This window comes from Brachyhypopomus gauderio, unplaced genomic scaffold (genome assembly GCF_052324685.1).
Source record: "Brachyhypopomus gauderio isolate BG-103 unplaced genomic scaffold, BGAUD_0.2 sc66, whole genome shotgun sequence".
Classification (NCBI taxonomy): Eukaryota; Metazoa; Chordata; class Actinopteri; order Gymnotiformes; family Hypopomidae; genus Brachyhypopomus; species Brachyhypopomus gauderio.
The window spans coordinates 421,802-482,500 of record NW_027506887.1 but is presented as its reverse complement, the minus strand read 5'-3'; the positions used below and the strand labels follow the sequence as shown (position 1 = coordinate 482,500).

Sequence of the window (60,699 nt, the reverse complement as noted above, 5' to 3'; positions counted from 1 at the left end):
TTCACACCCTGCTGCTCAATGTTATACGCCTTCTGCTGGAGGGAGAGAGAGAGGGGGAGAGAGTGAGAGAAGAGAGTGAGCGAGCTAGATGTCTCACTCTTTACCCAGCTCCTGTCGGGGTTTCTGATAGTCATGTCTAGAAGGCCCACTGAAGAACAGACCCCCCCTTCTTTGCCCCCTACATGGTAGTTCAAGATTCAGGGTGTGTAGAATGCTAAAGCAAAGATTGTATGGTTGTAGCATTTCCCATTATAACCACAATCTCCATAGAAGTCTGGACCCTGCAGGATTTAAGGGCTGAAGAGGCTGATATCACAAACCACAGGCTTTCTGCTCGCATTCCCTGCCGCTACAGTGGGAATTAATGGACCCCTTCTACACTTCATTTCAATTCGATTAAGTGTCTCCATAACAGGATCTCTGTGCCCTTCCACTGTACTCCATGACTGCACACGGCTTTGATCGTCAATTTGTAATGAAAAGATTACTTGACATTAGGGTTGTCCTATTTGAGTTAGAGGCAGGGGAACCCTGTGATACCCAATAAAAAAAAAAACTATCAGCCAATCTGTGATAGAGGCCCCCTGCTATTACCATCGGAAAAGCCCAAAGTGAAGCTCCTTCTTAATTAAGAGTACAGAAGCACTCGGGTGACTCTCATCTTCCCACTTGTGCCTGGGTGCCAGCTTCCCGGGATCTGGATCAATTTGGAGTGATCGGTTACGCAGAAATATTGGAGTCCTTTGTCTGCGCATGAAACCTGATTGTGCTGTGCGAACATGAGACCGGCTCTCTAATTCATTTGCATTCTACGGGAGAGACAGCACAGAACGAGACAGTTTAGATCTCAAGACATCACTTTCATGGTTAGGCATGCTTATATTTATAAAGAGGCTGAAATGGCTTCCTCTGGTGTAGTATCAAATGGCACAGCAAGGGTTCATGTCTGCAATAACGGCTCCGTGAGGGGGAACTGGAGCATCTCCTCACATATACAGGCAATGAACCTTCAACTTTAAGTTCCAATGAGCAAAACATATGAACCATGTTGCTTTACCTGTTACAACACGCTCTCTCTCTCTCTCTCTCTCTCTCTCTCTCTCTCTCTCTCTCTTTCTCCCTCCCTTTCTCTCTCTCTCCAGTACCCTTGCTGTCTGTAAACCCCTGGTCTTTTCTTAGGTTTAACTCTAAGCCTTTGGAAAGACCTTGACAGAATGAATGGATGTCGCCGTTGCTGCTTGCTGGTTGCTAGGAGAGGCCTGCTCGGGCTTGGTACCCTGACAAGGCTCTCACTGTCTTGCAACACTCACCCCCCCCCCCCCCCCCCCACCCCTCAACTGTTGTGTTATTAACACTATTCACCATCACTATCACTCTGAAGGTAAAGGGGTGTGATGAACATTCTGGCACCTTGAAGTATTGGTGTCTCTTGGTAACAAAACTCCTGTGTTTTACATACAGCATACTCCAGAGCCACAGTTTTTGTCCTGGATTGCAAACATACTTAATAAGATCACGACAAACACGGTCAGCCCACAGCAGTTATGGAAAATACATCTCCCATAAGTCCACATACTTTGTTATATGTTGTCTGGAAAATTGCACTGAGCGTATCCTACACAGACATTAGCACTGCAGTGCTTGACAATTATGTTCCACCTGTAGACCATAAGAGTCAAACACAGAACATTTTCTTTGAACAGGCTTTCAGTCTTAACTAAGCAAACACATTTTATCGAAATGTAATTAATTCTCTCGTGTTTTAAGAGGATTTGTATATTCTGCTGCTGGCATTAGCGAGGCTTTGAGCTCTATGAGCGACAGAGGCTAGTAAGAGGCTGTAAGACGTAAAACCCACTCTAATAACCAGGCAGGCGAATTTCAATGAGCCTCCGTGCTATGAGAGTCGGTGCCTGGTGCTTGGAGCAGCTCTGAGCCGCGCGTCACCGCAGACGAAGCCGTCGCCGCGCAAATTAAGATTTACGACGGAGCCTCTCCAATGCAAAATGACAGGCAATTGATTTTTCTTTGTATAATTAGGCCTCTGAGCTGACGTCCTTTTGAAGTGCTCTCAAAACGCGTGCTTTAGAGCACGGCCTAGCAGGCCTGGGGGTGTGGTCTGTTAGAATGTTGAGAGTAGCTAATGCCAACCCAGCAGATGTAGCTAACGCGTATATGGCAACAGCATGTGACCGCACCGGCCAGACGGAATCAAAGCTGCCCTCTCTGCCGGTCGCAAAGTGCACGACGGAGGCAACAGCCAGAGCAATCTGGCGCGTGCAGTGTGCGGGGAGCGGCGCGTGACGGGGTCCAGCCGCTGTTCCCCGCGGCAGCCGGCGCTCGCTGGCGGGCAGACTCCAGTTACCGGTGGCGCCGACTCGCTGACCTTTCCTACTTGTGGTCCTGTTCGATCTCTGCCATATGTTTTATTTACTCTGTTCGGAAAAGTCGTTTGCATCGCGATACTGCATCCCCTTAATGAGGAGTGAACAAAAAGGCTTTTTTGCAGATTTCGGCCATGCTCCGGTGCTCTGGTCGCAGGCCGAAGGTGCTCGGGTTTCTCAGACAACACGAACAATTAGCGGAGGCCACAGAGAAGGAGGGCGGTCGCGTGCTAATTACCCGCGCACACGACCAGAGGGCACAGGTACGGGTCAGCGATCTAATGCCCCACAGCCGCAACCTGTCCGCATTGACATAGAGGGGACACCGTGCACAGAGTGCGCGGGTTAGAAGCTTGAGATGTGTATGGAGAATTATCTCAGGGTTGGCAGTATGGTTTTCAGTTCCTGGCCGAGTTACACTGTATTTGGCTCCACTGCGATACTTGGATGAAACGCTAACTAACGACACACTTATTCAAGGAAATATCAAGGCACCAAAGACATGAAGTGGGGAATCAGGCGGTAGCAGATGCCGACAGGCCTTCAGGTCCCCTGGTGACTGTTAGGAGTTTAAAAGCCTCGGAGTGAGGGAACTTCTCGGCCAGGAGAGGAAAGACAGAGTCAATAATGATCTCTCCTGATGAGATGAAAGAGAGACATGAAAGTGTGTAAGAGTAGTGGGAGCTGGACTGCAGCACTAGAGGCCTGGCTGTGTGCACGTGTGTGTGTGTGTGTGTGTGTGTGTCTGCAAGCTTTTGCATCTTCTAGAGGTGTGTGTGTCTACAAGCTTTTGTATCTTCTAAATGTGTGTGTGTGTGTGTCTTGATGTTTTCAGTTGTTCACTTACAAGTTTTTATGTGTGTGTCACACAACACCAGTGGCAAACAAAACCTCAGAGCCTACGCCTGCCCTCACGCATGCACACCCTCATCACCAGCTGTCCTGTTCAGCTACGCCCGCTCTCACGCATGTACACCCACATCACCAGCTGTCCTGTTCAGCTACGCCCGCTCTCACGCAGCTACACCCTCATCAACTGTCTTTGCCACCTGCCAGTTACTCCGGGCCCTCTCGTAACGCTGCTCAGCACTTCAAACGAAATTTCCATCACCATTAGCAGCAGCGTTGCATGCCTGCGTCGTCTGAAACTTGGCGTCTCCTCAGCCTTGGTCTGCTTCCAGTGAAACTTGGTATGTCTCCAGTGAACCAGGCAGCCATGCAGGAAGCGTGTGTGTGTGCCAAAGCTAAGACATGCTACACAGATGTTTACAGCTCTGCCACCTGAACCGCAAAGACTGCTTGTAAACTACAAAGTGTTCCTTGCAGGTTTCCAGACAGAACATGGTGATACTCGGGGGCGAGGATCTCGGGTGGTGATGGTGTTAATAGTGGAGAAGGTGGGGGCCTTTCACTGCACATCAAGGTAGAGCTGCTTAATGATGTCACTCATGTAAAATTATTGCTTTCATTTCCCAAACCCAAAGCTAACATTATTTTGTTGTATCATTAGTTTCGAACACAAGTGTTACATTCCAAACAGAAAAGCATTCAGTTTTTGGTTCATCTCAGCTTTGATATGGATCAGCATTAGAGCTAACTGCTTCTAGGGTTACAGCACTAGAGCTAACTACAGTTGGGGTTATAGCACTAGAGCTACAGCACTAGAGCTAACTACAGCTGGGGTTACAGCACTAGAGCTAACTACAGCTGGGGTTACAGCACTAGAGCTAACTACAGCTGGGGTTACAGCACTAGAGCTAACTACAGCTGGGGTTACAGCACTAGAGCTAACTACAGCTGGGGTTATAGCACTAGAGCTAACTACAGCTGGGGTTATAGCACTAGAGCTAACTACAGCTGGGGTTACAGTACTAGAGCTAACTACAGCTGGGGTTATAGCACTAGAGCTAACTACAGCTGGGGTTACAGTACTAGAGCTAACTACAGCTGGGGTTATAGCACTAGAGCTAACTACAGCTGGGGTTACAGCACTAGAGCTAACTACAGCTGGGGTTACAGCACTAGAGCTAACTACAGCTGGGGTTACAGCACTAGAGCTAACTACAGCTGGGGTTATAGCACTAGAGCTAACTACAGCTGGGGTTATAGCACTAGAGCTAACTACAGCTGGGGTTACAGCACTAGAGCTAACTACAGATATTTACTGCTCTATCTGGTAGTAAATGCACCCACTCTTTTGGGAAACAGAACTGGAGCACACGTTTAAAATCTTGGCATTCAGTCCAGATGCAAGTCGCAAGAAATGACCAGGTGCAAGATTCTTCCTTCACAAGTAGGCTGACTCTGCCCCCTTGTGGACAATATCTAAATTTCAGGATGTAGCATGGTCACAGGTGGACAGTGACCCCACAATATATAGTTTGTGTGCCAAGTAATAATACCTGAAACACAGCTGAAGAAGCTGGTGGTTCCAACTTAACATACGATGTAAGAGGTACAAGTTGGTCTCTTTAGTCCGGAAAGCTAAAGGCATTGGTCTTGGGAAGTGTGTCGAGATTTTGCTTCCTCTGCAGAGAGTTTCAGGCAGTGGAGATATTCAGTCAGTCGAAAGATTCGGTCAGTGGAGAGATTCGGTCAGCAGTTCTTCAGAAGCAGAGTTTTTAAAGCCACAGTGCTGTGCAATCAGGTGTGCTAAACAGCAGAGAAAAAGTGATGAACTTTGCACTTCTATGGATTTCCAGGAGTGGATGATTTGGGTTTGACACACCTGCTTTCACAGCACAAGAACGTTTGCTTTAGCAACAGGGTCTTCTTTGAGGCATTGTTATGCAAAGGACCATTCCATACTGGCACTTAAGTGACAGCACCACGATGTGTGTGTGTGTGCGTATGCATGCGTGTGTGTGTGTGTGAGAGATAATGAACACCATCTGCCTTAGCTGGCTACACCTGGCTCATGTCAGTGTGTGTGAAGGAGACTGAAGGACTCATGGACCTACAAGGTGCACGCTGTGGATGGAACAGCGCTGGTGAGGCTCCATTAACTCTGTCTAATCTCCATTACTTTAACCTATAGAAGTCCATTAAAGTTAGGTCATTTCATTAGAATAGGTTTAAATGAGTGAGCGAAGACTTTGAAAGACTTGGGCGTTTACCCAGTGTTATTTGTAACGTGTATCATGTAGGCTGCACCATATGTAGCTCGCCTATGTAATGTATCATATTATAGTGTATAATTTTATAATGTGAAGATGATCATTAGGTATTATTAGGTGTTTCATTGCACCATAAACCCTCTTGCTTGACAAATAACTGATGATCAAAACCAAGGACTTCTGATGATGAAGCTGTAGTCATGGCAACCAGTCAACACACACACACACACACACACACACACACACACACAGAGCGATGGCAACAGCATCTGTTGTCACAGTTCTTATTTTTCGTTAGGGACTGTTTGTTTAGAAAACACAAACCACCAAATATATCTGATGGTAGTCTTGGGTAGGGATTCAAGATGCAAGCCCTATTTCGATTGGCTTCTTCTTAAACCTCAAAACCCAGCTTCCCCAGTGCTTGTCTGTGGTGAATGAAACGCCACATTTCTCTGGCATTGTTACTGGCCTTCAGCAAATGGGTGGTCTGGAGTGGCTACTGATTTCTGGAACTGATACAGATATCGGTGTCAGTAATAGCTGAACTACTCCCAGAACACATCCAAGCAGTTTCTTTAAAATTGCACATTCTGAATTGCCAGAAATGTTAACAAGGCTTTATGACATGACAAATATATATTAATAAATTAAAACACTGTCCCTTGTGTTTATCGTGCTGGTTTAGACCATCATAAAGGTGTAGCCAGAAAACATTTACATACAAGTTTCCGCTTCTTTAGCACCCTAAACTACCTTTCAAATATGAGGTTGTGACCATAGTTATTAAGTAACTGCCAGAAACTAGCAGTCACTTAATCTTCCTCAGAACCTGGTAAAAAAATCCAATTTGAGAACACAGAAGCATGAAATCAGCCTTTGTAGTTCTCCAACCTCCACATTCCAAAGTCTCAGATGAACGGTTGTCTTGTGATGTGACCCACAAAAAAACAGCCTTCCAACTTAAAGGCTGCTTCCTATTACAGAGGTTTTATACTCTAATGGATAGGGAGAGAGAGAAAAAGAGGGAGAGAAAGAGAGAGGGGAAACAGAAAGAAAGAGTTCTTCGCTGAGGCTGGGATCAGAGAGTCGTTTGTTTGTCAGTTTGAGCCTCATTACGGCCGGATCTGCTTACGGGGCCTCATGAGTGGCTCCATGGGTCCAGGTCTGCCGGGCCCAGTCCAGCTGAATGGGAACCAACCTTTTCACTCCATCTCCTAACCCTGAAAGTTAACAGTGACTCAGAGACCCTCTTCACCAAGTCTCCTCTGCCTTCTGTGGGCTGCGGTTTGCTTAAAAGTTTTATTGACCTACCCAGACCTTGAAATTGGAAATTGGACACTGAAGCAAAAAACTATTTGTATTACAACAACTAGGAAGAAAAAGTATAGCCTATTTCTTCTGACTGTGTCTGAAAATGTGTTGCATGGGTAATCCTGTAGAAGGGGTGAAAAAGCACGCCCAGGCCCTGGGGGGGGCAGTAGAACTTTGATTGGGATGTATTCAGAGAAGGATGAGAGATATACGGTCTGGTGTGAGAAATACATGAAACAATCCACTGCTTTTCCACACTCCTTCATTATGTACTGATGTCATGACTGAGGTGGTCTGGGTCTCTGGGAGGGGGTTGTTTCCTGTGTGACAGGGTGTCATTTTTATTAAGGTTTTTCTTTTATCTTGTCATTGGAGGAAAATGTTTGTTGGTTGTGGTGTTTAAAACAGATGCTAAAAAGAGGAGACAGGCAGGGGAGATATGTTGGTATGCTGCTGTACTCTGATCATCCTAACCCCTGAATAAACAGATTACTCACTCATCTGAAACAGGAATGCCCTTACTAGGATAAAGGATCCTAACACTAGTTCAGTGCTTTCTGGGTAATTATTTTTAGCTTGCCTGTTGGATAATTCAGTAAGGGCTTTCTCTGATTGGGTTAATCTGTCTCAGTGTCTCAGTGCAGTAGCTCTGTGGTACAGATTCCTCAGACTTGACTCAAAGTCAAATGTGCTTGCTGGGAGCTTATGGGCTACCGCTAAATTGGAGTGGTTATTTAGTGGTGAGTTCGGCTGTAGTGGTTATTTTTGTTTTGCAAATCTTAGCTAATTCTAAGAGGGTGACACAAAGGCCTGTCAAGAGAGTCACGATCTTAGTACATCATAAATGAGGGTTCCACCCACCCCTATACTAACTCCTGATTGGTTAACAGAAATAATAGGTGTTCCACCCATCCCTGTACAAACTTCTGGTAGGCTATCACAAAGAACAGTAGGTTCATCCACTCCCGTGCTAACTCCATGTTGGCAAACAGAAAGAACAGGGGTTCTACCCAGCCCTGTACTAGCTCCGGGTTGGCTAACAGAAACCTTGTACCTGTGTAGGTGTAACTCAAAAGCCTTTGTGCTAAAATCATCCTGCTGGTTGTTGATTCCTTTCTTCTAATGGAGCTCAGAGATGTCCGTGACTGTGCTACATGAGGACGCAGCCGGTATCCAGCCCAGGGATTTGCACATCCATCTGGGATTAGCCATGCATGAAATGCACTGAGACTTGAAAAGGCACAAGGGCTGGACGAGGACTTAACTAAATCACTTGTGATAAGCAGACAGGACAGAAACATTACAGCTCCTGGCGTTGATTTCCAAGACTCCAAAACTAGGCAGTGGATTCATATTTCGGAAGCTGCTTGAGATGGGAGGGAATGTTCTGAGCAAATTGGTTGTCTTCCTGTTCTTTAGTGGTGTGCGACTGAAACATGGGTACAGAGCACAACACGGTGCTAGCAGAGTTATTCATCTCATGCCAAGTTGCCCGGAAGCTGGCACAGAGAAGCTGAAATTACAGTACAGTCCCACTCTGACATTTCAGCTCCCGAGCTAATCACATCACACCCCCCACCTGCTCGCACACTCCCTCTCTGACTCTTACACTCCATATTCATGCCTTTACCCACTCATGTTCCCGCTGCACACACACGCCCCGTATCCTCACGTCTTCTTCTCCCTCTGACGGCCCTTTTTATTTATGCAGAGATGCAGAAGGTTTCTTACACAGAGCGGTAGATTACATCTGACATTTACAGACGGCACTAATTACAGACAGTGGTAGTCCTTAGTCACCGGTAGTAATTGCAGCAGTGAGTCAGTTATTTACTGAGGCACGGCGTCTTTAGTGGACGGAGAGAGAGAGGCATGTTGTAGAACATGTCCTGTCTGCACTGGCTTGGAACTACTTATTGCACTGTAGAGATGGTGATAAGAACGTCCCTAACCAGGTGGCCACCACCACTCATGAGTTTGAAGCATGTTTTGGTTTCGGCGAGGCCACAGCAACACTGAAACTGGGTTTGCCAGTGAATCTCCAGGTGGACTCTATACACGCTGCCCCATAGGAACTGCTGCCCGCACGTTAGCTTCATCAGCATTTCTTCTGCCTAGGACATGACAACATGGCACGGCCGATGGTCAAATGTGATCTAATTCCTCGAGGTAACAAGAAGCTCGTGGCACGTCCCATAATCCCACGGTAACGCCCTCAAGAGCAGCTGTCAGCTGTCACCGGCAGGCCATCGAGCTGGAGTCGAACTCCGTCCCAACCTAACCCTGTTTCCACGCCCTCCGCACCTGCTCCACCCTGTTCCACGCCCTCCACAAGCACGTGCGGTGCAACTCATCGCTCAGATATCTGTGAGCTAGGCCACCTGTGGACTCGGCTGGGCGCTGAGGCCAATACCAGGGGCCCGACAGCGGGGACTCGTGTGTGTCATGACCAGCTGAGCAGGACCAGACTGTGTGTGACCATGTGTACTGCTATTGCATGAGAAGTCTGGAAAAATATGTTGAAATACGATACAAAATAAAAACGCAAGCTCGTTGACCTTGTGCATGGCAATAGTTCTGAATGTGTTCTTGGATTGCTGATAATCTTACCCAAGAAAAAGAAATATTTTTGTATTTTGACTTACTACTTTGTAGAACTACAATTATGGGAACCACAGTAATGATAAGCACATGAATATTTGATAAACTTATAAAAAATGAGAACGCATTTGCATTCAAGTATTTTTTATGTTATTTGTACAGACGAATACATAAATAACAACATGTGTGTTGGGGTCTCTCAGGCCTCGGCCCCTGCCAACCACCCGTCTGACTTCACACACCATTAGCACAGAGGTGTTCAAACACAGCCCTTTAAGTGAGGTGCTCACTTACGTTCTTCCCGTGTGAAGCCCCCATGCTGAGGCAGCCTGCTCTGGGCTTCTCGGCTGGGTCTCGGGTTCCCAGGACTCCCTGCGCGTCTGCCCAAGGTGCAGGGTGAGGCGCTCCCGGATCGGCACTGTGCCTGGCAGCCTGGCTCCGTGGAGGGAGGGGAGGGGAGGAGAGGAGGGAGCCGTGGGACCAGAAGGAGAAAAGATTCGTCGCCCTGCCCCTGGAACCGTCCCAACAGGAGGGTGTTCCTGCAGGACGCTATGGTTTTATTTTCACCGTAACCCGACGACCATCAGAGCAGCTGTGGATTGTGGCGGGAGGGGCCCGCCATGGCTGAGCGGGGTCCGTTTAGGTGGCACGTGGCGCCGAATCCCTTGTGCCGGGCGAAAAGTGTGAAGAAGCGGATTTGAACGCAAAATCGGGGAGGGAGCGGGGATGCCAGACAGGAGTGGTGAGGTCTAGCAGAGGAGCAGATGCCTGTTGCTAGCCTCCCCCTACTCCCCCTCTCCCTTAAGCCCTTAGCTGCCACAGCCAGATTATGCTAATTGATGGTGACGGTGGAGGAAGCCCGAGGCGGAGCACGCGGTGGCATGGCCCCAGGGTGACAGGAGAGGATCTGGAGTCACGCGGGTGCCGTGTCGCGATTAGCAGACTACCAGGGAGACAGAAGCCCCCCCAAGGCTCTCCTCCGAGGGCCACGCTAGTCTGGAGCAGGGCTGGGTCACATCAGGAGTCGTGCTGCTCCTCAGGGAGCCAGCTTGCCTAAGGACCAGATGCCACCGTCTGGGAAAGTGTCCTGGGATGATGACAGTGCAGTTTTTTTCTCTTCTGAAGTAGGGGAAGCTGGGGCCGCCTACAGAATGCCTCTCGTCAGTGACCAGCACCACCAGCACCACCAGCACCGTCAGCACCGTCAGCCCTGACCCTCTGGATCACTTCCTTACTTTGTGGCAATGAATGTTCCCCAGGGTATTATAATTATCATCGTGCCCTAAAGAGCAAAGATTGCTAAATAAAGTTCTTTTTATTGTCAGTCGTGTACAGACAACCATGTTGTCCACTTCAGCATTACCATGATCAGGTACATCTTCGCTGATGCTGATTGCGCAAGGCTACAATCAAATTAGGTAGTAGCACCGAAAAATCTGTCATTAGTCGTCATGGCACTGACACCTTTTAAAAGAACCCAAAGGCTGAAACCAGTGTCGGAATGTGCTGTATCTGGGCCACGCTGCTCAGCTTTCCAGCTCACCTCTGTGGCAGTCCTATCTCAGCTTTAGCCTTGACTGCTTGGCTACACACTAAGTCTTGGAACAGTAACTAACTGTGGCCTGACTTCTCACACTGACCCTTCTGAAACCGACCTGTCCCAGTAACGACTGGTGAAGTGTCCCAGTAAGGAGTGGTATGTGGCTTCTCTCAGTGTCCACACTCCTTTACTGATGCTGGACATCCCGCACACAACACATCAGTGCTAACTTGAATTTGTTTTAATGCAATAGCAATTAATAGTATATTCTACATTTGCATGTACTGAAACAAGCTAACCTCCACCAATATACATACAATTAGCCCCTTCTAATACAGGCCTTCCTGGAGGAGTCATCTGAGATATGACAATCTGTTTACTTCAAAACGTGCAAAATTTGGCAATACAGTCCCAGGAGGGGAGTGGGGGAGTGGGGGGTGGGGGAAGGGCTTCTCATGAGAGTTAGAGGGAGTGAGTCACTGCTGCCACCTACTGGAGAAGGCCATTAACAACACTTGCCCTATCTTTGTTTGCTAGCTGGTCAAGTCATGACAGGAAGGACTGCACGCACTGTACGGTAAAATAATACAACGTAGACTCAGATTCATCCATCAAAAACATGAATGGCAAAAATATTATTACAAATGCCTGTTCGTGCAATCAGATGTGAAGAATGTTGGGTCTATCTGATGAATGGACAGATGCATGAATGGATACATATATACATAAGACACGTAGGGGACACACAAGGGGAAGAAATGAGAGTTTTACTTCTCTCAGCACTTCTTTAGCACTGCAAACTATATTTCCACTAGAAAAGTGATGCAGAAAAAAAGCTAATAATGAAAAAGTGTAACATCTTATTCACAATATATACCAAACGAATACAGCCTGAACTCATGTTGCCTTTCTTTAATTAGTTCAGAATAAATTACGCAGTCATCAATTATTTCTGTGTTCTCTCTTCAGCAGGGTTTATAACTCACATCACCGGCAGATTCTGTGGGAAATTAAAATGGTGAAATTAAAGCAAGTGTTGGCCTGACACTCATATATTTTTTTTATTTTTTTTTACACCTAGGCCTACCTTACAATTAGGTAATTAGTACATAAACGAAGAAAAAAGAGAGAGAAAGGAAGGGGGGGTTGGTGACTGATGGCTGCTGAAATGCAGATGTTCTGTGTTAATAGAGCTGTATGCATTAGAAGGCATTTCAAGGTCATTCAGTCACCTCAAGGTCCTACAGTCACATTAATCCTCTCTTTCCAGCATCAGTTGGTCCTCCTACTCTGTTTGGGGCCGTTAAATCGATTTTGTGCACACACCTTTTGCATTATATCTTTAATAGCATCAACGCCTTTGTTTATTATGCGGAAGTTAATAAGTTAACTTATAACCATCAGAATCTGCTTTGCTCAATTTTTATTGCTTTTGACTCTCTGTACAGACATGCTACGCAAGGAACAGACCTTCTTCAGGACAAGGTGCTACATTCGATGGGAATGTTGTATTTTTACCCAACAGGGGGATAAAAGCACGGAAATACAAAGCACCTAGCAAGAATCACATCGCTGACACCCAGAGACAATCACAAAAATCCAATTCCAAGATTGTTTTAGCTTCTTTCCAGATCTTCACCCGTGTGCTGACACTTGCCGACTTCAGTGACCTTCATCTCTCTCGTGTACCTATTCCACGCCTCTATGGACCAAAGAAAGACTATTAGCGCTTTTAGATTCGATTAGGGGAATAACGTGTTTCTTGCATTCTGGGATCTGTCTGTCAAGGGGTCAGCAGTCATCCAATTTCTGCTGACTATACTTCCAAAATATATGCACAGCCATGGTGTTATTCCAGGACCCATGATTGTGCATTTAAAAAACACAACGTGCAAAAAGTCACTGTATTTTCTCTCTGACTCACTTCAAATTGACTCATCAAATGTGCTCACGCAAAGGCGCTCGGCGTGAATAATGGCCTGCTCTCATCCTTCAGGTCTGCTGTGTAAATCACAGCACCTTTTCACTTGTCCTTCAGAGCTGCCTTCTTTCTGGCACTATCTGGCCCATTTGTAAAGGACCAGATAAGTAAATATAATAATATACTGTAAAGATGCGAATGTGTTAGGCTGAGTTATCGGGGGGGGTATGATGGTGGAGATGGTGCTTATTCAACAACTGCAGTTCTTGTGCATTGTTCCTCAAGGGGATGTGAACTGGCAGCAAAGAAAATTTGTCCTCCCTCTCTCTCTCTCTGTGTCTCTTTCTCTCTCTCATTACATTCATTCCAAAACTGTTGTAAGCCTTAATTAGATCTGCTGATTCTTGGTTGCAGTGGTGCAGATATAACCAAAGGACAGCGATTGGTCCTCATAGCAGTGATATGATATGTCTCCAAACTCAACACATCCTGAGATGTCCTTGCACATCCTGGCACATCTTCACACATCCTGACATGTCCTGACAAGTCCTGACACATCTTCACAAATCCTGACATATCATGACACATCGTCAAACATCCTGAAATGTCCTGTCATGTCCTGACGCATCCTGACACGTCCTGCAATGTCAGACTGCATTACTATGGGCCTATACTGACCCTATGGTAATTCACACATTTTCTGGTCTGGACAGACGGCAGTTTATGAAGCCCAATGATGTTGTAAAGCGGTCATCTATTTCAAAGTTTTATAGGTCTAGTTTGAGCACCCTGGGCTTGTTTAAAGATGAAAAGCTTTTCTATTTAAGCAAAATGCGGCTACTTAAACCTGATTTTCTGCGTGAACTTCTGCTACAGTAAACGGGGTGTTCTTCGGGGCAGGTGGGAACAAGTGCTGGCTGCTGAATTCTCTCTGTGCGTGACTGGTTTGCTCTCAGTAAAGGAGGCTGGTGTGGGGTGAAGAGCGGCGAGAGCTCGGACAGTCTCCCGTCTGCCGCTTCACTTTCAGCAGTTACGCCGACGCCCGCCGTTTACCCGCACGCCCGTCTAGAGGCCCTCCAGCTCCTTCAGAAGCCAGCCGGGTTCTCTGCGCCTCCAACAGTTACACGACTCCAGCCTTGTTCATTGATGTGGGGCTGCCGTTCGCTTTCCCAGAGCAACGGACGTTTGTGTTCTCAGCCGAGGGCTTAGGCTGCGGAGGCCCTTATGTTTTCTGGCTCCTCGCTGATGTTTCATCATCCGGGAGCGGCTGCAGCACACCTGGATATTCTCGTTGAAAAATCACTCCTCAGATAAAGTGTGGGTTTACGGGGGAAAAAAAACAGAGAAAAATCTTGTTTTTAACGATGAAGGACCTTCACATAATGATTACGAGTGTGTATTCTGGGCTGTCAGTCTGTGTGTTTTGTAGTCAATCTCTACTTTAAATGCTCCTTTTTCCTAAATAATGATAAAAGGCTTGAAAGAGTCAATCTCTCTCTCTGCTCTCTCTGCTGTTATTTAGTCGTGCAGTCCTGTGGGAGATGTGATGGGGAGCCATTTATATTTATGAGACCACCAAATCCTTTTTATTTTAATTGCAACAAGAAATGAAAGGGGATCCAAGCTTGCGCAGAGAGAATTTCACATGTGTGCTTTATCCAAGCGAAGCCGAGCTCAAGAGCAGAGCAGCCATGTTTATTTCCCACGCAGACATGTGAAGACAGTTCCACCTGAACTGTATCGATGAAACCGCACTCTGTCCAATTTGGCCACGAGGGCGAAGTGTTTCCAGTTCGGATCGAAAGGCCTTATTGGAATGCTGCTGTATCTATGAATAGCGCCACGGGTTGGCTAGAATTAGAATCGTTTCTCACTCAATAACATTACGAGACTGACATCTTACACCCCGTGAGACATAGTAATTATCACATCATGAAGTTGTTAGCTGGAAACTCACTTGTCCTTTGAGATCACACTGAATCAAACCGCTGGTTCAAGTTTGGGTCAGGCAACCAAACTGTCTGAGCTCTCTGTCTTTAAAGCTGTAGACATTTTCACTCAAAAAGGAAAAAAAAAACATTTTTACTTTATAACAATCAGTAAGGATCAATGTTCTTCTGAGTTTCTCCTTTTTTGCACTAAATATTTGAGCCCTTCTTTAACCCTGTTCATGGTGGCTTCCTGTCTTGTACACTGTCCCACTGGGGCCGCCCCTCATCCTGAATGAGATTAATGATTGGTCTAGAAGATGAACGAATGAAAGAAAAAAAGATTTGAATGTTGAGCAAAGTCTAATAGCATTTACCTCCCCTTTCTGATGGTTTTGCTGGTTTGATATTTGTTTCCCTTGCTGTCACTTACGTATGCTCTGCAGTTACGCTTCTAATAACAGTTGCTTTCTGCATCCCAGACTAATAACAGTGTCTTTCCACATTTCTGACTGTCACAGCGAGCCGACTCTACTCTGTTTGTCCTGATTAGTCGACAGAGGACAGCAATTCTGACCTTTGCTCTCCACACAAATAAATTGGAGTTCATGGTTGCAAGCAGAAGATGAAAAAGGTAGCGGCTTCCTCTTTGGTACACCAGGTTGGTCTCACATCTCTTTGATGAGGTCAGCTGGAGCAAATCTATGTTTGCCCATAGTCATTACCGCTAAGCCGCTGGCAAGCGTAATGGCATTTTGAATGTGGACCCCGTGTTTTCTGGACTCAAATGCACGAGTGGTGCCTTCTTCCTGGGCTCCAGTTGCCTGTTTGTTTCCCAGACGCGTAGGCCACGCAGACGTGTGCAGAGCGGACACGCGGTATTACGCGGCTTAGCAATCTCCTTGAGACATCCTCTGTCCTGGGCTCGTTAAAGACCTGTCTGGGTGCAGCACGTATGTTCTATAAGTCTTCCTGATCACTCACCAAAAGAATCCAACTTGGAGGGAGCCGTGTTTGGAGAATGACCTGCAGGTTAGCGCCCTGGGGTAGTTAAGGTTCACACCTGTGCAGGTGCTGCAGTTAGCAAACAGGCCAATCCTTCCCCAAGGCCACGGTGACAAGGCACTTCTTTAACAAGTCCCCGATCCCAGCTCCTGCCTCCGGTCTTCCTGAGGTTGTAGGGAAGATAACAAACAATGTTCAAGAAAATGTAACGCCAGTTTTGAGAAGCTTCTGGTGATGAAAGTGCTGCCAGCCAATTAGATCTTGTAAAGTGTTAAATAACAAAAAACAGATAGCCCCATCAATTTATTACCTTTACACAATTCATTAGGCATAGATTATTTAAACACAAAATGTAAACATTAAATTATGTTGGATAATCAGTATGTGTCACCGAGCAGCTCCGGACCCCTCCTTTTGGGCGTGTGTTCATGTCGTCTACGTCTGGTTATGTCCGTATATGTATCTCTGGTTATGTCCGTATATGTATCTCTGGTTATGTCCGTATATGTATCTCTGGTTATGTCCATATATGTATCTCTGGTTATGTCCGTATATGTATCTCTGGATATGTTCATATATGTATCTCTGTGGGTGTGGGTTGTTAGTGAGCGTGTTCATCGGTCTCACCTGTGGCTCGTCTCGTGATCACTGGGGATTGTGTAGTTTGTCTATTTAATGTGTGTTCGCGCAACCTCCCATGCTCGTCTTAGTTTGAAGCTCTATGCTAAGTGTATTGTTTAGTGTTCTGTGTTGTAGTGTGCTATTTGCGCACACATTATACGTTTCAATAAAAGTGTTGTAACGTATTGACCAGACAGAGAGGGATCCAACTGCGGAAGTATACCGCTTTTATTCAAATGAGTCACGTTTACAAGAAACGGCACGAGTATCACTAGCGCTAGGCGCAGTAACAAGAGCAGCGTTTTCGTGGGATGGTCAGGACGGTCCAGGGTCATAACGGGGGGGCAGAATCCGGGAGGTACAGGAGGGCTAGACAGGAGGCGAGGTCTGGAGAGAAAGCAAGGGTCAAAGCACAGGAGATCGAACAGGCAATGGAAACGCTTGGTATGCTGCATGGGAACGGCAATACTTCGCGACGAGAAAGTGGTGGGAAAGTGTATATATGTGACTGAAAAGGGGGCGTGGTAATTAGTAGCAGGTGTAGCTGGGAGGGACATATCAGACGGCATTCCTTACAAGTGTGTTTATTCACACGACGTACTCGCTTCATCCTGCCTGCTGTCCCAATGTTACAGTATGTGTGAACTTAGAAATGTATATATTTTTTATCCTTCAACACCTTTAAAAAAATAATAAGGATTTCAGCAGCCATTTAACTAAATACACCCATTTAAATATATCCTTTTAAATATTCCCATCTAAATCTGCCAATATACAGTACTTGAAAAATGGGTAACACTTTACAATATGGTTCCTTAATTAATGTTTAACTACTTATTAACTAAGCAATATATAATGGAGAATTATCATCATAGTTTTACCCTAATTACTCTTCACTTTAATAAAGTACTGTGTTAGGTCACATGTAAGTAATTAATAAGTAGTCTTCATCTATTTTCGTAACTACTTACTTTTGGTTCCTTAATTAATGTTTATGTACTTATTAGCTAAGTAACAAGTAATCGAGAATTATCATCATAGTTTTCATTAATTACTCTTCACTTCAATGTTAGTTCACATATAAGTAATTAATAAGTAGTCTTCATCTATTTTTGTAACTACTTTCTTTCGGTTCCTTAATTAATGTTTATGTACTTATTAGCTAAGCAACAAGTAATAGAGAATTATCATCATCGTTTTCATTAATTACTCTTCACTTCACTGTTAGTTCACATATAAGTAATTAATAAGTTGTCTTCATCTATTTTTGTAACTACTCACTTAATCAGTCCTTTATTAATGCTTATGTACTTGTCACTCCGGCGTATCTTTGTGTGCATTTACACTGGTTTGGATACGCCCGTGTGTGAGTGTGTGTGTAGCGATGTCTAGATGTCTCACCTATCTCTAGTCTCAAAGCACATGTATTATTGTTGAGATATGTAAGTGTGCATAATGCCCATGTCCTTCATCAGTTGTTGTTCGACCTTTGTCATGAGTGTTGTTCGTTTTTGCCGCTGCTTTAAACGTTGCTCCCGTCTCCTGCCTGCACAGTAAGTAACTTCAGAATAAGTAATCACGTATTTACTTAGCAGTACAGTTGACTTACTAGAACTACCAAACCACTGCCATTTGGCAGGTATACCTTTAAGGTTTGTTCATTTTTTTGCATGTTGGTTGTTTATCTATGTTGGACTCACATCAGCAAGCTCTGACCTGGTGAAGTTCCTCAAGTACACATGCACACCAGTGTTGTTATTATATTATATTGAAAGCTACTGCATTTGGTGACCTGTCTTGGACAAAAAGTGTTAACGTACATCACTTTCTTAGTGTTGTTAGTTAGTCATTAATGAAGCATTAATTACTTGAACATCAACCTTACTTATTATTATGTGTCCCCACAAGTAAAGTGAGAAGTTTAGGTATCTTACATGTACTATTAACTACTACTTAAGAACTAGCAGAAACTGATTACTGTTTTTGATGAGTGTCACAGTGTACCTATACAATAACTTGATAATCAATTAATTGTAGTAATAACTAATATAATACATTATTTTCCCAAGAAAGACTTATGCATCAACATGTTCAGTTTTTTATTCACAACACTGTAAAAAAATCACCTTCACACTTGCATGAGTATTCAGAAGTGCGCAACACAATAACACAATAAGAAATGAAAAGTCCTTAATAACAATAAAGTTGCAAACCTAACAGATATTATAACCAATACTATCCATGACCTACATGGATAACATAATCCTGTAATTTTAAACTGTAAACAAAGACTTTCAAAGAAAACAAATGATCCAACATTCACATTATAGAATATTTTACCAATGTGCTTTAAAATTAAGCAATTTAAATGTGTAATCTATGTGTTCCATTGATACAATTCTTGCCAAATGAAACAGAATCAAATAAATTGTGTTACCATAGTTTAGTTCACATGAAGTTCACATGAAAATTATGTAAATTCAAAGCACTGTTTAATTATAGGTATGGATATCTAGCAGTCTGCCATCTTCTTTCATCCGTTCAACTGTGGCTTTGAGCTCTGGTTTTTTTGAAAATACACTTTTGCATTGCTCTGCAAAATCATATAAGGTGTGCCCTTTTCTTCCTTTGTGGAACATAGCCCGTATCTGGTGGTAAGATTCAGGATCCACCTGCTTTAACTCTGCAATTGCTGCTGTGTCCACAATTGTTTTGCGATTGACACCAACATAACTGTAAGCATCAGTTTTCGACATGCCTCTAGACACAGCCTTCAGAACACGCCTGTATCTGGAAATCACATCTTCGGGCATCCCAACTGCAAAACAAAATAAATTTAAGGCTATCTAACTTGCACTGAGCTGGCAGTTTGTTCGATACTACTACTTTGTACCCACATTCATTTTATAATATAGGTGTTTTGTCGACTTACCATTACTAACTGTACAACACTCATTTGCTGCACATATTATCTATATCATGGGTTAAAGCAAGAAATTTTCATTTGACTGAAAAATTTTTCCTGGCAAAAGACAATGCCAGCAATTACTGAAAATGTAGTGTAGTTTTTGCCTAATTCTACACAATAAACACATTTATAAAGTATATTTATCTAAACAGCCTGTGTAAGGAGAGAAGAGAGAATGAACACCTGAGCAATAAATGTACATAAATGTTTATATAATGGAGTTATCTGGGGGTCCTCTTCCAGAAAATTATTTAAAGATCAAGTCAAATTTAGTGAATCCTGGTGAGAGGTATGAAGCTCTCTTGTTTTTATCAGATTCACCATCGCAAAAACATAAGCCGTAAGATTACATGCTTTAAGTAGGTATGTTACAAAAAATTAACACCACTGGATAGAGCTTTTAAATACAAACAGAACAACACCATCCATGTTAAGCCTGGTTTAAGCCTTTATACTTGACGCAGCACGAGTGGCGTGAGCAGCGCGAGGGTCCGCACGCCGAAAATGACGTAATCGCGGTGGCTCCACCCGTGCGCGAGAGCCTCGCAGTTTTGTAACTTCGCGCGCGCACAGCGCTTCAGCGCAGTGAACCAAGTCATGTTTGCCGGGTTCATACACCTTTATAAGGTGGAATTAAAGCACTTGTACGTCACTTTCAAGGTCCATGTCTGATATTTTAGTGGAGAAAAGACTCCATTTCAACGCGTTCTCAACGTTAAATTTAAGTTAAATATTTATACATATACTCGAAATGACTCGAAATAATTGGCTTTTTATCACATTATTTAATGGTGGTTTATTTTCAAAACGCCCAATCTTAACGACTTCACGTTCTCTCATGTTTCGTCCTGGAATTACAAGAGGCTCGTATTTGTTAACGTAATAACTGTTCAGTCAGACAGATATTTGTTGTGAAACGAAGTAGTTACATTTTCAAGCATTTTAAAGTACTTTAGCCTAAATTCCAGCACTAATGCAACATTACAATTGGTCAGGTAAATGTTCATTCCCCTGTTTTGAGGGGTGTTTCTTTATACTACCACATATTGCTTCGGACTACACTGCAAAAAGAATGTGACGCAGCAAATAGCCTCCGCCGTTCGCGCAGGTGTACAGAGTCGCGCGCTACGATCACGCCAGGCAGGAGGGGGTTAAAAACTTTTCTACGTAACATCCGCAAATCTGAAGGCGGAATGAACCGCAAGTCAATCAAATGACACCGCCGTCATCCATCCAGCGCTGATGAGCGCCAGTGAGAATCATATTTCGGCCACAAAACAGATAGCACGCGCGTGTGTTGTTTATTATGATTTGACGGATTTTTTCCCCAAAAAAATCAAATGACGGAAATCCGTCGTAGTGACGGAGAACTTTAACCCATGATCTATATAACAATTCGTCTGTCAGTGTCATTTGCGTTAGCAAATCCTAGTCATAGTGACTCCATGCTCTTCACATTTTTGTTTCCCTACTCGACATACCTGACCAATACGGACTGTTTTTTACTTATAAAATACATTTCTTCAAATGTGCTAGATGTGACAAAGCATAGTGTGGGGTTGCTAGGACTGGGATTAGCAAGTCTTTCTCTAGCATGTGATCAACGATTGCTTCTGACTACATAGCTGCCTTTGGCTGGGACTTTGACAATGATGTGTAAAAATTCCAGATACACCTCTGTCATACAAGCAACACAAACACTACAATAACAGTGTCACTGATGTAATGAAAATAGACCGCCACCCCAATTATATCTTTCAGAGGTGTGTCTTTGGTGGTGCCTTTTCATTGGATGTAGTAAAAAGTGGGCTGACAAATACAAAATTGGTTATTGCAATGGTCTAATATTAGTAACAGTAAACCTACAAAGTGCACGTATATGACGGGTGTACTGATTAAAAAGTCAAATAAATACTAGTATTATTTAGATGTACCTAACAAACTCGCAATTCAGATAGAATGCAAAATTATTGAAAAACAGCAACAACTGAACGTTCTAAGGAGCAAAGTAAGTACTTATGCATTATTACTAAGTAATAATGTTGTAATAATAATAATACCTTTCTTCTTTGGATATTCTTTCATCTTCCTCTTCTTGCTCTTCTTTTGTTTTGGGAAGTCATCAGTGTCAGAACTTGTGTCAGAATCCAGCTGTCGTTTCTTTTGCCTCTTCTTTTTTTCCATCACCACATTTCTACATTCGCCCTTATTAGCTTTTTTCCACAATCTCTTTTTCTTCTCTTTCTCTCTCTTCTTTTGCTGGCAAGATGAAGATGTAGAATTTGTGCTATCCTCTTCCATACTGCTGCTGTCCTCGCCTTCACTGCTGTCACTAATACTCACGTGTGACTGAGGTCTTTGTCCAGAGGCTGCTTTCCTCATCACCAGCGCTTAAATAACAATAGCCACAATTTCAATAACATACATCACATTTAAATATCAACAGTAAAAACAGAGAAGATATCATGCTTTCTTTCAATCCTAAATCAGGCAGGTAAACATGAGATGGAACTGGTAAACTGGGGTCATATTACAAAAACATCCCAACACTGAAATCTTGTCTGTTTAGTGACCAAGGCAACTTCAATCTGAATGTAGGGCAGAAGCCTAACTTCATAATTTTATCCTTCTGTTTAACTTATCTGTTTTATCATTTTAGGGAGCTTTGACAGGCAACAAACTCACAATAACTGGCATGTCTTTTTCCTAACATTTCAAAAATCCCAGACACTCCAGACTTGATTTCCACTGTCACCACATAACTACTCAATAACAACCTCAAACAAGTAGTTTAGTATTCTAATTTAAGATTTATATTTGTAACAAATCTTACCCTGACCTCTCAGTTCTTTATTTAGTACTAAAGATAGGCATTTTCTGTAATGCAGCCCCTGGTCAATCAACCTCCTGCACTGCTTACCTTCACTCAGTCTTTGTTGAAGAAACTTTTTGTCATTCTCTAGTAACCCAACCTTTTCCTCAAGACTTTTCACTTTCACCTTCAGAACAGCATTTTCTTCGTTTGCTCTCCTTAAAGCAGCCTGAAGGGTTGGTGCTGCTCCTTCAAAGGCAGAATATGTATTTTTGAATGAACACAAGATCAACTATCAACATAAACTGATCATTACTGATTATATGTGGCTCCTCGTTATTGTCATCTACTGAACAGGATAAGGTCTAAAGATCCTTGTTATCAGTTTGAAGAGGTAATGCTTTATAGTATATACCTTGGGTGAACTATAGTCACCCCAGGCCGTCCCTTTAATTATGCTACTATAGACACATCTGATGGAGCCACATGCATGTTAATGACCGGCACATGTACTGTATGTAGATGGTCATGTAATGTTTATCTCTACAAATCCAATATACTTCTTTTATTCTGCTTTATTATTCTCAGACAAAGCATTTAGAAAATGTTTTGCCAGTTGAATAATAAAGTATGGACTGCTAGCTGAGCCATCCAGTGAAGGTTGTGTTCTGTCTTGAGTGTTGGTTTATAACCTAAATCTCACCTAGGGAGATTTTCCTTGGACCCTCATGCATTTGTAAAACTTTATGTAAAGCTGCTTTGTGACATTTGTTGTGCAAAGGGTTATATAAATAAATCTCACCTTTGACCATTGAGCTTTGGGTGGAGGTCTTAATTATTTTCCTTTGACCTGGAATTTCCAAGACTGGGCTGGCAGCGTTAAGGTTTGGGCATTGAGAACCTTCTGGTAATACTACCAAATCTAATGCCTGAGGATCTTCAAATGTTTCTGTGAGAAAGAAAAAGGTATAAACACAGTGACAGAGTGATGTCTCAGTACAGCAAGGTCACGTATGACATTTGCAACAATAAACCAGTAGTGAACCGTGACCATTAAACCTGGGCCTGCTCCCATCTCCTCCACCCCCCCGGGAAAAAATTGTTTCCTCTCCTAATTAACTGCAATAAAGAAAAATAATTGAGACGACAGTACAGCTATAGAAATGCAATAAACAATAACATATGTACTAGATAACATTTTAAGCAAAATAAGGTTCACAGCTCCGTGTTCCTCGGGAGCGGAATATGTAAACAACACGTACGAGGGCATCAAAGGAATGAATCGAAACTAGCTAGCGGTGGTACGCTAACGACAGCTAGCGTCGCCACAGCGGGCGGAAATTATCATACAGTTAAGCCCGCCCACTAAGAGGGAAGATATGATTGGTCAATTTTACTGTCATTTGAAACTGGTATTGCTGAATTATAACTGCCAGGCCCTCTGTAAACGAACAGCGGGCATCACAGTCCTGATAGGGGGAGACACAGGCCCACAGGCTTCCACTTAACCCCTCACCTTCCAACACAGATTGAATAGACACGGCTGAATAATTTATTTGCTTATATTTTTGTAATTGTTTAGATGTCGATTGTAAAACTGTAAGTAGATTAAATTGGATAAATTATATTATATATATTTATGTTTTAAGTAGGGGTGGGTATAGATTAATTTTTTAAATCTAGATTAATCTCACTGAAATCTTGAAATTAATCTAGATTAATCTATAGGTCTGCTGACGAACCAACGTTCGATGCGAAAAATTCTGGCTCAGTAATGTGTTCCAAACTACGTTGTACTTTTGTAAGGGTGTCATATAACATCACTCCTCACCGCCTAGCAGGTGTATGTTTTTTCCTGAATACTACTGTGACTTCGTCAAGCACAACCCAGCCAGTCATCAGGCACTGCTAATAGTAAACTCTGAGGCGATTTCAGGTCGGCAGACCAGCGAGAAGATATTTTGTTGTTTTCAATCGGTCTGTGGGCTTCATCAACGCTCCGGACACCATCGAAATATATGGACCTAAAAATACTGCTTTTATCTCAATACTGACCAAATTTAATAGAAATCTGTGCAGGCGAAAGTACTTTACTACACTGAAAAAAATCATGAGTTGGATTTACTTAAAAAAATCAAGGCAACGTTCTGCACCAATTTTTTTAAGTAAATTCAACTTGATCAATTTTTAAGTAAGTTCAACTCATTTGTTTTTTTTACACCAACTCAATTGTATTAGATTCATACAACTTAATATCAAGTCAGTCCAACTCAAAGAACTCAAGTTCAATTTACATATTTACCTTAAAATATTCAGTCAGTCTAACTCAAAGAAATCAAGTTCAATTTACATATTCACCTTAAAATATTAAGTCAGTCTAACTCAATGAAATCAAGTTCAATTTACATATTCACCTTAAAATATTAAGTCAGTCTAACTCAATGAAATCAAGTTCAATTTACATATTTACCTTAAAATATTCAGTCAGTCTAACTCAATGAAATCAAGTTCAATTTGCATATTTACCTTAAAATATTCAGTCAGTCTAACTCAATGAAATCAAGTTCAATTTACATATTCACCTTAAAATATTAAGTCAGTCTATCTCAATGAAATCAAGTTCAATTTACATATTCACCTTATTGAATAATAAAGCTAAAAAAAACACAAAATTTATGACAAATTTTTTTATTCATTCCTCATTCAATCGACTGCTGTTAGCCTATGAAGTGCATAAAACAAACTGAACATTTGTAGTCAATAACATCTTGCAATATTATAAAATGACATGTCATTAGCCAAAACTATCAATTAAAAAACAAAAACAAAGTCCCTCAAACAATCCCTGAGACCTGCTGATTTAGCAACTTGCACATACCTCTTTTGAGACACCGATATCAATGTGTGGATGTCAAATCAAATCAAAATCAAATATACATTTAACACAGCAACTTGGACTTCAGTGTGTGCACCTTTGGTGAAAGTTTCCCACTGTCAAGTTCTAACAGCATCTTTTGACAACATTCAAATGTATACCTGAGCTGTTTGGGGTAACTAAGGTTGACAGCATAAATAAGACCCAGTAGCAAGGCACATGCCCTTGCTACACTGGACAACCCAGCCAGAACTTCTCTGCCTTCCAGCACAATTCCTACATCCAACGGATCATCCTCCGTAGAACCACCTTTGGTGACAATTTTCATGGTGTGCTGTTTAAGATCCTCTTGTACTTCATCAGGTGAAGCACCCTAAAATAAAAAAGCATATTTAATGCTACATTGACACATTTCTGCACATCAACACTAAGACGGGTTTTACACATTACGCCTGAAAGAGGAATTAAACCAGCAACATTTACAATTTTACACAAACTAGTGAAATGCAGTTTCTAATGTTAGCTATTCCACAAGTGGTCAGTAGCCATCTGGAGAGATATTAAGCTATGCAATCTAATATAGCCACCCACACCTCTATAGTAATTTTGGTGCAGCACCTCTGGTGTGAATGAACTTCTACACTACATTTAATTGATAGTTAATTGCGGTCTTGTGACTGACAACCATATTCGCAAATGGCTGCAAAACTATCACCTAAACACCATTTAGAAGCACAAATCTCTTCTGAAGTTGTACATTTACTTACATGGTAATCCTTAATGAGATCATCAACCTTTTCAGAGAAGTACACTATCAAGCAGCGGATCACCACGTCTCTGCGCATTTCAGTAGTCTCATCCTATTAATGAAAAAAGAGAAACATTTACAACATGTCTAAACTACACAGAGCTGAATTTTGGCCTGCGTCTTCTCATTACATACTGTAATGGTATTATGAAACGCACACTGTTGGATAAATTTTAATTGCCATACCAAATGAAATACCATACCACTCAGCGCTGATGGAGTCAAACATTATGGAATAAATACATTTTTGCACAAAATATGTGAGGTTCCTTGATTTGTGTATTAGGCTCATCATGGCAAAAGTCTTTGTACCAAATACAAATAAAAACAGAATGCAACAATGTACAAATAATTTAAAACATATATTTAATATTAAAATATTATACTGTTTTTGTTTGTTTAATGCCCATGTTTAATGCCCATGTTTGTTTAATGCCCATTTGTTTAATTGGCAATGATTGAATATAAATAAAGAATCGAGAGAATGAGTTTTGCAGAATTATAAATAGAGGGGGTTCACCACTCTGTAAAAGACAGCACGGGCAGTGCAACAATTCAAAAATAACACGTTTCCAATTCAAAATGGTAAAGTTTGGGACTCTTTTTACACCAATCATGTATGTTTTTAGTAGTATTACTCAAATTAATATTATTTGTATGTTTATGAAAGGATCTAGCTCTAAAAGGGTCTCTAATACCTGTACAACCTGCAAATTTGGCAGCATGTCAGTCTGTCAACCACCATAATACCTGCGTAAAAACATCTAGAAGGGGACACATCTTCCGTCCAGCAGCACCTCCTTTAGCACGGAACAAAGTCAGGAGCCTCACTGTGTGCTTGTCCAAATTTGCAGCAAATGTTGCTTCCAGTTCAATGGTTGTAATTCTTTTGAATTCTTCCTTTATCTACAATTATGAAGGAAAAAAAAACAATAATTAGATTTTTTTAAATTATGAAAATATAAGTAATATTAGCAGTCCCATTTCACATTAAGGGTAACTGTATAGGGTTTTTTAATGGTTCATAAATGGATTAATAAGCAACTAGCAATTATGTACCATTAAGTCAATTAATTAACATTAATTAACAGTACTTCTGAATATGGGATTACGCTCCTAAGTGATTTGTAACCATTAAATTACATAAAAAATATTAATATAGTGGACCTTATGGAATAGTGTTTAGCACACACTCATACAGCAGATACCTGAATAGCTTCAAACAAAGCTGGCCATCTATGAAGAAGATCTTCTATGGCAGGGTTTTCATTCACCACTTCCTGTCTTCGATATGAAAATGTTTTTGACATCTTCTCACTTATGGTCTTCTGATTATCTTTCTTCTTAACCTCACTGAGAAGATCTACCCTATCCTTTTCAAGACTTTGTTTGGATTCTCCAGTGGGGTAGGGGGGGAGGAAATTAACCTCTGCTTTACGTGGTTTTTTGACCCCTGTCGCTGCTGCTGTCTTGTTGGAGGCGGAGTTGACGACAAGCTCTGGACATCCCAGTCTTCTCAATTTAGACCTGTAATTTCCCATCTTATATTTTAGCCTTGTTTGCCATCCATACAACCCAGAGAATGAACCTGGTTCCTTCAAGCATGGATGCTTTTGTATTAATGCCTCAGCAACATTACATATCTGCTCACTGGTTGGATATGCACAAAACTGGTAGATCCTTTCAGCCAGTTTTTCAAGAACATCGGACTTGATGCTTGGATTGTTCAGACATGTGCCATCCTTTCTAAATGCAGCATTAGCAGACTCAAGTATCAGCTCTGTATCATAAGCAAACTCTGGAATTTCAAATGGAGACGGCCACTGTTGTGATCTCCCACGGTTCTCCGCAGAAGAGAGAATTATGGTTTCAGCAGATGAAGTATGAGATGAGGAACTAGAAGATCTATCTGACAGTGTAGAGACAGGACCTGCTGGGTGAGTTTCTGTTAAAGTTATATACAAAGGCTCAACAAGAACTACTTTGACAGTGTCTTTGTCTTTAAGATCTGCTGTTGTGGTCAAGGAAAAAAAATCACCAAACTCCGCATCCTTATAGAGTAGGCTGAAGTTTCCCTGAAGCTGAAAGGTCTCTCTGATTATCAATTCCAGGTCTTCACGTGTACCAGGGATCCCTGAAGGCAAGACCAGCTTTCGTATATCATGGTCATCCAGAATCACACGCAGCTTTGCTGGTTCAGACATCCTTTCCTTTTAGCAAAATGGAGAAAATGAAGGTTAAAAAAGAAAAGCAAAAACTACAATGAAAACATATAAAAAATAAAAGCACTATAAAAGAATACTGATTTAGAGTGGAAGGCAAATGGCACGCTTGAGTGTAACCATAGTCTGCCCTGCAACTCTGTACGCTGATAATGGCATAACATCATACAACTCTTGTTGCTCAAGTACTAGAAAATGCCCAGTTGTTTCCAGCTCATAAGACCTCAAATGCTGATTGTACCAGGCCTGACAAGTCTTCACAATGAACGCCAAAGTCTCACCAACAATCATTATTTGTTGTATTTGCACAAAATCTGGAAGCCCTGCAGTAGATCCATAAGGCAAAATCATGCCTTTTGAGTACCTTGTTCCACAGTACAGTGCTGTATCTGCCAAATTAAACGTTGCACTGTTTACAATTTTTCTTTGTATTGCTTCTCGTACATCTCCGCTTAGCAAATCCAGAGGTACTTCAGACACACGTGAGACACAAAGAGCTGGTTTCAGACAACTTGTATCATTCGTCTGATAAGCCATCAAGAGCTGATGCTTCACAGCAAGAGAGAGCAAGATGTTTTTGAAAGAACTGGCATGCTGGACCACACGTTTAAAAAACCTGTGCTTTGCCTCAAAGCGCATTGTCCACAATGCCACTAAGGGACCAAATGCCTCTATTAAGTGTGGATAATGTTCAAGGTAATGATGCTTGGGTAACAAATTTTCCTTTGGAAAGACATCCAAGAATCTTTGCCTGTGCTCAGATATTTTTGTGTCAAGATAGCCAAGGGACTCCTGAGTGTGTACTGGGGAAACAATTATTTCCACAACTTCTTTCAGGTCCATCAGGATTAACCATGCTGGTTCATCAACTGGTATTTTGGGTCCAATAAGAAATGGAAGGAATCTTAAGAGAGCCCAGTTTTCATGGGCATTTCCTCCAATGCTCTTCTTAGCAGCAAAACCAGGTGACAACAATTTTGGGCAGTTTGTTTTGTCAGACCACTTGAAAGGGAAACACTTTATTGCGTCATTTATCTCCAGTATTGTCAAATACTTCTTTTGAATGAATACATTCAAGCACAAGGCAACTTCAAGAGGAATGATTCCTTCAAAAAGATCGTGCAACAAATCTGGTGGGTAACCAGACAAGACATGAAAATGGTTCAGTTTTTCAGTCAAGGCACATTGTCTTTTGACACCACAGAAATGAACAAGACTTGAATCTTCTAACACTCTTTGCAAGTGTACAGAATGTTCCTCATGTGTTCGCATTTGAAAAGCACCAGTACGCACTTCTTTTAATTGAAATTCAGACCGTTGTGCAAGGCAAAATCTGCAAGTGTATTTCCCAGAAAAACTTTCCACAAATCCACCGATGGAATGTGCCCCTAAATTGTCAGCAACGACACACTGTACTGTGCCTTGGACATTTTTACCAAGCAGCGATATGAAGACTCCTTCCTCCTCTAAGGTTCTAAGGTCCTTCAAAAGTGGTTCAAGAAGTGATGCATAGCCATATCTTTTAACATCATCTGCTTTGCCCAGGACTGCCAAATAAATTGAAGTCAACTCAGATCGCAGTTGTGAGGGTATGTTGCCCAACGCCCAGTAAACTGCTGTAGTTTTATACTTCTTACGTGCTGTGCCAAGTGGATTGCAGACCTCAAAATCATCGACGTACAATATCAATGAAATTTTAAATTCTCCACCAGATAGCAACTCATTTTGTCTGAAATATGTACCATCAAAATAGGACCTCAATTGGGGGACATCACTTTGGGAGGCTGCAAAGCCTTCAACAGCTCTTTGAAATATATCCTTGTCATTCAACAACTGGGACAAAGACTTAAGAATTGGAACATACTGGAATGTATTTTTTTCCTTAGCATCAATGATGTATTCCACAGGTTCCACAATGCTGAAGTTTTCTTTATAATATTCTCTTCTCTTGTATGAAGTTGAAAAAGGACCACCAGTTCCTAAAGCTCTGCTTAAGAAGTTGCATTCACATAGCTCATTTGCCAAGTCTGTGATTACTGAAGCATCAACAGGACAATTATGTTTTTGCAAAGTTTTTTCAATTATATCTTTAAATGTCTCAGTTGAGGCAACAGCAGAAATAAACTGAATATCTTCAACCAACTGGTCAATGCACTTGACTGAAACATGAAATGTAGTTTCCAATTTTAGGAGCACTGATCCAAATTTTCTCAAAGCAAGATTTGATGGGCAGTCCTTTTCCTCAACTACTGACAAATAATTACAGTCTCCATCTTCCTCATCCTGACTTGTGTTACTCAGACCAACATGAACTGAATGTACACTCCTTTGTAAGACAACTGGTTTAAAATCATCAACGGAATGAGGAGTATGTTTTCTGCTTTTGTGGGCAGAAAAAGTTCCATACACATTTGTCCGGAAATCACAGTGATTAAACACGCAGTCAACAGTTTCCAGACACTTTAGATGACGCCCAAGGTGGGCAAAAAAATCACTTTCTGTTGAAAACCTACTTGCACCACAATTTTGACATGAAAAGAAAAGGGCCTCCTTTACTCCTTTGGAATCAACTGAGGCATGTTGTCTTGACAAATGTGAACGAAGTGCACTCAGTGTCTTAAAAGAGCATGGGCAATCAGAATAAAGGCACGGCTGAGACTTGTGGCGACCAAGAGAGTCATGTTGTAATCGATAATGTTTCAAAAGATCACCTTTTTTAGGAAGAACAGTGCTACAGGATTTGCAGTGCCACTTCATGAACACTAGAAAAAAACAAAAACATAACAGATATTAATGCAAAAATTTGATAGGGACACAGATAAATGTGAACAATCTTTGTTAACAAAGCCAGTTAGTGTTTGTTGAACATCGATTACAGCTGTAAAGGTGGATTTAATAGAAGTGTTAAGAAAAACTACACCTGAGCAATGGTGCACACAATATATGTTTTTAAAGTGAATAAACTGAGAGAAAAGTTAATCAACTGTTGAAATACTGGTGAGAGAAAGAGCACACTTTTAGGTATGCACCAATCTGGGAATTCTGGGCTTATCTGATCCGATTACACATGTATACATCTGACTATATGGACATTTATAACTACAGCCTACGCACACCAGTATAACTGTAGAAATAAATGCAACATTTATATACCTTACATTTTAGCTTTCAAACAACTGTATGCAAACAGTAGAATTAAAGATTTAGCTCGTCGCTATCTTTAGTGCTCTCCCCAGTAGCATTAGTGTGTTAGCTAGCTTAGCTCCACTATGGTTATCTAGCCTGTCACTAACGTTATCTAGCCTGTCACTAACGTTATCTAGCCTGTCACTAACGTTAGCTAGCCTGTCACTAACAAATAGACTTTAAACGAAAGATTTAATTTGAAAATTATAACACCATACTGCCTGCTGACCGGCATCGGAAAGCGAAAAAGTTCAATTTCTAATGAACTTCACCTCAGAGGACTCGCTCGGTTTCGTTCACAGTCTCAGAGTCCATCTCACCCTAAGACCGAGACCGGACTCGAGTACTAATGGGTTATATAAAATACAGACGGTCCTCTTGCATCAGAAAAAGTTTTATTTCCTTTATTTATGACCTCCCTAAAAATACCATACTCAACCAAAATGAGAATTAGCTCCGTTTAAAAACATTTAGCTAGCTTACCTGGGAAAAGTTCTCAAATCGGGATGCAGGTCGTTACTTGCGTCGTCTTCGTCTCGTTAGATTTGGCGCGTTCAAGCGTACAGACATGCGCATTCCCTGCGCAAGATTAACCTCAAAAATACGTTTATAAGCCGTTGAACACAAAAATAAATCGACGGTGTTGATAGTAAAACATATTGTGCATTTTATCCAGGAAGAAAACAGTTTACTTGTGAATATATTTGCACACTAGTTTTGACCTGACTAATATGGTGAAGGCGATGACGTTACACTTAGCAGGCATCGAGTTGAACGAACTTGAATTTGATTGGAAGTTGAAACAACTAAAAAATATTCGTTCACACAATGTATTAATCTGAGTTCAGGGAATAATGACATTTCTGAATAGCATATACTCAATTACATCAAGTAAATCCAAAAAACTTAAATGTTTAAGTAGTTTTAATGGGTTTTTTTAATTTAGGCTTGTTGAGTCAAAGAACCATTTTTTTCAGTGTAGACCGCGGAAAATAGGCAGTCATGATTGACATTTGTGTATCGAGCGTCACGGTAGCTAGCAACTTTAGGCTAAAAGCGGCGACTCGGTTTAACTAATTCCCACAGTGTTTTCTTGAAATCGGTACTGATACCAGTGTTGTGTAGTTTAATCTCATTGTTTTCTGATATAACTTGTTGTTAAATGGTAATATAGTTAACATCACTTCGAATTAGATTATGATTAATTATTAATTATGATTAATTAGAATTAGATTATGTGAATTTCAGTCACACGACTTCTATTGTAATTAATGTATTATATTTTATTGTGATACATGATATTACAAATATCATAACTATCAATTCTCAACCAATTTTCTAAATCCAGGTATCATTTTAAAGGTATATTTCAGCTCTGTCTAGATATGTAATTCTTTTTAAGCTTGGGGCTGTTTGAAAATTTTGTCATCATACCTATAATCTATATTAAAATGGCTCATATGCGTGCTACCCAAGTAATGACTAAAAGTCAGTTTTTGAGATAGGGTTTCTTAATACAGAGGGTGCATTAGACCAGGGGCTCATCTCCTGTTTCCAAAATGCATCAATGACTGCTTGAGGAAGCTGTTCTACTTTGATATTTGAAGAAAAAAAACATGCTCAATAAAATTTAGGCTACTCGTGTTCAACGGTTTATTCAGTTAAACATGAATTTGAAAGCCTATACTGTACATTAAAAGGGGTTGATAACATGTTTATTCAGCTAAACATAATATTTGAAATGTAAGCCAACATTTAGTACATTTAACCTCACGGACGTAATTTGGGGGGAACTTTTTCAAAAGCCGGTTTTGGTCCTCTGCAGTTTTAACGGTTAAAAAGAAATATTTAAATAGCGACGAATCTAGCACTAGGACCATGCAGAAAACGACCGCTCCGAGCTCCGCTCCGGTAACACTTTACGTTCCTAAAAATGAATTTTCCATGAAGCAGACCTTGGCTGCATCCATGTAAACACATGTACGATATGTAATTCACAGGTTTGAAAACTCGTTCTCGCCCCTACTGTGCAATTTGGTTAGGAATACAGCCGAGCTCAACTATCAAGTTGAAAGTCATCATAGTTTGATTATCCATTTTGACCCAGTTCCCAACCCAACTTTAAAAATAGATTAACGGCGATAATTTTTATATCGCCCGATAAGAGTATCAAATTAACGAACGCCGTTAACGGCCCACCACTAGTTTTAAGAATATTTTTAGGCCCTCTGAGAAAACTCCCCACTGCAAAACTGTACTGAGGCGACAGCCAGTATCTAATTGCACATTTATACATTTAAACTGTACTTAACAATGTACAAATATAATTCCAACAAACCAAAATAATCCCACAAAGTCTCTCACTTGACAAGGTAAAAAATGCAGTACTTCTGTTCAGAAAACTTAACGTTTCTTTAGCTAACTGCAGCACGCTGAATATAATTTGGAGATAAGATCGCTAACTGTATAGCCAACTTAGCTAGCTAAGTTAATTAGCTAGCTAACTGCATGTTTCATCTTCGCCAGAACCACAACATTTATGTTCCTATATCTACGGGTTTCTTACCTGCAGAGTCTTCCTCGAGTCTTCGTTGTTTCTTTTCGTTAATTCTTTTGCTTTTCCGCTCGCCCTCCATGCTACGCTCTTCTTCAGAGTCGGGGTAATAACGGCAAGGGATAACAACCACCCACGTAGGCTCGTTTACAGGCTCACTCACTTCTAAAAAGTGTTCTGAACCGGGATTGAGAGTGTTATCCCATGTAACAACAGAGCCCAAGTTGGGAGCTAATCCAAATAACTGCACATCTCTGAGCACTCGAATTATGTTTCGGTTTCTCATTTGAAATATCGCTCTGCACTTTTGACGCAGACGCTCTTGGGCCCGCGCGAATTTGTCACGTGACAACCCCGCGCACGTTTTTTTCTCCAAGCAGGCATAAAGCCATAATGAAAAGTGATGTTTCTAGTTTAATGTTAAGGGAATGGATTTGGCTAGAAAAATACTTCACCTTTGTGATGGCAGGGCAACAAGTAAAAGTACCGCAAGGTTAATAAAATGGCTTCAGAAAAAAAGACTTTTGAAAAGAAGAATGAAGTGCAGACTTTGCAAGCGAAACATGCAAATGAAGCCAAGATTGGAGCTGCGTGATGGGGCACAGTGGTAAGTTAAGTTAAGTGGTAAGAACAATATAATTCTTTATTAAACAAAAGTAATAACACACCACTTATATGGGATAGTTTGCTATTGAGACATAACTTTGTATTTTATTTGTAGCTTCTTGCTCTAAATTTCCGTTGCACCTTAGATTGTGCAACAGTTACAGTACAGCTACTGGTCAAAATACAGACTGAATTAGTCTATGGGTCAGAATGTAAATGCTTCACTTTTATAAGCAGGTGAATAAAAACATTTCCCTTCATCCATCCATCCATTATCTGAACCGCTTAATCCCGCTAGTCGGGGTCACGGGGGGGCTGGAGCCAATCCCAGCATCTCCGGGCGAAGGCAGGGTACACCATGGGCAGGTCGCCAGTCCACCGCATAGCCAACACACACGCACTCACACCTACGGGCAATTTATGTCTTTGGACTGTGGGAGGAAACCGGAGTACCCGGAGGAAACCCATGCAGGCACAGGGAGAACATGCAAACTCCACACAGAGCAGCCCAGACCGAGAATCGAACCCAGACCGCCTTGCTGCGAGGCGACAGTGCTAACCACCACACCACCATGCCGCCCTCATTGCCCTTCATATTTCACATATTACATATGTGGTGTAATATTAATGCTTTTTTGACACTATGTTAACTCACAGAACATTACATGCTCCATAATAATTATCACATCTAGTATAGAAGCTTTTATTAAATACATTTTACCGGTCTGTGTGACAAAATTAAGCAGTAGTATGGTAGTAAAGCTATATGAGACAATGGGCATGTGATACAGTTATTGTTGCATGAGAATGTACTTAATTAATAGACCCTGTTTATCAGTGGTGGCCTAAGCTGAAAGCATTGGTCTGCGAACAATTACTCTGATTGGTGTATCTTACTGTATTTCAATGTTATGCTTTCTCTGGTATTTCTTGCCCAGGGAGTGTCGGTATAAGACCCACAGAGGGAAGACGGTCAAGAAGTCAGTCAGATCAGGATCCATGTTTGAGAGGAGCAAGATAAGTCTTCAAAGCTGGATTAAATTTATCCACAGGTGTGAAATTATTGATCTCCTTGTATTTCAGAGTTCAATATTTTCCAAATCTTTTTATAAGCATGGCAATAATAGTGGGTGGGCATTTACTTAGAGCAGGTTAAAAACTGAAATCTGATTGGCTGCTTGAAGTACATTCTTTTGTTAAGGTTATGATGCAATTTTAAACTGTAACAATTATTTACTCTAGTTTTCTTCTTTTTACAAACAGGTTTTGGCAGAGATAATTAGTATTCTGGAGATGGGTGGGGGATGTAGTCGGGTTGAGCTCCTCTAGTACTGAGTTTAGGGGTTGCCTGGGCATTACGCGTTACAAAGAAGGAATGTCTGAAAACCATTGGACATATAATGTGTGTTTTTGAGAAAGAAGAAACAAAAGAAAACTAACAAAAATGCCTTTGTCTTAACACATAAGACATACCAAATTAATATGTCTGGAATATAGAGTAAAATATAATATTTTTGGTGATATTTGGCTATTTTAAATAGATGTGAGGTCCCTCACAGACCTAGCTTTTAACTCTGTGACAAACTCACTCACTCATTCCACTCAGTACAATACAGTCAGCAGGCCCTAAAAGAATCTAAAAGTGATGCATGAGTTTTTACAATCTTTCTTTTTAGGTTTGCACAAGGATTACGGCTGCGGCAAATCGATCTGATACAAGACGGTGTTTGTGGAAGCACACGCACGCTATCCAAAATGAATAAAACACTGCGAATGATCTGCAAGAGTGCAATAAAAAGGAAGAGGAGAAGAACAGGACAGCAAGTTGGAGGACAGAGAGAGTTTGTGATAATAGATGAAAGTAATTTCTGTCATAAACGTAAGGTAAGATCAGCTGTTACCCTGGATATATATCAGATCTTGGTAAAAACAGCTCTCAGTTCAGACCTGGCTTTATATGTTTTAACTGATATGTATAATATGTGTTATAGTGAGCTATTCACCCTGGCACAAATTTTAAAGGAATACCCCAGAAAATAATTCTCATATCATTCCAATATGTTTATCTTTGATTAGGAAACCTGGTGACTTGAAACACATAGATCTGGCCTGTACAGTGCCATAGTATTGTCATACATGCTAGAAGAAATGAAACCTGTATGATGTAAAAAAAACAGGTGAGGTTAAAATTTTGGAGTATTCCTTTAACAAATTTTGTGGGATAAAAAATAACCTCTGTGGTGGCATACAGCTCTCAGTCTCATATGGGAATACAAATAATTGAATTGCTTTTATTACTGTAAGAGGATATGTCAGCATATTATAACATGCCTGGTAGTTGAGTGATTATATGGCAAATACTATTGAGAATATTGTCATAACTGCAATATGTATATATATATTTTTTTTGACAGTATGGCCGTGGTAGATTTGGGCGCACCTGGAAAAGAAGAAAGTGGGTTTTTGGAATACTTGGTGTGAGAGAAGATAGGAGAAGGCCCATTCTCAGGCTGGTGGAAAAAAGATCACGACATCACTTGCTCCCTATAATCAGAAGGCATGTACGTAGAGGATCAACAATTATAAGTGATCAGTGGAGGGCTTACATGGGGGCACTTGAAAATGCAGGATATATGCACTTCAGTGTAAACCACAGAAGATGGTTTGTTGACCCTCTGAGTGGTGGCCATACACAACATTTGGAAAGAGCCTGGGCTATCTATAAAGGCCAAATTTGGAGAATGCGAGGGAACAGAACTGAAAAACTGTTGAAGGAGCATCTTGCAGTTATCGAGTGGACATACTGGCTTGGAAAGAACCACCGTGATGGCCTTATTGGACGTTTGTTAAAAGACATACGACAGTTTTTTCCAGTTTAGACAAACTAGCCCTTCTAGCCCTATTTAGGATTCTGTTTCTTTAGGGACTAGAGCATCCAATTAAAATACCTTTATGACACATTACAGCCCCAGGCCCCTCCCTTTGGGCATGTGTAGATGTATTCTGTGTGTGTGTGTGTGTGTGTGTGTATAAAGTATATGTACTTCCTGTGGGTGTGGCTGTTCACCTGTCTTGTTAGTGCAATGTGTTACACGCGGTGCTCATTGTGTCAAGTATATATTGTGTGAGTATATATTCAGTTCAGTGTTGCATCCGTTTGTGTTAATGGTTTGCTGAGGGCTACAGTTTCTTCACTTGTGTAAGCTAATAAAGCTACGTGTTGAAGGAACTCGTCCATGCATCCTGCCTCATTCCTCACAGCTTTACACTTTATATTAGTTTAATCTGTAAAGTGTGAACCAGCTTTCTGCATCTGATAACTTGCAAATATTATGTAAATGGACAAAGGCAGCCTTATTGACATTGCATATGTATGTGTCAATCGATAGTGACACCTAAGCTTTTTCAGGTAGATTTTTACTGCAAAACCATCTAGGGTAAGAGGAATTTTATCCAAGAAGAAACAACAGTATTGACATTATCTGGATTAGAAGATATATACATGTCACGGTACGGCGGCCCCCTACTGGTCGCCCCCGTCTACAGCAGCAGCTTGTCCTGTGGGTGTGGTGTTGTGTTCGTCCCTCAGGTGGGCGGAGCCCGCGATCCGTCTCACCTGAGGGTCGTTTGTTCGTCTATATATGTCTTGTCTTTGTACCAGTTGACTGCTGGTTATTATATCCTTAATTCGGATCAGTTCACGGGTTTTGGTTTGCGCACTTTACATATTAAACCATCCTATTTCCCTGAGACTTGGCGTGATCGCTTCCATTTATTTTCGCTCACCCTGCCCGTCACAATACAACTGAGTATCATCTGCATAGCAATGGAAGAAAATATGCTTATGAATAATTGTGCCTAGTGGTAGCATATATATAATGAGAATAATATGGGGCCCAATACAGATACTTGTGGGACACCATATTTTACGTTTGTGCATTCTGAGCAGTCATTATTTACAAGGACAAATTTGTAATTGCATACATTATTTTAGAACATTGTGTGCAGCCTAAACAGGAAGTTTTGTGTCACTCTCAGAAGACAGGAATGAAGACATGTTCCAGACAGAAGTAAATGTTCCACCAGGGGAGAGGGGGACTCCTGGTTTATACTTTCGCGAGTGACCGTAGCGCGCGGCTCCGCCCACCTCACGCGACCCTGCACGAGCGGTGTAGGCGTTACTTTTGCGAGCGTCGCTGCAGTGTTCTCCGAAACGATAGGTGGCAATGGAAAATAAAAAACCTCTGCAAAACCGGTGAAAGAACATTTTTACCTGACCAGAGACCGTATATATACACCAGGCATCAAACGTAAATATGGCTTTGCAATGTTGTCTGAAACCAGGGATGTCAAAGTCAAATACACTGAGGGCCAAAAAACCTAATTTGCTACAAGCTGAGGGCCGGACTGGTTCAATGTTTATTAAAACATATTGAAATGATTGCACATAGCCTATTGAACCAAGTCCTAACACAGTGTTTATTATTTAATGCTTAAATGAATAAAGCAATACTTTCTTATGGATCTGTCAGTAATTTCAAGTGAAAACATTTTTCAACAAGCAAACAGATAAAAACTAACTTCCTTCAAAGAAAACATGTCCTGTACATTAAATGAATAAAGTAATAAAGGTTTCAAAAGTGCTGGAATTTAGGCTAAAGTACTTGAAAATGCTTGAAATTGTAACTACTTCGTTTCACAACAAATAGCTATCTGACTGAACAGTTCTCTTGTATTATGTTAACAAATACGAGCCTCTTGTAATTCGAGGACAAAACATGAGAGAACGTGAAGACGATAAGATTGGGTGTTTTGAAAATAAACAACCATTAAATAATGTGAATAAAAAGCGAATTATTTCAAATCATTTCGAATATATGTATAAATATTTAACTTAATTAAGTTTAATGTGCTGGGAAATATTGAAATGGACCTTGAAAGTGACGTAGAAGTGCTTGAATTCCACCTTGTAAAGGTGTATGAACCCTGCAAACATGACTTTGTTCATTGCGCTGAGGCGCGGCGCGCGCAAAGTTACAAATTTCGAGAGGTGCACGACCTCGCGAATCGACAGCGCACGAGGCCCTCGTGCACGGGCGGAGCCACTGCGATTACGTCATTTTCGCCGTGCTGACCCTCGCCGCTTGTGCGCACTGCAGTGACTTCGTGGGCTACCGTTGCATTGTGGGGAATGTAGTGTTTGTGCGTGCAAAACACCAGCGGGCGGCTGTGGCCTGCGGGCCGGTTCTAATAGTAATTAAATATCATCCAGGGGGCCATAGATAATGAACTCGTGGGCCGGATGTGGCCCGCGGGCCTTGACTTTGACACATGTGTCCAAAACGATATGTGGTAGTATAAAGAAACACCCCTCATAAAAAGGGGAATGAACATTTACCTGACGCATGTTTGATGTTGCTTTGTGTTTCAGGTTTGAAAAGTGCTGGAATTTAGGCTAAAGTACATAAAAATGTTGAAATTGTAACTACTTCGTTTCACAACAACTAGCTGTCAGAATGAACAGTTCTCCTGTATTACGTTAACAAATACGAGCCTCTTGTAATTCCAGGACGAAACATGAGAGAACGTGAAGACGTTAAGATTGGGCGTTTTGAAAATAAACAACCATTAAATAATGTGATAAAAAAGCGAATTATTTCGAATCATTTCGAGTATATGTATAAATATTTTATTTAATTTTGTTTATCATGCTGGAAAATATTGAAATGGACCTTTAAAGTGACGTACAAGTGCTTTAATTCCACCTTGTAAAGGTGTATGAACCCTTCAAACATGACTTTGTCGATCGCGCTGAAGCGCGCGCGCGAAGTTACAAAATTCGAGAGGTGAACGACCTCGCGAAGCGACAGCGTGCGAGGCCTTCGCGCACGGGCGGAGCCACAGCGATTACGTCATTTTCGCCGCGCGGACCCTCGCGCCGCTCGCAACGCGTCAAGTATAAACCAGGCTTTATGCTGTACTTTAGTCAAGTGTGCTCATGATTGGCATATGCCTTATCTCTCTGATCTTGTGTCTATGAATGGTGTTTATTTATATATATGACCAGTCCAACAACATATGTAAGGACTGGCATCATGTGAAATAAACTAGAGTGCTTTGGTGAAGTAACAAATGTGTGCTCGTGTGCTTTCACTGACACTCTCTGAGCCCTTGTGACTGTTCTTACGGAAAGGCCCTGGTTGTTGTGCTACAGACACCTATTATGCCAATGAGTGTCTCCAGCCTATCCAGTCGAATGTTGTGATCAATGATGTCGACAGCAGCACTAAGGTCTAACGTTCTTTATCCGAGATATTAAGAGATCATTAACTACTTTAGTCAGTGCGGTTTCAGTGCTGTGGATTAGAGAATGCAATCTCTAATCTGTCCTTTATTTCCAAAGTTAACTTTCTCTCTGACTTTGGAAATAAAGGACAGATTAGAGATTGGCCTATATTCAGACTTAAATAAATGTGCCATATTTTGTCAATTGTGATTTTAACACCGCAGTAGTGGCTTAATGACCGCAATGACTATATATATACACTTAAATGCTAGTGGCATGTAGAGTAGTGGCACATTACCTAAAAAGCTCCTGCAGCTGTTTCTCATTCATTCACTTTTTCATGGGTTTTTATTTTACACTACATATTACCAACTCCAAAATACCCTAGACATGTAATCTATGAAATAGTAACACTTAATAATTTTCTTCTTGAGTAATAATTACATGATTACATAAGCATTAATGAAGGACTACTTATTAATTACTTATATATGAACTAACAGTAGTTTATTTTAGTGAAGTGTAATTAATGAAAAATTATCATGATGATTCTCCACTACCTATTGATTAGTTAATAAGTACTTAAACATTAATTAAAAGACTACTTATTAATTACTTATATATGAACTAACAGTAGTTTATTTTAGTGAAGAGTAATTAATGAAAAACTATGATGATAATTCTCCACTACCTATTGATTAGTTAATAAGTACTTAAACATTAATTAGGGGCCATAAATGAGTAGATTCCAAAATAAATAAATACTAGTTATTAATTATTTACATGTGAACTAACACAGTAGTTTATTATAGTGAAGAATAAGTAAGATAAAACTATGATGATAATTCTCCATTACCTATTGCTTAGTTAATAAGTAGTTAAACATTAATTAAGGAACCATATTGTAAAGTGTTACCGAAAAATGTGTTAGTAATTAAATTTACAACTGTAAACTAAAAACATTGTCATAGTACCACCCCTGACCACTCCCTTCGGGTGTGTGCATGTGTAGTCTGCGTCCATTTATGTCCATATATGTATTTCCTTTGGGTGTGGTTACACCCATCTCGTTACTTGATTCTTGTTTACATCTCTGTATTTAATGTGTGTCTATGTAAAGTTTAATGTAAAGTCGCCCGTCTTTATTTGAGTCTTCGTTGTGTGAGTTGAGTGTCATTTGTATATTTGTTCCAGTATTATCTTGTCTGGACATCCTGCCTTCCCCTGACTGTCACAGACATTTGTTAAGCAGGTAGCTTTTTTGAAACAATGTAAAATACTCTCTTATCTCTTGTACTGGTTTCTCATAAGATGCAATTCTTCATGAATAATAATAATAATTATTATTATTGTTATTATTATTTTATTATATTATTATCATCATAATTGTTCACATATTAGAAATTTTTTATTTGAATTCACTAATACTAATGTAATTCTAACTAATGTATCATTTACACAATGCATACCACATATAAGAAAAGAAAATTACTTTAGTGCATAGAAATGCAGTTTTGATTGGCCAATTATTAATGACATTGAAAGTGACTCATGCCATGTAGCCTAGCTAGTAACCACCCCTCCCCCTCTACATCTTCTCTGTCTATAAGTAAGGATATTAAATATGCCCTTTGATTTTTAACTGAGTCCTGGCTTGTGTACAACAATCAATAGTGAATTACACATAATTGCAAAAAGTTTGAAAAATAAATAACGGTAATATAAACCAATGCAGTCATTCTTGACTTTTGGATGACTAACAATGTATCATAACAATTCTGGTTTTCTGGAAATAAATGACTTCAGCTCTTATCTGCATGTTAATTTCAATAAGAAACACACACACACACACACACACACACACACACACACACACACACACACACACACACACACACACACACACACACACACCTTTACACTAAAGAAGCTTTCAAAGGGTTTAACAGGTGAAGTACGGCATTGTCGACTGAAACAAGCTAAGCTTGCTGAAAATATCTGGAGTGTCTGGATGAAAAGGCTTCTTTTTCCAAGCATCCAAGTGTAACATTTTAATAGAACACCCTGGGCACACCCTGACACAGAACCTCAGATTAAGTGTCTGCTCCCAGGACCCCCAGAGAGATGTGTCGTTTCTGCAGAGGTTTAAGCAAGACATTACTCTGACCATGCAGCCCAGGATAAATTGTCTCTTTTCATATGCGTAAAGAGGTTTTTAAAATATAGTTAGAAAGTTTAAAGTCTTGAATGTCTGTGCTTAAAGTAAGGACTTCTTTATTTCTTCTTTTGCAAGTGGTGCAAAGTCGTGTTTCCCGAAAACACACTAAATAGAGTTCAAACAGAGGCTACACCATTCCGAACCTAGACTACACCATTCCAAACTGAGGTCACACCATTCCAAACTGAGATCACACCACTCCAAACACTCACCACATATCACATAGCTTTCAAATTTGCCAATACATTAATTAAATAAATCTGCAGAAGTCCTGTGGGTAAAATAAAAAAACTGAACAGGAGACAGTTACGGAACAGCTCCGGTCCCTTCCCTGTGGGCGTGTCATAATGTCGTCTGCGTGTGGTTTGTGAGCGTGTGTTTGTGAGCGTGTTCGTTTGTTACACCTGTGCCTTGTCTCGAGGTCACGTGGGTCTGTGTAACTCACCTATATAATGTGCGTTCGCGCGGTGTCTTGTGCTCGTCTTTGTCTAAAGTTTCGTGTCTGCGCGATTGTTGTGTTTGTGCTGCTCGCGCTCCACCCGGAGCTTCACGTATTTAAGATTAAATGTTCACCGTAAGACGCTAGTCGTGTCTCCTCCTTCCTCCAGCAACACAGCGTCACAGAGACTAAATACCAGTGCTAATATTTCATTTTTGCTAAACATTTTTGTGTGAACACACAAACACACACACACTGACTAACTAAGCATCCTTAATGTCTCTATATCTCCAAAGAACAAAATAACTGATAAGGACTGAATAGGAAGCAGCACAAGTGAAAAATCTGGATTATGCAATAGAGCAGCATGCAGAATCTTTTGTAGTGGAAGGCCAATGGTTCAGGGCTCACAGCAGTTATATGTAGTTGTATACGAAGACAGATGACTTGGATAAACATAGCTAGCAGCTCAAATGATCTAACAGACAGAATGTACCACTGTTTTTGAAATGCAAAAATGTATTTTTCAGTCCACTCTGAAATGACTGACATTTAAACAATTGTGCACTCATATCCTGGAGGATTGCCTGGCATGCCACAGATTTGCCAACTAAATGCTGGACCACATCTCAGTCCATTCAGAACATTATGGGATTCATTTTTTTTGTTATGTACTAAACAAATATTCCTATATTTGATAGGTTGTAAAGGGACACGTGAAAGCCAGTTGAAGAAATTCCTTCATTAAAGAACATAAGCTTTTCATTCAGAGCTGTGTGCCTTAATGAAATAGTAAATGTTTGTCTGAAAATAGCCTTTTCTGTCTTCAGACTAAAAGCTGGACACAGGCTCAACAGAATCTGCTGTAATCATAGTAATTATGTGGAGAATCTCTGGAATAGAGAGTCATGAGTGTGTGTGTGTGTGTGTGTGTGTGTGTGTGTGTGTGTGTGTGTGTGTGTGTGTGTGTGTGTGTGTGTGTGTGTGTGTGTTTGTGTGTGTGTGTGTGTTTCACTGTGCTGGTGTAATGGATGGAGCGCCATCAGAGAGGCTGTGTGGATAAATTAGGCTTACACTTCTTCATCTCTCTGGGTCTCTCTCCCTGCCTCCCTACCTCCTCCTCTGCTCTCTCATATCCGCCATGCTATCACGCCTCTCTGGCCCCAAGATGTTTCAATTACACACACACACACACACACACACACACACACACACACACACACACTTGTGCGCACACACACACACTTGTGCGCGCACACACACACATACCCCACAGTGTCAAGCGTTTCTCTCTTCCCAAGTAGAGTCTCTGTATTTGCTCTTGGTCACACATTATGCAGTAATATGGGTCCAGGCTGTCCCCCAGGAGGCCAGAGATGGCCTTTTTTCCAGTACAGTAATGAAAGGTTTGTCTGTTTCTCTTCCCCAAAATGGCCTTGACGTGACAGCTTACGAGACGCTCCCTCCCCCTGCGTAACACCGCGAAAAGCCTCTGCAAAATCGATTCTCGGCCCAGCGCAGGAACGGTCAAGAACTTTCCTGACACTAAGCCTCAAAGAGGCGGTGATGCCCGGGTGGGGAACGCTGGCTCTCTGGGTCACCGCGCTCTCTCCAGACACCAGGACTTCCACATATGCTCTACAGCCACATTCTGCAGCAGGGTGGCAGGCTCAGGTCCTCAGGGACGTGTGCTTCGCCCGCTACACATGCTAAATATTTACATCAAACGTGCAGGGTGCGCGGTAGCTGACAGAGACAGAACCACAAAGCCGGTACAGTTAGTTCCTTCTGCTCCGTGTGTAGCAGAGCAGTCACACGATGGCGGATCGTGACTGGCTACCCTGGGACTGTATCAGTACTGTACATAAGTGCCAGTACTGTTCTGCAGCTTTCAATGCTATTCCACTCCATCTGAAAGGAAAACTCTACATTTAACCACATTTTAATCACCTTAAGCCAATTGGCTTCATCCTACTTGATTATTAGATTCATTTAAATCCAGGTGAGCGTCCAGTCCCCCGTTTCCTGACGGACAGTGACGGACAAAAAAGTGAAGAGTGATTACTCAGAAATGTTCATGTTATATATGAAAGTGACTCCCTCATTTTGAAGATTTATTGGCTTTGGTTTTCCATGATGTTATTTTTAAAGTAATAATAACACTGAAGGAGCCAGTAGATGTTCAGTAGATTAACTCAAGCAGCCGAGTGGGGAGAGACTATAAAATGGAATTACAATCTGAAATTTGGGCGTCTTAAACAGTTTTATGGAAAACATTAAACGACATCCTGCTAATGAGATGGATGGTTAGAATGGATAATGATATCAGTGTGTACAGTGCACGGTGCAGCGTGACTGCATTAGGAAAGACGTTAGCTGACATTACGTTTGCTGCAGCTGCATTCCTCCGCATTGACACCCAGTGAATGGGTTGTTAGCCAAATTTCACATACTTTAAAGCTCCTCAAAGCAACTCGTGCTGCCTGTGATATGTCTTCACTTAGGCTGGAATGTTTTGTAGCAGGCGCCGAGCCTACTTAAGCTTTTAATGAACGCGTTTGCTTCAGCATGTGATACTTAGGTTGATTTCAAATAAAGCACTTTCAGAAGAATTTCCACCTTTATTTTAGCAGCTACACGTGTATAGTGGCATGGCAACATTGTCTTGTGTGAAAGGGTTTAGTACATCCTTGGTGTGAGGACTCAGAGCTTCATCTGTAATGTGTCATTTCATTTACTTAAATCAATAGCCAGGGACATCCAGATGAGAAACGCTTCATCGTGACACAGTGTTCAGGCGTTCGCACTCAGAAGTCGCGTCGACATAATTGACACAAAGGTCTGTGCTCTCACGATTTGCTAAAATTTATCCGAGAGTAAGAAAGTCTATTCATCACGGCACTTTTCCACGCTGTTCAAGATCGGCTTTTTTCGACTCGGAGACACAGAGCCGTCCTTTCAGCTTTGATGTGAAGGTCACTGTCACGTGCAGCTACACCCCCTCTCCTAGCTGTCACTCTGGGTTCCCTCGTGTCTGTGTTCTTGCCCGTTTGTCCCGCCCTGCTCGTTAGTTTTGATGAATCCCTTGTTAGTTACCACGCCCCTGTATCATTGTTTGCACCTGATCCTTGTCTAGTTCCATGTATATAAGCCCCTGAGTCTCCCTTGTCCCTTGTCGGTTGTTTTGGATGTTGGTTTTTCGTACCAGTTTGGATTGTCTTTCGCCTGTGGTTCGTGTTCTCTGTGTTTCCCTGCCTTGCTCGTGTTTGCCCTGTTTCCGTTATGCCCGTGTATCTGTGTTATTCGGACTGCCCTCCTGTTATGACCCCTGACTGCTTTAGTGATGACGATTATGGAATGCCCTGCAATAAATCTCGCTCTTCTCAGCGATTGTGTCCGTCTCCGCTCTCCGGGGCGCGAGCCCCGTTACAGTCACTTTGTTTTTTTCTTCTTCCTTCCCTTCTCATCATGTGTTGTCCACACTGAACGCACCCACCAAACACCTGGGCAGAGAACTCACCAAATGAATCCAAACCAGTGCACAAAAACAGAGCCAGAGAGAACCAGTATATTCAGATGGGAGTTGTAATTCCATGTTGTGTGGATTACATCTCGACTGGGAGGAGTTAAACATGTACTGTACGCTGCAGACCACGCCCCAGCTGCAGACCACACCCAGACACCGTGATGCTCCCCCAGCTGAGGAAGAAAGAAATAGCATGCACAAAAATGCTGGGTATTTCAGTTCAGTGTTCTTAAGACGTGTCACTTGAACCATAAGCATCGGCTGCCCCTCCAAATGGCATTAGATTGAGCTCTACTGATGTGTATTTTACGTTAATTAAACACAGGCACCTTGACCTTCAGGAGTCCTGGAGAGGGCATTCAAGCCTCAGCGTACTCCTCACACTTCCATCTCCCTCCATGTGGGGGAGCCAGTGAGCCGTGCTGCGGCCAGCGGGAGCTTGACGAGGGCCAGACCCAGAAAGGCTGTTTGTGTTTCAGCTTCACCGCTGAGACCAGCTCCCTGCCCGGCCGGTTATTGAAAAACGGTGGAATTAAGATGCAGGCAGAGCTCTCAGAACTCACCAGCCGGCCACGGAGCCAGGAAGCTGTTCTAGGACCACAGGAGGAACAAAACCTACCAACAGTAGATTCAAATGCAGGAATATATCAAGTAGAAGTTTCAGGTGTATCAGGTGTTCCTGCAGCTCACTAAAAGCTTTTTATAGAGTTTATTATATCTGTGTTTGCGTATTACACTTGAGCCGTATGCTGTCTCTCCATCTTCCCCACCCTTTTTCTCTCTTATTCTATCAAACACAGGCAGACAGACACACATGCGCATCTAAGGTATGTTGCTCGGTTACTTCAGAGCCGGGCGTCTCTCAGCATTAAGTACAGTGTGGAGACAACAGAGTCCGGATGACAGCATCTTTAGAAGGCTTCAAAGGGTGCTAAGCAGCCACAGGCGCGTATTGATCGCCGACGGCGGCAGGCAGATACACTCGCCTCAAATCTCCCAAATCCCGCAAGGAAAAACAGCGAGAGGAAGTTTCTTGACAACACGCATCCGTGCTGAGCTCTGGCCCCGAAGCCCAGCATATCAGCGGACAGGACAGCTCCGTGTCGGGATGGCAGCTGGGGGCATGGACACTGGAGGAGTGAGAAGAAAGCGTAGCAACAAGGGAGGAAGGCGATCGGTGCGACACACACCATGCCGACATCCCCATGACAACCTCAGAGCGAGCGCATCAAGCCAAAATAAAGGAAGCTGTCCCGCCCAGCCCCTCCCCCACCAAGGGCGACCATGACAAATGACATTAATGTCTCGGGTTCAGTCGCATTTAATCCAGATGTTAGGGCTATCGTTTGCACAAATGTCGTAATATAGATTGAAATCTCAGTCTGCATGAGTTTTTTTAACTAACCCATCATGCGTAGTGCTTGTAAGGGCCATGACCTCGCTCAACGATATGGATCAGGCACACGAGAACATCAGGCTGTCCTGGCAGACATCTAGAACCTTCCATCCCCTCACTGCAATCTCAATGAGTTCCCTCTCTCTCTCTCATTCTGTCTCTCTCTCTCATTCTCTCTCTCTCCCTCTCATTCTATCCCCCCCTCTCATTCTGTCTCCCTCGTCCGTTCTCATTCCCTCTACGACACTCCTTCAAAGGAAGCGGCTTCTGTCCCCTGCATGGTTATTGCAGCCTGCCGATGCCCATTCCTCTACTTCCTGTGTCGGTCCCACCCTGCTCACTGTTTGTTTTCAGGATTAAAGTTGCTTTCGCTTTTTTTTGCGCCCTGTTCCATGGGCAGCGCCGGCCCGCTTGCCTTCTTAAATCGAACAGGAGCGGCCTAATGGATCTTGTGTATCTTGGACAAGATTACACAGAAAAATGATGCAGCTTGCCGTTAGCAAAGCGAAATGAACCACAGCTCAAATATAATTAAAATTCACAATGATTAAGGAGAGGCGAGATCGATAGAGAAAGCAAAATGATACTGTTAATAGTGTTTGTGTTACACCAAGGAATCCGTCGCCATGAAATCGGAGATAAAACAAGATGCATTTACATTTGGATCCTTAGTTGCCATCTCTGCTCCATTATTAATGTCTTAATATTTGTGATGCTGATAACAACCACAATAGAGAGAATGGGAGAGATAGAGAAAAAGAGATTATTGTTAAGCGATTCTCCCCATCAGATTAGTTCCTCCCCTAAACCCACTCCTGTACACCGTTTGAGAAGAGTAATGAGACTGGGGGGCATCGGGGGAAATAGGAAGCATAAGGTTATTAAGATAGGAGCGCAGATATGGGTGCAGGCATCCTTTAAACACTGTCAGTGTGCAGAGGTGACAAACAGCACAGGACAACAAGTTAGAGCTACAGCTCTGGCATCAGCAGCAGGACGAGCATGCCAAAACGCAGACCTGTTTGCACCGGACAGAACGGAGCTGGGTTGGGGGGCTGCGGAGGAGTCCGGAAGTTCTGAGATATGACCCGTACCCGGTGCGTTTGTACACAGGGTGCCCAGGATGTTGGTAATATGGCCCCCAAGGTGAGAGTCGGCGATGGCCGAGGCATGCTTTTCGTTGGCGGGAGCCTGGCGGGCGGTTGGCAGCACGGACGCAGATGGGGGAGAGCGGCGTAGCATCCCGTAAGAGCGACCAGGATCATCCAGAAGGTCAGTGGCTATGGCTGGTTAATCAAACATGAGGATGAAGGATAATGAGGAAGGCTGGAGCCCTGACAGACGCACAGAGACCCGGGCAGTGATGTAATCAGATGCGTAGGTGTGCCTAGGAATGAAACAGCCTTCGGCCTCAAACTCCTGAACAACACTGGCGTTAATAATGCATCAGCCACTATTATATATGAATGCTGTGTGCACTCCGAGCCTCATGTCCTCACCAGCTTTAAACACAAGTGCGCATCACTTGAAGGAGGAAGTACCTAAATGCTAATGAAGCGCGGGATACTTGGAGGGCATACGCTGACTGATGCGCTCGATCTTCGGCCGAGACGGCCACGTTCTCGGCAGAAGTGGGCGGAGCAGAATCGCAGACGGGGCGTCACCCTAGTCTGAGTTGCCTGGGATCGAAAGGGAAGGTGGGTTTATAGCCGAGGGCCTTGCCGAGGTCAGCATCACACGTCTGTCGTAAGAGGAAGTGGAGGTTCCAGCTCTTCTGGAGTGAAGCGGATGATGCGACGTGCAGGACCTGAAGCTGCCTGATGTGTTTCTCTCTCTTCATGTTTTCTGCTTGTTTTGTTTTTAGAAATCGTGGCTGTCGTGCATGTTTTTATAACCCAAGGAATCGTTGGGCTTGCATGGCTACAATGAACAGAAAGACCTGAACATGCTCAATCCCTTAGTTATACCGAACTGACAGCACGGGATATGACACATGGACTGCATAAAGACAGATATTTTCTCATAATTTAAAGAAATCTATTTCCTGCATTTGGGGCAAATCTGAGTTTTATAAAAACTTGAATATACAGAACATAGTGAGGCTGTGTAGCATTAACTTCATACACCCGAACTTTGAAGTTCTTAGAATAATGACCCTCTCTCTGGAATTGATAGCTCTTAACCTTACCAACCTCAAGTGTTCTTTTATACTGCTGGATAAAATAAAATCAGTAATTCAGGATCACATAATTCTCAGTATGTTGTCAGCTGCAGGTATTTTCAGAGAATAAAATGTGAATGTTTTTTTATATATATTCAGGACCTCGAGCCAGTCAGTACAATGCGAGAAAAAAGGCCTGAGTTGTAGGCCAAGGAGCAGCAAGCGTCCAGACGAGTCCTTTAACACACTCGACATCCAGTCAATACTCCCCTTTTGGCCATGGTATATCTGTGGCAGTGTCGGGAGATTTTCACACAGCGCAGAGGACACTGATGTTATAGCATACTGCATCAGTTAAAAAGCAAGGAAAATACTGACCGTGTCAGTATATCTGATCTATATCTACATTTTGTATACTAATCATTTTATATATGACCGTGTAATATGTTATGAAAATCTATGAAATGTGAATGTGACATAACAAAAAAAAAGCCCACAGCATTAGGACCAACAGATAAAACCTTATAATGAAATAAGCTCGTCACAGTTGACGGGGAGAAGGGAGTGCAGAAACTAATTAGAGCGCTTTTTATTTTTCCGAGACAGGATGGTGAACTTTAATTCATGCTGGCTGGAGAAGAAGCAGATTCATTTATTTGGGTAATTGAGGATGGTGATTAGCTGTCTGTGAGGGAGAGAGGAACGCGAGAGTGATTACCCTGGAAACGCAAGATGAGGAACGAACCCAATCTCCCCCTTTTCCACGTTCCCTCAGATAGCTCCTTTAATCTCGGCCTGGTGCGGCCGTCGAGTGGCGCGAGATTGCAGGGCTACCTGTCGGTAGACCGAACCTGTCTCACAATTGCATTGTCTGCCTTTGAAGTTGCACGCGGTTCGTGCTAGAGATCTTTGAGACTAGATGCGATGGCAGGGATTATCGGTGCGGTGAGGCCGTGCCCCCCACCCCTCTGTTCCGATGAAGGAAATGAGAAGACGAGTGAGTGAGGTCAGAGGGGAACAGGTGGAGGCGGCGTAGCGCTTCAACCATGACCTGCACTGCGTCTGATAACATGGAACCAAGACCCGCGTGTGAAAAGGTAAACAAAGCATACAGCAACATCCAACGGTCTTGCTTTCATTACAGTTCAAGATCAGCTCTAATCCTGGGGCAAGCAAACGCAGGCTATTCAGCTCAGTGGAATTAAAATTAGGGTGGAGGGAGGGCGGAGGGAGGCTTTCCTCCCATCATCTCAGGACTGGAGGTGGAGCTGGGGTGGACATCACAGGAAATTAAACGTTCCTGTGATTTGAGACTTGAATTTTGACCTTGTCTAAACATTGCAATTTGAATGTAATGGCCACGTTTAGGACCGCGTATGAAGACAGATCCAGTGACGGAAGACACCCCCACCCCCCCCCCCCGTCCCCAGATCCCTGAGGCTGTATCTCAGGGGAAGAACTATAAAAGTTATCAGAGGATTCTATCAGAGACACTCTGTCTGGGGCCTGATGAGATTCTAACTGTTCTCGGTGAGAGACTCATAAACCCTCCACTGCAGTTTAAAAAGCCAGGGAACTATGGGTCTCAGGATAGCACGCTGATAACCAGGACACACCTTACCTATAATAACTTTACTGAGGGGCCCCGACGGCAAGCGTGAAGATTACAGGAGGCTGACAGCCTCAAGGGAAACTGCTATAGGGCCAAACATGAACATATATTGGCTTAAGATGTCTCAGCACTTTTGTTATATGGGGATGGTGCTCTTCATAGAACGTGGATCAAGTTTCAGAACGGGCTTTCCTCCAGGTCGTGTCGTGCCAGGGGTGTGTAGATACATGTTCAAATCACCCAGGGACATCGAGATGCTGGTAACATATATGCTGATGCTGATTAACTCAACATCATTATTAATAATTTATATTAATTAAAAATTAAGAGACTGGTTGAAGGAAGTCTTATATTTACCCCTTAGTGTTTAACAGTTTTAGTCTCTGTCAACAAACCACCAAAGCTTCTTTATGTATCATAATTGTAGCATTCATATGTTAAGTACAATGTGCAAAAATTAAGACAGAGAAAGGAAAAGTGGTATCACTAAGTAGTAAGTGATAAAGGCCAAATCCTTTTCTCCTGTTGAGATGACCACGCAGTCGACCTTACCTGAAGCTGAGATTTAGTCCAGTGACGAAAACCTGCTTTGCTAACGTGACCACTGGTGTTACGGCAGCAGAAAGACCACGTCATTCCAGGATAGAACATCTATAACATCACTGAATTCTGCCACACTGCAGACCCCGGTGACGCATCGCAGTGTATTTTTAAGGCAGGTGCAGGGTGATTACATCTTTTCATAAAACCTAAAATGGCACACATTGGAGTTCAGCGGGGTGAGCAGCAAAGTTGTTTTTACGCGTTAAGCATGGCAACATGTTGCCGTGGAACAAAGCGACCAGCAAAACTCTTCACCGCACCACGGCTGGCCGCATCTTTCAAGCAGACATACAGACGCTGCGTGGACGCCGACAGGGACCGAAGAGACAGTGCGTCACTTAGATGCTAACAACAATTTAAATCCGCCCACATATTCGGCACTTAAGGGTACTTTGCTTCTGTCTTTAGATTAAATTTGCAAACCAGTGGCCTTGTCCGCGGCAGCCGTGCACACTTAATTACTGTCAGCTTTGCTCTTTGTCAAGAGGACCTTTTCGCCGGCCGCCTGGCGAAAAGCCGCTTTCAGATGCCTCTCTCCCAATCTGACGTTAATTACTGTATCAGCACTGTTTGTTAGGTCAGCGCTAAGTCTCCGTTCACCGGAGGAATCGGCCGTTATGATGATCTCATTATTCAGAGAGATGCGTAGTTCCTCTGTGTGGCTATTCTCCATCCCCGCTCCTGCTACGGTGAATATGGTTAGCATTGTGTCTTTGGGATGTCTTTGGAATTGTGTCCACCCATAAATGATTACATCAGCAAGAAAGTCACACCAGCAAAACTGTTTGCACCGCCAAATGATGATATTTAGAGTCCCTGTCTCACTATCAAGGCTGACAGTTGTAGCAGTTATATTCACCTGGAAATCCTTCCAAGACCGCAAAAAATGCATTTTCCGCCAACTCACACAAATCAAGAAAATAATGTAAGGTCAGATTGCTTATAGCTATAGTAGAACGTCAATGCAATAGCCGCAACAAACACAGCCTTAATTTTACTGCAAGAAATAAGATTTTAAAAAGCCCACATCTTCAGAAGTTTATTACAGACATCATAAGTCTCCACAATTGCATCATTTGAAATATGGGTTTTGAACCGCCTTATTGGCTGGTGTTAAATATGAACGTTGTTGAAGAATGAATAAAATGTAATTTTTCACTCTGCTCGGTTCAATCAGCTATTTGCTTGATAAACAGAAAGACCTTGGTATTTGACCTATTACCTTCTTCTTCTTTGCCTGTTTGAATTCCAATCTCCATAAAATGGGTATTTAGAGCTTAAAGTAGAGCCCATTATAAGTTCTGCTCGCGCTCTTCTTCAGGTCACTTTGCATGTCTGAGAGCTTGATAAGCACTGAGAGTGAGCGAGGAGAGTCGAACAGGTCCCAGGTCAGCAGTTAAGAGGGGGCCAGAGGTGCCCTTAAAAGGAGGGAGAGAGAGAGAGAGAGAGAGAGAGAGAGAGAGAGAGAGAGAGAGAGAGAGAGAGAGAGAGAGAGAGAGACAGAGGGAGAGAGAGAGAGAGAGAGAGCGAGAAAGAGAGAGCTCGGGCCTGAAACGCGGCTCAGACGGCGTAGCTCGTCTTTTGCCCGCTCTCTTCGCTTCCCATTTGCTGTCTTTTATCATTGCCTCCATAACCAGCGAGCGGGCATCGCATCTGCAGTGTCAGCGAGGGCCTGCGTCTGAGTGCTTGCTGCGTGTACTTTTCATGTGTGAGTTTTTCACGTATTTTTGCTACACACCGGAACCCCGGATGACAACGCGAAGGCTAGTAAGTTACCACAGGCACGGGATATCAAACAGAATGTCAGCTTGCCTGCTGAGCAAAGTACAATCTTCAATCATAAATGAAAGTAAAAATGCCATCTGAAGTCCCCCGATAAAGCCTTGTGTGAGACAACTGGTAAAAAAATAATTTACAGCAGAGGAGAAAATCCCTGCTTTTTTACACCGTAAGCTCCAGTGAGGGGCTGAGATTACGAGATGGACAGACAGGTGGTCCCAACTATACAAATCGAAATACTACAGCAATATGCACTGAAAGAAGTGTTAATTACAGATGCAAAATTAGTTTTCACATTTTGAAAGATTGCATTCCCGTCTTCATATGCCTCCCGGTAGCCCGCTACTAAAGACCCAGCCCCAACACTCTTACCTGTCTATCCCTCCCACGTGCGTCGGTGGTGTCTGACCTCCAGTGCAAACATTAACACTGCAAATGTTAACTTTAAACACATTTACAGTTGTAACCAGACGGCCTCGATGCTGCTTCCACGTGCCATTATGGCTATCGCTTCTCCTGCATATGTAAGGGAGGAAAATTTGCGCTGAATTTGTGGCCGATTTTCAAGCAAAACAGTTTATTTTGTTACAAATGCCAGATTTATGATTTTTATGATATCGGATTGATTTTCAAAACCAACACCTTGTTGGTTACTGATAAGCAACAGTGCAATATCTGCTTCTTTCCACTGGCCAGGAAATAAGTGGGAAGACATGGTAGGACTCCCAGAATGCCGTGACCGTTATTAGTTGACCGTTAGTAATGCCCTGTGTCAGTGTTGCGTATTCGGTAGCTTGTCTGTTAATACGCCGCCAACTTCCAGCGTGTCCGCTCTTCCCCGCTTCAAACTATGAAAACCTTTGTTTATTTATTTATTGCCAGGTTTGTTTTTATGCGTGCCTGGGCACATTTTAAAGACTGAGCAGTTTTTAAGACAGTACAGCCTATTGCAGCTTGTTTTGTGATGTCTTTTTTGTCTCTTAGTTCTTCAAATTATGTTTTTACTATAATATGTAAAGTGCTAATCACAGTGTTATTTATATGTATTTAATACAACAGAAGTTTTGGCACCATTTCTGGTGTTCCCATCAGGAACTGCTCTTGAGAAATTGTTGTTTATGGTCCCCCCCCCATTAATCACACACACACACACACACTGAAATGACATATAAGCCCTTGCTTTCCCATTTCAATTGTCTCACAGCTGGTTCAGATTATTCAACATTCGACTGCACAACCTCTATTTCTCACACACAGTGCCGGTCTTTCCCGCCACCCACACAACGCAAATGTGTGGGGCCCTCCGATGTCAGATTGCCCCCTGCTGGCAATTCTGGAAAAAAATTCTGGAAAAAAACGAGGAAAACGACTACATGCATTCTTTCCTTCATCGTTTCACACCAAGGAGATACCGTAACAAGCTAGCAAGCTAATCTGGTCTCTCGAACACAACCATGAAACAGTTATAGGCTACCACATAGGTGGCCAGAACAGAAACAAGATTAAGAAAAAGAAAACAATAAGAAGATAGCTAAATATTGTACAAAATGGGTACATATTGTTTTTGCTTTAAAAAAATAGTTCCCATCATCCCTGTAGTTCTATCATCCCTGTAGTTCTATCATCCTTGTTGTCCTATCATCCTTATTGTCCTATCATCCCTGTAGTTCTATCATCCCTATAGTTCTAATCATCCCTGTAGTTCTATCATCCCTATAGTTCTAATAGTTCTATCATCCTATAGTTCTATCATCCCTGTAGTTCTATCATCCTTATTGTCCTATCATCCCTGTAGTTCTATCATTCCTGTAGTTCTATTATCCCTGTTGTCCCATCATTCCTGTTGTCCAGTCTCTTCTCATAATAAGTATACACTTCTTCTCACCTCTTCCAAAGCCTACGTCAGTCTCGCTCCTAGCTACGTTGTTCAGACTCTTCACTTTTTATTAAACCTACACATGAATTCCTCTAGTATTAGTTCTGGTCCTGGTCCTCATACTCGTATTAATCCTGATACTGGTACTAGTCCTGGGACATTGCATTCACCTTCTGATTTGGGTGACCCAACAGTGAGCCTGAAACTTGTACAGATTCACTCTTAAACAAACTGTTCAGATCAATGGATTATATCTATTTATCTGACAGTTATTTGAACGAATTTGAGATTGATTGCGAAAATCAATGTGATTATTAATCATACTACAATAATTGTGCTTGACACTGGACTTTAACTACTCTGCTATTCTCCAATGGCATTTCAAAGCCGATCAGCTGATCAAAGGCCTGGCGTGCTTTAACGGAGCACGTGGTCACACTGCAAATTAGCCTTCCATTAAAACTTCTGTACATCATTCAACAGATTGTGATGTAGGCGTTGGCAGGCGGTGTCTGCACGAACTGCAAAAACCGCAGTGCCAGACGGTGGGCCGTCATGTACCACGACACGCCTGCTCACGCCGTTACATTCGCTTGACTTTCACATCTACATTCATGTCTAAGATTCGACGTATCAAACAATGTCTTATTTATGTACGCTATGACACGGTAAGGACCTTAAATGACAGTGTCAATAGCATGCTGAAGAGTTTGTGTGAGTTGCATTGGATATTGTTCATCATTGTATGTTTTACTGTTACTAACAAGGTGAAATGACTAGGAAACGACTATACGAATATAAAAAAAAACTTATTACTGTTTTGTTGCTGTTATTATCATTGAGAGAGAGATACAGATATGGACTTGTTAGAGTAAACACCAAGCCGTGTAGCTTAAATTATTGTTCTACCACATGTAAGCTGAGAATTTGATTTCTCACAGGATTTCTGTATATGAGAAAAAATAAATTAGATTTTGGTTCAGCGGTGGAAGAGTTCATTACAACTGTAAGGGCACAAATCTACCCACTTATCATTCTCATCACACACAAAAGTTAGAAGTAAAACAATTCTGCAGTACATTCATCTTAGATTTTACATATCAGTATGGAGGCAACCCAACATAATGCTAAATTCAGCATTAAATTATATTAAATAGCCTACCTATAATGATATTTCAGAACTTTTACAATAATAATAGGTCATCAGCAATGTTGTTTATCTTGTGATGGTTATATACTCAGATTGGCAAAAAATGTGTATATAATGTATTATTATACTTCTACCAATGAAATATATCAGTCACATTCTTAACAGTTTTGTTTTCTTGTTTAATACACAGCAAAACCTAATGTTAAATGTTTCATGAAAAAATAACACAAATTTTTGTCGTTGTTCTTTTTATTTTATTTTTAACATTAATGAACCTCAACATACAGCATGAATAAATTAATGATGGTGTTTTACTACAAACAACTTGAGTGATCTTGGCATTATTGTGTAATTATTAACATTCTATTGAGCCGTGTGGGCCACACTGTCTGCCTGGGCACTAACTTAATTATCTCTGTGATCTAGCCAAATTCCCTGCAGAGGGTCTGAAGAGGCAGAGGTGCCCTGTCCTCTCCAGTGGCTCAGAGACGCGTGTGCTGGCTAATCGGGCTGATTGGAGCAGCTGGTGAAACTATGGGGCTAAAATGACACCTTGTGACTCAGTCAGACCTGTCAGCAATGCACCAGGAACATACTAGAGGTGACATTGCCCAAAGAGATGGAGAGAGGGCGATAGTGTGTGTGTGTGTGTGTGTGTGTGTGTGTGTGTGTGTGTGTGTGTGTGTGTGTGTGTGTGTGTGTGTGTGTGTGTGTGTGTGTGTGTGAGTGAGTTAGAGAGAGAGAGAAAAAGAGAGCTCCGGGACATCGAGGGATGACATCACACTGCTGAATTCATTATGGATTGCTTTATTAGCCAAGATAAAATGGCCTTACAGATTAATAACTAGACGCACAGAGATTTATGGTGGCTAAAGGGGCCCTGTAAAAATGTGAAGTGGCTAAAATGTAACGGCTGCCTTCTTTGATTCTGTGATAAAACAGAGAGATACAAAGACAAATCTTAGTTCTGAATGCATGAATGTTATGACATAATGTGAAGTAACTAGCAGAGCATATTAAAAGGGAGCAGAAATGGCCGTACAGAAAAGATTTTAAGGTTCAGTGATTTCTCGTCATGCCACTGCCTAATGAAAGTCTTACATCTGAATAATTTATTCGCTGGTTAAATTAGGTCCAGCAGAGAAAATGTGTTTCTCTAGTTTACCTTTTACTTTTTAATTAATCTGAGAGTCATGCATGCTTCTCTGATTGTGATTTTGATATGGTTTCATTTAGCAGCTGTTAATAAATTCTTAATGAACATTAAATTATATGTCTTTTTTTTTCTCATAAAACTGCTTTTGGACATCCTGGCAGTTACTGACGTGCAAATTAATAATAAAAAAAACTCATTAGACTTTTTGCTAGTGAAACTATTCAGAAACATCCTTTGAGTTCTCCTGAATACAAGTGGAGAGAGCGAAGTCTCTCTCTCTCTCTGCCCCTCCCGCTCCTTTCTTTTTCTCCTCCTAAAATGACATCTATGCACCTCGGCCTTGTATGTCCATATATGGCAACATATATAGGCGCTCGCTCTCTCAGTCTATTCCTCATGGAGAAAGTTTTCCCCAGTTTACTTGGGCAGCACTGGTGCTTAGCACTGAGTAAATGCCCCTCGGTCACCCGCTCCTGCTCGCGCGGCATTTTTGCATCAGTGCTTTTTAATTTCACAAACACTCGGTGGCTCGCGCCGGCCCGGCGCCTCTCTGAAACAGAGCGGGGCTATCCGCACCCGGTACCGCCGCTCCGAACCTTCCGAGGCACCCGCTGGTTACATCCAGCCGTCGACTAGAAACCGAATTGCTTTCGAAACGCCTTCGCCGGCAGTTCTTCGAGGCACATCAGGCCGTTGTGTGGGGGAAAAAAAAACAAACAAAAACGCTGCCCCGCCGTCAGCGCGTGGGACGCGTTTGCCACAGAGGGGAGGAAGCAGAAGTTCGCTAAGTGTGTGTCAACGTGGCAGTGTGGAAATTGCTCCCCTCAGTGTGGCGAACTCAAAGGCACTGGCAAATCGCTGCGTCCGCGCGGTGTGAAAAGAGGCAGGACGAAGGGCATCATGGTAACTGGATCCTCTGGAGAACAGGATGGCCAAGCGTGACTTTAACAACAGCGTTGTGGCTGTAATTCTGCTACCAAGTACGGATATAACAATCAGATATGTCTGCTGCTGTATACGATACTACCTGAGAAAAATGATTGAAACTACTCAAAATTATGTTATTTAAAGGTGCCAGATATAGCAATGGATATAAGCAGGCAATTAAAGTCAGCAATGGGAGATGAAGGGTTGAATATCTACTTGTGGCATGCAAGTCTGGCTACCTGAGGTCTTGAAAACTGAAAGGATTAATAGCAATTAAAGCACAGCTGCATGTTTATGTGACATGTTTGAACTGGAGGTTGTTGACATGCATTAAGAGTGTTACCTTTATGTTGTGTGTTAGCTGAAGGACACATTCAAAAGGATCACTTGATCACCAGGGACCTCCAGAAATTCTGAAGAAAAGGCTGCTTGAGAGCCCGTGTGCATTCGAACATTCGGAGAGATCAGTAGGAATCATGATCCTGTGATGTCTGTGGATCTGTCTGATCTCACGAGTTTCAACCTATGGCACATGCCCTCAACCCTGTCGTAGGTTGAACATATGGATCTGCAAGCTGCAAGTGTGTGTGTGTGTGTGTAGACAGATAAAGATGTTGATATATTGGTAAGCTACAACTGAAGGATTGTGAGATTACATTATTTTGATGAAATGCTTCATAGTTAATTGGGGCTCAGTTTCACAACTTACTCAAAATTACACAACATAATCAAATTACTCACAAATTACTTCAGTATAAAGATCCACTTAACTATTATAAAGTGTTCAAACTCATCCAAGCTTGAATGTCTTAGCTGAACACTATGGAAACTCAGTTGGTCTTATAGACTGAACAGTCAGTCTTACAGAATGAAAATGTCATAAGCAACAGTGGAAAATGATCCATCCTAATATCATAGATGTTGATAATGAACTTGATTTCACATCTGTTCTGTGTCCATTTAAAAGAGCTTGCCAGTTTATACCCTAATAGAAAAGTCCTATCATTTAAGTCATGGCAATGAAAAACAGTGTTTTTCTGGAAAGGAAATATGCAAATTGGTACATAATCACAATTTTGCAGGATAAGATAAATCCAGGAGTGATCACC

The 60,699-nt window shown here is 42.1% G+C and overlaps 2 protein-coding genes and 2 long non-coding RNA genes across 6 annotated transcripts in view; 2 read left to right on the top strand and 2 right to left on the bottom strand.

The window, feature by feature from the left end:
- Positions 1 to 18,505: 18,505 nt before the first annotated feature.
- On the bottom strand, positions 18,506 to 34,478 carry LOC143490767 (uncharacterized). The gene is made up of 4 exons (XM_076989224.1): positions 33,868 to 34,478; positions 23,013 to 23,159; positions 22,319 to 22,459; positions 18,506 to 21,788 (listed from the first exon to the last, which is right to left on the bottom strand). Exons 1-4 carry the CDS (start codon positions 34,139 to 34,141, stop codon positions 21,415 to 21,417), a joined length of 936 nt encoding a protein of 311 aa, XP_076845339.1. The 5' UTR covers positions 34,142 to 34,478; the 3' UTR covers positions 18,506 to 21,414.
- On the bottom strand, positions 24,918 to 32,183 carry LOC143490766 (sterile alpha motif domain-containing protein 3-like). The gene is made up of 6 exons (XM_076989223.1): positions 31,785 to 32,183; positions 30,827 to 30,877; positions 27,102 to 28,103; positions 26,644 to 26,799; positions 25,853 to 25,945; positions 24,918 to 25,458 (listed from the first exon to the last, which is right to left on the bottom strand). The coding sequence occupies exons 3-6, from the start codon at positions 28,095 to 28,097 to the stop codon at positions 25,150 to 25,152; spliced, it is 1,554 nt and encodes a 517-aa protein (XP_076845338.1). The 5' UTR covers positions 28,098 to 28,103; positions 30,827 to 30,877; positions 31,785 to 32,183; the 3' UTR covers positions 24,918 to 25,149.
- Positions 34,127 to 37,790, top strand: LOC143490768 (uncharacterized). 3 transcript variants are annotated; one of them, XR_013124970.1, is made up of 4 exons: positions 34,127 to 34,462; positions 35,400 to 35,513; positions 36,138 to 36,345; positions 36,876 to 37,790. It is a non-coding gene; the product is annotated as an uncharacterized LOC143490768 (long non-coding RNA). The 3 variants fall into 3 exon arrangements; XR_013124971.1 differs by lacking the exon at positions 34,127 to 34,462 and adding an exon at positions 36,538 to 36,638 and having other exon boundaries at positions 34,487 to 35,513; XR_013124969.1 differs by lacking the exon at positions 34,127 to 34,462 and having other exon boundaries at positions 34,708 to 35,513.
- Positions 37,791 to 59,127: 21,337 nt separating this feature from the next.
- The window catches only part of LOC143490774 (uncharacterized), a 4,920-nt gene continuing 3,348 nt past the window's right edge, over positions 59,128 to 60,699 (top strand). Inside the window, exon 1 of the long non-coding RNA XR_013124973.1 lies at positions 59,128 to 59,643. This is a non-coding gene — a long non-coding RNA (uncharacterized LOC143490774). The remainder of the gene's footprint in view (positions 59,644 to 60,699) is intronic.

Bases quoted from the DNA above. Each gene is read 5' to 3' on its own strand.
- LOC143490767 (XM_076989224.1), bottom strand. From the start codon at position 34,141: ATGAGAAACCGAAACATAATTCGAGTGCTCAGAGATGTGCAGTTATTT. The intron at 23,160-33,867 runs GTAAGAAACCCG...TCTTTCTCACAG, and splicing joins ACTCGAGGAAGACTCTGCAG to AAACATTTGAAGATCCTCAG. The intron at 22,460-23,012 runs GTGAGATTTATT...CTGCCTTTGAAG, and splicing joins CCAAAGCTCAATGGTCAAAG to GAGCAGCACCAACCCTTCAG.
- LOC143490766 (XM_076989223.1), bottom strand. From the start codon at position 28,097: ATGTCTGAACCAGCAAAGCTGCGTGTGATTCTGGATGACCATGATATA. The intron at 26,800-27,101 runs GTATCTGCTGTA...TCATAATTGTAG, and splicing joins CTTTGTTTGAAGCTATTCAG to ATAAAGGAAGAATTCAAAAG. The intron at 25,946-26,643 runs GTATTATGGTGG...TTTCATTAATAG, and splicing joins TTCTAGATGTTTTTACGCAG to GATGAGACTACTGAAATGCG.